Source organism: Battus philenor, unplaced genomic scaffold (genome assembly GCF_028537555.1).
Source record: "Battus philenor isolate CCGP_79_NKW_IND1 unplaced genomic scaffold, ilBatPhil1.0.hap1 SCAF_24, whole genome shotgun sequence".
NCBI classification, from domain to species: domain Eukaryota; kingdom Metazoa; phylum Arthropoda; class Insecta; order Lepidoptera; family Papilionidae; genus Battus; species Battus philenor.
In genome coordinates, this window is record NW_027181687.1 from 3,496,416 (window position 1) to 3,568,504 (window position 72,089).

The 72,089-nt window shown below is 32.3% G+C and overlaps 1 protein-coding gene across 1 annotated transcript; it reads right to left on the reverse strand.

The window, feature by feature from the left end:
• Positions 1–42,251: 42,251 nt before the first annotated feature.
• LOC137924665 (juvenile hormone epoxide hydrolase-like) lies at positions 42,252–51,171 on the reverse strand. The gene is made up of 7 exons (XM_068768087.1): positions 51,029–51,171; positions 49,143–49,325; positions 48,028–48,276; positions 46,775–46,921; positions 45,583–45,928; positions 43,800–44,031; positions 42,252–42,465 (listed from the first exon to the last, which is right to left on the reverse strand). Exons 1-7 carry the CDS (start codon positions 51,113–51,115, stop codon positions 42,252–42,254), a joined length of 1,458 nt encoding a protein of 485 aa, XP_068624188.1. The 5' UTR covers positions 51,116–51,171.
• Positions 51,172–72,089: the final 20,918 nt, after the last annotated feature.

Below are 72,089 nucleotides of genomic sequence, written 5' to 3' on the forward strand. Positions count from 1 at the left end.
GTACTTACCGGTTCTATTGGAAATCTCTGGAAGAGGCCAATGTCCTGTAGTGAATGTATTATGGTTTAAATGTTGATGATGAACTAAAAGTGAAATAAATCAGTCGTATGGAAATAACGAACAAAAGTAACTTCAAAGTAAGTACCAAAAACTTCATATCTAGTATGCAGCGACTACCTCACAAAGCGTGAACACATTCAATTTCCTGCGGCTTATAGAAACCATCTCGCTGTCGTCTTTACAAATTTTGCCAAACAACTTATAAAGTACGTCACAACTTCGCGACGGCAAATAGTGAAAGAGTTAACAATTCTTCATGGAGAGAATACTAATGTATGTAACGTAAAAGTTTCACTAACTATACATCAGATTTAATATTAATTTTTTTATCCACTTACTTTTTTATAACTGGCTAAACCAATCAATAATAATAATAAGTTTTTATGGCGAAAAATATTTTTTTGTAATTATTTAATGGATATATAATAGAATTCTTCTATTAGAGCGTTAAAGTAAACAGCGACACGTATTTCTTATTTAAAATTGTGATTACTACTCCATCCAGCAGATTTCTATGTCTACTATCCACTATCAGCTAATGCCTCTGATTTATTAAGTTTACAAGTCTTGTATACATTTATTCAAATAATTCTCCACCCGAGATCGTTTTCCGTGAACAATTTCTTATTGAGAATTCCAGAAAAGTCCAGAATTTGACAGAAGCTAGAATCAGATTAAGCTTCTCTGTAATGGCATCCTTATCATAAAAGCTACAGAGGTTTCAAAATCGCGGCGATTTGAGAAGAGACCGCAAACGGCTTTTTATTGTGGTCTCTTAAAGAACATCTTTAATATGGTAGTAGATTTTATCTCTCTCTGTATCACACAGCGTCGTTATGAGAAATAGAAAAAAAAATAACGAAAATTATGTAACGTATGCAAAAGTTGCACTATTGCAGAGATTATAACACTAGTTCTATTATCCTTAATTATCTACATAGACAGTATTCGTAATACAACATCAAAAATAATGGCCCAACTATATTTCGAACTGTCAAAAGTTATTAGCAGCTCGATAAAAAAATAAAACATACTTTATAGTTCTAACATTGTTTATTATTTAATGTTCAATGTATTAACTAAATGTTACAACGCTGTGATTAATTAATAAAAAGTGTAATAAAATCTGTATTAAATACAAGTGTTTAATAAAAAAAAAACAAGATATGGACGCAAGTATTAAACCAGTAAACAAGTCTATAATAATGTGATACTTGTAACAAATCTGTGATATTACGGGAATGCAGGAGAGAAATGTAAGAGGAAGTTTGAAATGCAAAGAGTGTTAGGTATGGCGAAGAACAGAAGATGATGAACAAAAGAAAATATGAAGCACCAAAAAAGAAAATAAAACTACGAGTATTCCAAATTCAAATAACAGTTCGAAGAGACATCAACAAAGTCAGAGTTTCTTTTTAGGTCACTTTAACAATAGTTTTATTACAGTAATAGTTGTATTCTTCACTTTAAACAATCCCTCACATTGTAATAAATTTTTATAGGTTGTTTAATCTTACTTACATTTATTACAACATAATTTAGAAACATTACTAGTTGTATTGTAATACCGTATACAATTGTCCACAAAAGTTTTATTAATTCTATGAAGCGTAGAACATTTTTATTATATCTATGTTCAACGTTAAGTTATTGATATTCTTTTATATATATATATATATACATAGACTAGATTTACATATATATCTATATATCGGCTATGTATCGTCATATTTTCTACACTAACACTAAATAAAAATGAATTATCCGTTTTAAGTTTATACCATAGATATAGGTAAAAGAATGTTATATACTTCTTAAAGGCAACACTTTAAGAATAACAGAACGTTGTCAGATAAAAAGGATATTCACAACATTACCTTCCCACAATACATCATCCTGTAACGCGACACTCTCACGACAGTATCTTACCAATGTTCACGGAACAATGAATTGGTAAACAATTTGCACGAAACATTTTTGAAAAATACATTCTGTTATTTCAAACTAAAAAGTTCAAATTTCATTTCGGCATTTACTTTTTGTACGCAACGATTAAACATTCAAATTTTAGTATTATATTTCACCTAACCAAAAATACTTTTATTAATAATTACAAACAATATTTTAACTTGAATTTTGTCATTCATATATATATATATATATATATATATATATATATATATATATATATATATTTATATATATATATATATATATATATATATATATATATATAAGCATTGGTAGCTAAGTGATAGAGGAGTGAGAGTTGCAATGGTTGGTCGCGGGTTCGATTCCTGGAATATAATCTTAGGTAAATCACACTTTGTGCATTAATTATATAGGATTGCCAATGTTCACGAGCAACTTTCCAGATGGGCAGCAGCGTCCTCTGCGTATGCTAATACCACATTGCAACAGCTTACCCGCTTGCCAAGTGTGACGTTTATGGTATATTCCCCCATAGATATCTTTAGCGAAAATTAAAGCTATGACATGCTATAAATGTAGACACCTCCATATAAATATACAGAGATCATTTACAAATTATGCCTTAGGCCTGTACGCAATGGGTACAGTCATTTTATTGATAGCGTTCAAATTCAAATCGGCATTCGAATTTTAATTCGAATATGCAATTATAATTTAACTTAAAAAAGTAAGTAAGTAAAAAGTATTGTAGCCGTAGTGGCCAGTTATAAAAAGCGTTCTTATACGAATGCTAAGCTCTCAGCTAACTCATTAGTGTTTATAATAGTGAAAATGAAAGAAAGAAAGTAAATAGAGAAATAGAATTGAAATATTACTCTGTTTAAAATACGCTAGCTCCGTTCAAGGCTTAACTGTTGTGTAAATATAAATCAGAAGTTTTGTCATTAAAAGTATACTTCTAAGAAACATTATTAAGGATAATCCAAATTGCGTCGGTAAAGAGATTATAGAATTAAAAGTTTTCTGAGATTTTCAATTACCGTGTGTTTCAGAATTGCTACCGCGAGTTAAGCCGGAACTCAATTTTGCTTTGTCCGCAATCGGAGATATAAAATGTAAGTTTTTTTTTAAATATTTACAAAATAATTTCTTCGTAATTCATAATTAAAAAGTTGTAATGAAATCTTTTCGGTTACTATTTGTACGTAGGTTTCAAAATCACCCACGCTTAAAAAATTATATAAAGACTGGTAGAGATCGCCTCGAGCGACATGATCACCTCTTGTATGAATTGTTTCTTTTTCTTTAGTTATTATCTATGATGTACAATAAAGTGTAAATAAATAAATAAAGACTGGTTTTCGAAATTTTTCTGTCACTTTATTCTTCGCCAAGATAAAAGTATCTACCGATATTAATCTACAAATTCAGAAGTTTTTTTTACTAAATATAGATGTTACCTTTTTCTATCATAAGCCGTAAAAAATATGTTTAATATGTGTATAGTAATTTTAGTTTAATCGTTAAAATAAATGTTACTTTAGCCCATCTTTAACCCAACAAGATCTGCTGCCAGTCAACATTACCATCTTTTCAGTCGTAAGTCGCCCACAACTGGACTGGCTGAACTGCATTCAGTGTTTTTTGATATCCATAATAAGTGTGTCTATCTATCTCGTGGCTACCCTAGACGATTGCCGGGTAGCTGCCATTACTTTAGATTCTTTATTCAAAGGGTCTAAACAACTTCTGCATCCAATAACCATATTATTTAGCAGCTTGCTAACACTGCTTGTCAAATGACTGCTCTACACTTTCCGAATGTACACATTATATGTTATAATAAATAAATATTTGTATTAATATTGTAATAAAATGCAAAATGTCATGTGAAATTCGAAAATTTAAATTATGAAAGAAGTTTTAATATAAGCATTACATTGTGATTGTTGCATTTAAATATATTATCTGTAAAATACGATCGGATATCGATGATTTGTTAATAAAATTATTGATTCATTTCGTTATTTTCCTATCCAATTTCGACTGTTAAAAGTGATCACCTTTTTTATTTTATAACCTAAAGTTTGTTCGATACGTTTATCATAATAAGTTTTATCGATACTTCAAACTACTTAATAACTTTGTAATTATATTTTCAACAAGATATTGTTGAAAATATAATTACAACTTTAACATTTCATGATAATTCAGAGCCATTACGTGATTATTGATTGTGAAAACATAAATACTTAAATAAAAAGAAAAATATTTTTATGAAACCTAGAAAAAGGTATAACAAGCTTATCTTTATTTTTACTATCAAACTTATGTTTATCACTGTTATCCACCGATTTATTAGAATTTTTTAACACTCTTTTGCTCATACTTTTATAGTGTGGGTGGCCTGATAGTAGAACAATCTACCGGCGTTATTATTTCCAGTTGCAACTTAGGAGTCTGCAAGACAAGAGTCAATATGTTTCTTCATCATCCCGTTTCATCGTCATCATTCATCGTCATCCTTTAAGATCAGGCGAGACCAATGTCAAACGCTTCACCTATAAAAGATTACAAAACATAAACAAAATAATCACATATATGGATTATATTTATACTGTCATAATTTATTCTTCGAAAAATTTTTCTTTTGGAGCCCTTGGTTCTCTTATTATACATTGTAAGAATAGGTCCAAAAAAGTCAAACCATTTCCCTATAAAAGTTACTTGTAGGATATAATGTTATGAAAATAACTAATATAGGCTAAAGGTGCTATGATACGAGTAACTTATCTATCTATCTGAATGGATGTTTTAAATGTATTTATTGCAGAATAGAGGTTGTTCAATAAATCACAAACACGTAGGTGATATTGTTAAACAATCTTTTACAAAAGATATGCCTTGTCTTGGCAACTTCATGCAACCGGTAGTGATGTTTTTTTTCTTGTTATGTAACCTATTTATTTTAGTGTTTTACAAATTTTCTGATATCAAACAGTGCAAATTCCGTATCTTTAAGTAGAACACGCTGTTTGCTATTTTAATAACGTCTTTTGCATTGTTTTGCACAATCTGTATTCGTTACAGCGTGTAGATTTTCCGCGCTGACCAGAGAGATATAGAGGACTGCGATTTATCTTAGTTACACGTCATGCTTCGCGCTATGGTCGGACACTATAATGGTTCCGTTTTTAACCCTTTCAGGACCATAAGGTTACGGTACCTTATTTAATTAATTTAGCTAGATGTAATGAATTAATAGGCATCCTAAAAACATAATTTATACTAAAAATTCAAAAAAGTTTTACATTTTTTTTGGAAATTTATGGGACAAATATATCCCTATGGTCGCTAAAGGTTACTTTCTACTTAAACTCTAAATTTTGGTTTACTTGTTGTTAAGTCTGTTTTGTTGTAAATAATGTACATTTGTTACTTAGTGTACTTTTTTACTTTTTTATGAATAATATAAATATAATAGGGCAAGTTATTTGTGGTACTCGGCGAAACAATTCCTGTTGTTAGATGATTGGTTAGTGATAAGATGGATTGTTTTTTTGAGACGTTGAAGGTTCAGGTGATTCTTGCCGTCGAAGAGTCAACGTCTCTTCAACCTCGACATCAAATACCCCTTGGTCATCATCCTGTACTAGAAGTCTTTGGTCTTCGTCATCAAGCACTAAGTCATCTTCCTCATCGCTATTGTCGCCCACAAAAATTTAAAGAATTTTATTTTTTCGAAGTTCAAAAACTCCACGTCCCTTACGAAACATATTCTGAGAAAAATATGCATAAGAAAATGATGGAATTTTGGTATATCACCAGGCCAAAAGTTAAGAAATTCCGTATAAAAAGTATCCCTTTACGCCGACAGGGACATCCGTGTCCCATAATCTTTATAACGATTTATCACAGAATACAACATAAATACATTACTTCTGAATATTTAGAATAACAATTTACTTAACAGGTAATGATAATTTGACACTGTAAAAACTTGAAAAGCACTTTTACAATATCAATTATTTATTCCAAACAGCAGATCATTCACGCCAAAAGAACTCTGACGTTCCGATGACGATAAACAATAAACGCTGTTAGTTATCCTATATTTCCAGTAAAAAATAATAAAAAGGTACTTTCCGAAATATTAAAACTAAAAAATAATTTACAATGGTTACGTAAATATTTAAATAATCCATGATTTTTGCTTGGGACATCGGCGTCCCCGTGGTCGTGAAAGGGTTAATGTTTCACACTACACGCGTTTCATTTACTCTTATGTATTCACACAGCGATATACACGATAATGTCTTACAATACATTTCACACAAATATTTTTAAAACATTATTCGATTTTACATTTTAATTATGGTCATAAAATATATAGAGCAACTAAGATTTATAAAATTAATAACCTAGTTTTATAGATAAGAAACAATTAAACAAAACTTAAGTTATTAGCTCAGCGAATTGGCAAGTAGAAGTAGGAGTGGGGGTGTGCAGGCCCCATACCGAGCAGAATAGATAGCCGCTGAGATTTTAAAGTTCTATTCTGAGCGACAACAAATTAACAAACGTAGTATAGAAAAACTTGCGTTCATCTAAAAGGTGGATAAACATATTTGTTAATGTCGTCGGAAGGGTATAAGATACAGGCCGTTTCCAGCCTATTAACAATCAAAATTAAAAAGTATTCCTATGTCCAATATAGGACGTTGGACATAGATGCTCCTGAAATAATGATGAAAATGAATAATTAAGATACTACGTAAAGCTGGTGCAACTCAATATGAAAGTTCCTTGATAACAATATTTTAAATGTCCTAAAATCGTTTAAATATGATGAAATTTAGATAAAATATTTTTTGTTCTGGGTTGGAGACATATGACAGATTATACTAGAAAGATAGATTCTAAACGTATGATGATCGAAAAAATATAGGAGATTTATCATTATCAATAGATAATATTTTTTAAAGTTTTCAAATTCATACTATTTATTTAATGTACTATTCTTTTTGTGTTTGAGTTCATTTAATAAAAATCATTTACTTTTATCATTAGATGCCTAAATTAAAACACATCTATATTTTTGTAGCAAAAATCTTTCAAAACAATTTTAAAAAATAGCTAAACGATATTGCCTTTGAATAATGTTGTAGACGTGGGCACGTCGTTTAAAAACGTGTTTAAGCGTAATTAATTTGCTGAAATTGAAAACAATTAAGTGTACTTGTACTTTGGATACAACGAGTAAAACTGCGTTAATTCTTAACAACAACATGTCGAAAAAATTCTATTATATAGTAGTGTTATAATTCGTTCCCCTTTCAATTGACGGTGGGCGAGATAAGGCACGGTCATGATGTGCTTTATTTTCCCTTCATCATTCCTCTAATAATACATGAGAACCTTTTACGTTTTTGTGAAGATTTCTTTATAGGTTATAGTATGTTACTAAACTACTCAAATATATTTTTTTAACCAGCCACCGATTACATAATAACTATAATAATATTAAAATAGTTTAAAAATGTAATTAGATAGAGAAATAGGAGGTATACATCCAAAGACAAGAATTAAATTTTACTGTTATATAAAAGAAAACCTACTGTTATATTTAAGGAGCGAGAGAGAAGCGAAAAAGGTGATGTATAGAAAAAGACTGGTAAGCCAGAGTTTTGTGAGATGTTGTGAAGAAAAATAGAGAAATATATCACTGAGATTGTGACGGAAAAAAGGAGAATAAAAAATATAAAAAGAAGTGAAAAACTTATTGAATTGTAAAAAAACCTTGTCACTCCCAAGAGAGGGGTTGAAATTTTAGGAGCGAGGGAGAAGCGAGAAAGGTGATGTACAGATGGAAACTAGTCAGCCAGAGGAATATGAGATATTGTGAATAAAAATAGAGAATTTTTTTTCTGAAATTATGAATGTATTACTGAATTGTAAAAAATCTCTGTCCCTCCCAAGATAGGGTTAAACGACAAATCACCAATAACGAGGGCCGTAAATAAAAAAAAAACAGGAACCGAGATGTACTGATACCTCAAACCAAATAGCAAATATACTTGTAATATTTCGTAACATTTCGTTTTTTTTTTCTATCGATACAAAATACAAATTTTAAAACATTGCTTCACACGACCAAATTATTAATTAAAATTACTTACTACGTTAACAAAACAATTGAATAAACTTATTCTCTCATTAAATTTTGACAAAATAAATAGACCATTCTTAACTACGTAAAAATAATTCACACCTTTATTATAATATACTAAAAATAAATTTAAAATTGCAATATATATATAGAGTAATAAAGTATATGTACACATTCAGATTATGTTATTTCAAGACTTTTTTCCAATCAATGTAAATACAGTTCAATATTGATAACTTTTTTTTAAACGGTTTTTTTTACACAAACAAAAGCTTCATCATTATCGTCATCATGTCTACTGAAGCCGATAGATTTCCACCACAAGACATAGACCGCTTCACTGTCTTCCCACAATCTTCACTATGTGATCAGTCTAACTAATGAGGCACCCATACACGCCACATTACCGTCACGTGGTCACCACTCAGGTACAGAATCTTTTGAAACCAGCAAACAATTTAAAAAAATACAACATCATACCTATTATATATTTCCTATCAATTTTCTTTCATCGCAAAAAATATTTTATCATTAATTTACTCTGCTATTTACCGAAGACGGTTATCATATTTTTCCTTTAATATAATTGGAACAATTTTAAAAAATACCCATCTCTAACGAACTAAGATATCTTGTTGCAAACTCTACTCTGAAATATTTAAGGATATTAATATCAAGAATCCGCTATCTTAAAACAATACCCTAAAAATTTACGTCGACCACGCTGAAATACGTTCTATAATTAATCCTTGTCATAAGCAGAGAATTATAACTTCGCTTATATATATATATATATGCTGGTTGAGTAGACACCAGGAAGTAAGTTTGAATGTTGCGGATTCATTTCTCAATAGACCCAAACGTTGTGACGTCTCTATCACCGATCACAAATTGTTAAGGATAGTTTTACAAAATATATTAAAAATCAGCTATTATTCTTTTTGGATTAACTAACCTATATTCTATGTTACATCGTTCAACAAGTAAATATTATAAATAAATGCGAATATTTTGATAGTTTAGTGTATTACCATCATCATCACTATCACCGCAAGTTGTCCACAGCTGGACATAGGCCACCTCCAGAGTTTTCCGGTAGAACCGATTAGAAACGACTTGCATCCAGTGTCCACCGTGAAGTCTAAAAAGGCTGTCTATCCACCTTGTGATTATGAGTGGATGCCATACCCCATACCCTGGAAACTTGTTTGTGAGCAGTGGCAATCCTATGTGCGATTGAGTCTCGGTGTTCTTCACTGGGCTGTCTTTGCTCTACTTCTATGAAAATAAATGATAAAATGAATAAATTAGTCAACTAATCCACCAACATGCCTTGAAACACGTGGTATATTTCGGTCCTTCAAAGATGATCCTAACAAGGATAATTATAATATTAATACTGTATACGTACCTTGTTAAAAAGAAAGACTAACATAATAATGCCTGTGCAAATTCTTTAACTTAGTGTATTCAACAGCTTCATCAGCAACATTTCAGGCATAGGCCTCTCTCAAAGAGTTTCTATAGGAACGGTTAGACAAATGAAACCATAAATGTTTCCCCCAATATTGTTATAAAGAAAAGTTTAAACTTTATAAACTTTTTAAAGTCTACATCTGCGATCACATGATTGATTGATGTCATTTTAGAAAAATGAATTGTTATAGAAAATGACGTCCGTTAAAAATATTTTTTTTTAATTGATTAATTTTACTCATTTTCGTGGTATATAAAGTCTGATAACTATTACATAATCGCATACAAACGGTCCTATTTATAAAAAATATAATATCGTATGAACACTCTGGATTTAAAAATGAAGTGTTTGTAGAAAAACATTTCCATATACTGTCTGTAGATATTCAAAGCCATGTACTTTGAAAAAAAGAGAATAATCGTTTTGTGCACAGACGACGCGCTTCAAATAAGACGTAATTTACATTTACACCTAATTTTGTCGCTACAACGAGTCACTCTAACGCAGCGCTACTGTGGGAACCCTTTATCATATTACGCCCACAGGTGTACAACCTTTGCATGAAAATGCACATATAAAACACATTTAAAAGAAAAAAGTCTAATCTAAACAAATCTGTAATATCAAAAGATAATGATAGAAATGTTGGAATAAAATAAAGATTAGAAATAAAATTGTACCTAGCCACCTAAGAGTAAAAAAGATGAGGAAAGGAAGGCGATGAAAGCAAGAAGGAATGAAAGAACAAAAAAAAATAGTAAGATATTGTGAAGGATAAAAGGAAAGAATAAAAGAAATTGAGAAGAATGAAAGTGAGTGTAGAATAAAGATAAAACCATGAAAAAATTATTTGTAAATAAAGTCCCTGTCCCAAACAAAACAGGGGTACGAGAGGCTCCCAATAGCGGGGGCCATATAAAAAAAACCTTTGCATGAAAGCATTCCGTATGAAATATCCATGTGGTTTACCTTACACAATACCGTTCTATTAGTTAGAATATAGAACTTAATATAGAAACCTCTCTATTACATAAGTTCTCCACTCCTAAAGTGGCAGAGGGCGATGCAAATCGCTTATGTAACCGCTGGCCATTGGGGACGAAAAGTTCACAAGATGTGACCACGGGCTCACAGGCGCGATGTAAGGAGGCTCCCGCTAGGTGGAAAATCTCTAGATCTACTAGTACATGCAAAACGTAGATTAAATATCAAAAAAATAATAAACGCCTTTCTTTCAAAAAGGTTGTCTGGTAGAGATTGCTATATGAACTTTTTTTCTTTTTTTTATTTATTATATATGGTGTAATAAAGTGTAAAAAATATAAAAAAAAATATTTGTTTTTATATATTTCGGTAGTGAAAACAAAACAAAAGGGTAAGCAGATGGTAAAATTATTTTAATGGCCTCTGATAACATAAAGTAAAATTATACATTCATCTTTTCATAACTTACACACATATACCCAAACTCATTACCGAGAGTGGAGAGTTATATTTACACAAACTCTCTCTCTCTGAACATGACTAATGAATTAACAAATTAAAATTTTTTTCAACTGTTTATTAAGTTAATGAGGCGAGTTTAGCAATAATTAATTACGCAGTACTTAAATAAGTTTTGCATTTATACATAGTAAAAATATATTTGCAAAAATCATGTACTGGAACATTAATAACTGTAAGAAAAATTGCAATGTACACAAAAAGTTAAAATGTACATGAGCTTGTCGACGTGCATGCCTGGATATAGGCCTCCCTCATATATTTTCAATAGGACCTAAACAAGATCATCTGTTCACCTTGTAGCTGGTCGTCCTGTGCCGGGCGTACCTGTCTGTGGATTTTACTCAAGAATCTTCAGAGTCAAGTAGTCATCAGTCTGCGCGCTATGTGACCTGTCACCTCCCTCTTGAACTTACCTTGTAATGTCTCTGAACTACCATCAAACCATCTAAAATGTTTATTAAATATTTTATACTATTATGAAATAAAAGTTTTTAAAATTACAATAAAACTCGAAAACTTCTATAATAAGAGTGTAAGAAAAGGACCAATAATTAGCCACTTCCGCACATGCAGTGGTAGTCGTGCAACAAAGTGCACTGCCCGCCAGCCCGCTGATAAATGCGCATGCGGCAAACAATGCAAATTACACAACTGCCACCGTTAATTCACTCAATACGTGTTTCACTCCTCCACGGGGCATCTTCAGGAGTTATGTTACACCGATTAGTGCCAAACACAGAGTGAAACTCAGAGGTACTCTGCATGTGCGGAAGTTGCTAAATAATGTTCCTTTTCTTATTTAGGATGGACTTCCGCAAAGTAACGCCTGATTCCATTAAATATAATAAGAATGATTATAAAAATGATTTAAAAAAAGACTACAATGTCATCATATTGTTATATCCTAAACGATACTGACGTATAATTTTGCCCTGCATAAACGTAAGACATCACGGTTCCAGCTGCGTAAACATCGTTTACTGTGAGAATGTTTTGTCTACAAATTGTTACTATTGTGTTAATTCATAATTGTCTATTTTCAGTCATAATATAATGTAAATTATTTAAACAGAGTTATATATATCTATTTTTTAATAAATTCACACCATTATCTACTTAAGATTTGATTTATAGTAATAACTTGTAGAAGTCAAGATAAAACCAAAAGAACTCTTCTAATGGCTTAAGGTGAAATCTTATTAGGCTCTAAACGCACCCTGACTTTAAAATAACCCACAACAAGCTCAGTGAATATCATGTTATTCAGTAGTTAGAGAAAATGTGTATCATTCAATTTTAAGTTCGTTCATGATTCAGTCAAGGCGTTTTATCACGCATACGTTCAGTGATAAAGAAAGCAATTATATAAATAAAAATTATAGATGTTTTTTTTACTTTTGAAAAAGAAGTCTGTAAGAGAGAGAGAGAGAAAGGAAATGGGTAGTAGTCCATTACAGCCTAGTCCAGACACAGTACAGCTTTGCAATATATTGATTTGAATTGGATTTCAAATTGTAATAATTTTATAAAAGGTAGTTTTATTTTTCTTAAATGGCAATACTACTCGACTCCGTCACTCTTTTGTGACAACTTCCGGTAAAAGGATTGAGAGAGGTGGGGTTGAAACAGCGTTTTGATTATTGAGTCGGTAGCTCGGTCACTCGTTCGATAACCATCGAAGTGATAAGTTGTCTAGTGGAGACTATGCTTTTTGGCCTTATAACAGTATTAAAAGTGGAATAAAATTATTTACTGGGCGGTGAATTGCAGTTTTTCTGATATTACCAATATAATGTATATATACATCCAAACTAAGGTTTTATTCTGAGTAATTAATTACCAGCACAAAATAGTTTTTCCGTCTCAGACTAAATACGTGTTTTAGTGCTAAAACCGAATTTTGAAAAAATACAAAAATAAACGCTACATAAATGACACATCAATCACCTAAAGTAAACACCTATTTAGAATAAAATCCGAGAAGAATGACAGTAAGTGAAATTTTTTAATCAATAAGCTACTGCTTCTCGTTAAAACTTATCTGATACGATGATTTCAAAACTTCAAACGAAAACGATAAAGTTTCGTAACATCTCTACGTCTAACGAAGCAAGAATATACTTAATAAATAAGCGAAAGTGGATGAGACAGATTTCATTACAGTTCCAAAGTAAACTTAACTTTTTTGATAACGTTATAATGATAAAAAGTTTTATTTTTCTAAGATCACTCCTAGAAGTTACTAAGAGCTCATTGTTAAGAGTCGTGATCCATCTTAAACGGAGAAACCTTCATCTTTATTATGCTGTCACTTGTTCCTATATATGGCATTGTTGACCTCAACATAATTGATTTCAAGTCCCCCAACGAACTATCGTTGGGTTTATCACCAGTCACCAGACCACGCGTCGAACCCAATCTGGTGCAATAGAAGTATTTAACCACCCGAGTCGCTTCTTCCGGTACCCCTTGAGCTTTGCCATCTCAAAAGATGGCCTAGATTTCGCGTTTTTTGTGCTCTACCGCCTGGAACCCGTAGAATCTATAAATAACACTTAGCCAGCAGTATTTGGTCCAAAAAAACATTTCGGACCCCTTACCCTTAAATATTTAATGAAATCAGGCGTTACTTCGCGGAAGTCCATCCTAAGTAAGAAAAGGACCAATATTTAGCCACTTCCGCACATGCATACACAACCACCAACGCCAAATTACTCTTGAGTAATTTGGCGGTGGCGGTTGTGTGATTCGCATTGTTGGCCGCATACGCATTTATCAGCGGGCTGGCGGGCGGTGCACTTTGTTGCACGATTACCACTGTATGTGCGGAAGTGGCTAAATATTGGTCCTTTTCTTACTTTACCCTTAACTTTTCCAGCCATCGGAGGTTCGTTTTATTCTTCTTGGCAATGTTGCCAAAAAAAATTCAATACACGGTAGAATATGATTTCCATTTTGAGATCGGAAAGAATTGACTTACGTCGGAGATGCTCGGGCATCATCGGTTGACTCCGTCGATACCGGTCGCCGTTTGTCTCTTTCCAACGCATCGCTCACCGTTTCTTTCACTGCACTCACACGGTCCACATGTTGTATTGGGAAAGTCACAGCTACTCGCGAACGAAGTCACGAAAATCTTTGTGAATCAATAATGCGATTTATTATATAAAATTACAGAATTGCACACTTTAATATATTTGTTAAAATAAATTATACCTAATAAAACGCTATCATGACTCACAGCTGGGAGAAGTAAGGTCAGTTTCAAATAGCGGCAATCCTGCTCCCAAATATCTGCGTTCAATACACGCGAAAAAAAACACATTGTAAACAAAACACCCCAGCGATACAAATTATAATTAATAAAAAAACCAGCTCCTTTTAAAAAACAGACAGTTGAAAATGTGGACCTACATATAATTTACTTTCACTTATTTAATAGACAATACAACACCTTTTTTCTAACACAGGTTTTTAATTCGTTTAATAACGATAATCCTTTCTAAATGTTGTACTATATCACAGAATATTTTACAAAATATATTCAAACATGTTTAGAATTACATTCTAATGTCAGGAGTGTGTATTAAAGGTTCTAGCTGAATAGAATGCAATTTGCAGTATCATTCAAAATGGATTTAAACTTGTACGCCATACTTTTAAGCTATACAGGGTGATTACGAATAGGTGTAAAAGCTTTAAAGGAGTAAATGTATAATTTATTTGCAGCCATTTAATATCTGGTACTCTATCTATTAATCAATGGTTTTAGAAATAATAAACAAAGTAACGATTACATTCTAAGAAAAAGCGTTTTCAAAATTTTTATTAATAAATATTATAATAAAATATTGTTTACTATAATTCTGTGCAGACTTTGTATTGTCAAAAGCCTACCAGATTTTCGTATTTCTATAGCAAAAATTAAATAGTGTTTTCAAGATTTTCTTTTGCAATAATGGAACGCGACATAACTAAGGTCGCGAGAAATCGGACCGCGCACCATAGCGATCTTTGTGGGAGGTCTATACCTTGAAGTTAAGTTAAATTTATAGGCTCACACTAGCTGGATTGACGAAAGAGGGTTCGAGCATCATCGCAGCATCCTTTGGGAGGGGGGGGGGCTATTTGGGCATTTGTCGACGAATATAATGATAATGAAAATGTATACAAAATTAGTTACACTAGTGCATAAAAATTAATATAAAATTTGATTTCTACAAAGGAAAGTTCACGTAGCGTTATTAATAATAAATTTTATTTAAAACTCTAGTGACTATATACAGGAAAGGATCACACTTTTCTCCGAAAACCGACTAGGTAACAATTAGCTAATACAATACGTCAGGTAATGCATCTGACGTAGATTTTTATTTAGTTTATTAGCTCGCGGATTTCGGATCCGCGAGCCCTGAGTCCGATGAAGCTGTAAAAGCCAAAACGGCTAACAGCACGCATCAACATTAGAATATAGCGTCGCAAAGTTATTGGAATAAATAGTTTCTTCATTTTCATATGGTCGTAATAGGAGCTTATACATATAACACACAATTCAAGTAATCCAAGTATGCGCATATTGGTAACTTTACAAGCTTATTTAGCGTAATAACTGGTTAAAGTTACGAGCTAAGTTGCCCTATCAGACGCCCGTTTAGCTTGGCGCTGTAACCTTCTGAGGTTATTTCATATTATGGTTATGAGAGTTGAACGCTTTCGAGGCGAGAAACTAATCAGTACAGAATTAAGGCTGTATGTATATTGTAAGAGGTTCTAAACTCAATGTGAATTGTGAAATGTTTATTGTTTGAACTGAAATACATAACTTACGAAATCAGTTTAGTGAAACAAGGTTCAAAACTAAAAATGCTAATAAAGCCTTCTTCTTTTCAGCCGATAGACGGCCACTTCAAGGCTTGCGCTGCCCGTGTCCTGACGTCGCGCGTCCACATATGGAAGGCCTACCCATGCCGCCTACACTAAAGTTTTATTATATTCTTATCCTGTTTTAATCTATTCTTCCTCAAAACAAAGTTGTACACCACTGTATTCACGAGAGATATTTTTTTTGTACGGAGCGCTTCAACTTTGCAACAAATTAAATTAAATAATGACTTGTATCTCTTATCTGCTTCATTTTTCTTTTCCGTAAGATTTTAACATTGACACAGTACTGTTTTAAAATCCTCGCAATCATCCACTAAAGTTATTGAACCTTCCTCATAGATATATTCAGATACATTTTAAGCATAACGTTTACGTCACAAAATTCTCTTTGACGATATGAAAAGCAGTGATGATGTTTTATTCACATATACCGTTGTACTGGTATATTTAAAGTAAACATAACCGTGATTAAAAAGTAAAATGGAATTGTCATTTGAAACTGCCGGGCATTAGAAGGGAGGTATTTTTTCCTAGGTTGTTAGGACTGTCTATAAAATTTGCCAAGCATATGTTTCTCAAAAGGTTTAATTATCGAAGTACATGTGTTTTTGTCAAATGTTTTAATTTTGTCAAACGCGTCAAGTCTCAAGAGGTGCCAAAATAGCTTGACTTTTCTACAAAACCGCGTCATACATTCGACTGAAAAAGTTCTGTTACCGCCGTATTCAAACTACCAATGCGGGGACGTTGTTTTAACACAACTGAGGAGATAAAACCAAATCGAAGAAGAATATTATTCCGGCTGTTTCGAGTACTAAAAAAAGCGTTAGTAAACGTGCGTTTTATCGGACGGAGATTACTTTGAAAGTAATGAAATTTATGAGGACAAATAAATAATTAATTAACATTTATTAAACAAATTCACTTTACTTTTTGATAACAGTTTTATATGCACGTATTTATGAAGGCTAACACTAAACCACAAGGCTCACGGCGCTTTTTATATTTTAGCAAAATAAATCCATGTTCATCTTTTTGCTACCACGATAAGTAACGAAGGTTGCGATTATTGACGTCGTAGTGTCGTCATATATGCATGAATGTTCATATGAAATACCAAAATTTGGATTTAAAACTTTTGTTTCGAAAATATCATGAACGTAAACAAAAATATGATTAATACTGGCTGACGATACCAAGAAGTCCCTTCACTTTCTTTTCTAAAAAAAAAAAAAAAAAACAAATTAAATCCGAGACCCGTAATCCCGTTCCTACGATCAGATTAATCCTTTACAAGTGAATCAGCATGTCTGAATCGAGTTAGTGCTCAACGATTCGCAACGCCGTCCCTTCCGTCCCATTTTTTCTTATTTAATGTCATATTGAAAAGGTAACACAATCAAAGACATTTACGTTTTATGCTATTCTAGTTTTAGTAATCAACAAAAACACATTAAACCTATAAACCTAATAAAATTATCTGACACAAAAATAAAATTCTCGAAATTATGACTACCTTTTACTCTAAATAAAGCTACGATAGTTGGAAAGCCATCGTTTTCAGCCCATACACGCCCATTGCTAGGCAACCTCCTCCCAAAGTATCTATGAGGAGATAAACCATAATCGCCACGCTTGGCAGGCGGGTTGGCGATCTTAACGTGGTATTATATTACGAAGAAGACGCTGCTGCCCATGTTCAGGAAACTTGTTTGTGAGCAGTGATAATCGTACATAATGAATGCATAAGATTTTATCCCGGAAATCGAGCCTGTGACCCGCAATCGTAAGCCACAGTCCTCTACCGCTACGCTAGCTGCTCGTACAAAATAACTATGAATAAACAATTAGCAATAGAATTAAAAAATGTGCTTATTTACTTTATGGTACGTAGAAGATACTGCCGCCCATCCTCTGAAAACTTGTTCCTCAGCAGTGGCAATTATGTATAACTAATGCACCAAGTGTGAATTATATAAGATATCATCATTCCCGGGAAATTAAATTATATCCCGACCTACAGTCGTCTCAGTATAAATTATTACTTTTAAGTCGTTTTATTAAAAATCACACAAACACTTAACAAGAGTTTTTAACCATCGACACCTACATAATTTGAATATTATTGATTTTCACTTTTATCACCGAAACTAAAATGTAAAATCTTCTTTGTAATTAATTAAACGTACAAAAGATGCATGTCTTATTTCATAATTATTTAGAGAACCGTTTAGTATTGTTTTTCTGTTTTATTTATTTATTAACTTTTAGATATAAGCTTATATAATTATGGCAAAGGCTTTGTACACAATAGACAGTATATTTAATTATATTATTTTAAAGTGAAATTAATAAAAACATATATTTTAAATTGCTTTTGACGAGCCATTTCAAAACAGTTTTCCAGTTTCAGTACTGCCTGTGGTTAAGACTAAGGCTCTCGCGGACTAACTTATTTAACATCAACTTAATGATGCTTTAAGTACTGCTGTTGTACCCTAAGCTGCCCTCTCTTTCATGTCTCTCATCTCCGTCCAAAGATTGTCTGGTAAAGATCGCCTCGAGCGATAAGAACGCCTCTTGTACCTCTATATAAATTGTTTCTTTTTATAGTTATAATCTATGATATGTAATAAAGTCTGAATGAATAAATAAGTAATGACGATGTCACTTATGATTAGATTTTTCCGTTATTATCACCGGTAACCAACTTAGATCAGAATGTCCTGGACTGCTTAACCAAGACAGTAGGACTTTAAAATAAAATTGAATCAAAAAAAAATTAACTAACGTCAATATAACTTGACTTATTTATTTTAGTGATTTTCATAAAGTTCTTTATGGTGTTTTATTATAAGGTAGTGCCGCCTATATTAATTCTATATTTATATTAAATGAAAGAGCTGTGGAGGCTATTGGTCATTTAAAAGCTAGAATTTAATTGGGAGATGTTTTTAAAGAAATTAGTATTCTAATGGTTGCTTAGTAATGCATTATTAATTCCATATTATTTATGCGCCGTAATTTTAAATGACCTTCCGTTTCTGAGTTTTAAATCTAAAATTAAAAGTATGTTATTAAATGAATCTTATTAGAGCACTGAAAAGTTTTATTTGATCAAAGTGTATGGAACTTATTTCGTTGACTCATTTAAATGATTGATTTTATATATACACTTTTTTTTTATTTCATTTAAAAATCTAACTGTTGAGTTTGTAGCCGCCTCTTCAGCGTTCCGAGCGGTTGGTAGCTTACTGCTAACAACATTTAAATAATGAACGAATCAAAAGCGCTTTTTATTTTAATAAATAACTTCCAATGTTTCTACAAGTAAAATAGCTTCATTCAAACGTTCATCAATCATCGTGTTGAATTTTGGAGGAGGTCTTTTCCTATACCAGTGGACGTCTATCAGCTGATATAATGATGATTTCAACTTTATATATTTTTAATATTTGTACATTTGAACTCGTTATATGATAAGGGATTCTAGAAAGAGATTAGGTGTAACTATAGTATGAACCGCAGTCGAGCCTTCATGATTTGCCTCATAGAAATTACGTAATTGACAAATGCCACTTGGGCAGCAATATAAGCCAAGTCAAAAAAAGATGGAGGTACAAAAATATCACATTTCAGGTAGCTACCAGGTACACAAATTTATCGTTATTTGGACATGACGTGTGCTGGATCGTCTAGTTAATTACGTCAAGAAACAAATATATTTACAACATCAAACCATCTTGCATAGACTCACAGTTAAAATTCAGTACGAAGTACTTGCAAATGAGAATTTAATGACAGAACTTCAGTCGGTTCCTTCCTCAGTTACGAGTAAGTTAATAGTTACTTAGATAAGTTACAACTTACATTAATTAATAGTATTTTACTTAAGTAGTGAATGGCTTGAAAGAAAATGTATATTTCTTTAACTTTATACGTAAAACAAGTGTAAACGAAATCATTAGTTAGATATATATGTTTTTAAAGCAGTCACTCATCCAGTTTAATAACTTCTCTCATTAGAAAATGTACAAGAATAGATAATAAGCAATAATTAAATTTGGTAATAACATTATGATCATATAATTAGAAAAAGTTTATTTGGAATTCGAATTCCGACCAATTTAAATTAATTCGCACTCGGATTTTTTTTTATTTGCCCTTGACTGTACTGCCTGAAGTTGTAGACATGTCTCAATACATTAGATAAATGAAATTAATGTAACAAATTTCAGAGCGATTGATTAAAGTTAAGATTCAGAAATAGATGAAAAAGTTTTATAGTTCTTTGTACACAAAAGAGCAACATTAACCCTTTTGCATATATAATCAATTACCTTCTATAATTAAATGTATAAGTTTGAGAATATATTTTACTCCCAAAGTCAGTTCTAGCAATTTATAATCAACCACCACTGAGTTTGATAGGTCACCAATACATATAGATATGCCCCACCAAACCGAGACCACTATGAAAATTAAAACAAAGCTGTCAAAACTAAACATCATTTATCTGCATGGTAACTTATTACGCTTCTCCTGAAATGATCTAAGAAAATAATTTAAGGAATTTTCCACCGGGGAGAAACAAAATTGCTTCGTATCCTTAGGGTAAAATTTAAAAAAGGAATAATCATGTAACCGTCGACCGAATTGCAGACGCGACAAATTTAACTCAATGGAGGCTTTGATTCGATTTCAGTTGATTCCTGCTGGCATTGAGTTGCTCGCCTCTTTTCTATTCGACATTTAGTCGACCGTTTTTATAATTGTAGTTACAGTAAATAGGTACACCACAAATCTTGTCCAGAACTTTTACAATTAAATTAGGCTTGTGATTGAAAATCTCTTGCTGGCAGAGATGTTGACACCGTAATAAGTAATTCGTAATAATCTAATAATGAGAATAGATTTCTCTCGATAATAAGAAGAAACTTCCATCTCCTACTCATATATAATAATGAAAAAAGACTCTTATCGTCATATATATTCAATAAGAAGAAACGTCCTTCGTCATATATACAAAAAACCAGCAGAGTTTTTTAGTCGTTTATCCAACAACGAGAAGAGATTTCTTCGTTCAACCCATAAGGAAAAAAATCTACTTTGGTCCAACGATTTTTATAACATCTTCATCAGGATTTAGTTAATAGGTAAATCCTCCATGGGATACCCTTCCGCTACGGAGGCAACGAAAGCTTTATGCTAACTTCTGCCGCCTAAAACCCCACGATCTTCTTCGACGCCTTTTGTTTAAACTACGGAACGCATTAGGATACAACCGCAGTTTCAACAGCGGTGAGCTTATACCTCAACTCTAGAATTAAGCTGCAGTCCGCCACCCGTTATAATAATCGAAATCGAAAAAAAAAAAACACCTGAGATTTAGTTCGCGCGCAACTGCAAAGCCAGATCACACTTGAGTCACTCCGAATCCGTAGCCAAGGCTATGTTATGGGAGTTGGAGAAGGGCGCGGTATAACCCCCTCCAACGTCCAGGTCTCCGACTAAGGATGAGGAGCTCAGATGTTCTCTCTCTCTCTCTCTTTCTCCGCGGCCTCCTTCTGCAATAACATAATTTTTTCTCAGAAAATTATACTAACGCTCCATGATCACTGTAAAACTTCCTACATTAAGTTCCTTAAGATATAAATTAATAAAAATTATACCTGCTATAAACGCTTTACTACTACTGTTAACAGACGACGGATTTTGAGTAACGTCCAAAGTGCAATAGGATACTACCTTGACAAGTCACCACAACGAGTTGCTCATACGTTGCGTGATTGTAACCTTCGTGATATTTCCGCCCTATGTATAAATAACTGTACAATTAATACTAATATTAACATTCCGTATAAAACAGTCACGCGGCTTACTTCACATTTTATTTCATTTCGAATGAGAACCTTTCTCTACTTCTAAGGTTTTCTACTCTCAAATAATATGAACGATAAAAACAAGTGCACTACTTATTACGTGTTTACATCAAAATGTAAAAGACATGGGTCCAAGATTTTACATTACAAAACCAGTCTCTTGTCGTTTCTCTCAAAAAATATATATTTCATGTTTTAATTTAATAACTCTAGGTTAAATAAATAATGTTTAATATACATTTTAATAAAGCTTCAGTAAAACGTTATATTTCATCGTCGGCTTACGAGATACATTTCTAGAATTAATAATGTCTATTTTTCCGAGTCCGCCCCTGTGGTGCCGCTGGGCAAAATTACGGAACGCAACGTTAAGCTAAGAGATTATGGGCGTTTCGCGTGAATTGATTAAAAACTCCAAGACGTGATTAATATGTCTTAACTGGAATTTACGGTTAGTGTCAAGTGGTGATTTGGATCTATTTGGTTGTGGGTTCAAAAGTCACAGGTATGTATTTACTTCCAATTTTAAATTAAAGCTACCAAAATATATAAAATAAAATGATTCAGTGTTACTTTATAAAAACTGTACATTTACATGTATGTTCCAACTGTTGATTCACTTGAGATTCACTCGTATAATGTTATATCATATAATAAAACTCAATCATAAAAACTCTTTTATTTAATTCAACAATTGCTTAGTTGCCAACCCATATATATTAATCAATCAACCAACAATATAATCTCGTAAAGAAACGTTAAGCTAGAGAGAGAGAATTGACTTACAATCCGTGTGCGTATTTTGTTCCTTATTGATAGCAAGAAAAATGAAAGTTAATGAGAGAGTGATCGAGGTAGCGTGTTTGAATATTTACAGACTTGTTATAATCGTGTATTATTTACAATTTTGACCCGAACGCAATGGCAGCGACTACGTCACTCTGATTGCGTCCGAATTCAAATCGAAATTCAAATTTGTGTTCAAACTCGCAAGTGTAATAACACTTAAAACTATTGTAGTCGTAGTAGCCAGTATTTCGAAGCGCTCTTACTTAAACTACTTTCTTTTTGTACTTTCAATGAATTAGATAATTTTAATCGGAAATCCAATTAAATAAGCGTTAGTCAAGAGTATTGTAGAAATTGAGTCGTTCGCAGAAACTTCGAATCTTCGAGAACAATGTTTCAGCTACACTTTCGACTTACGTATAAAAGTGCATTACGAAGTTCCACTTTGTTTGTATCGTCGTACAGTTTCATTATATTAACGAGACAAAGTTCAACCGCTCCTGTTGCCGCTTAATGAAGCGAATGCTGTGACACTGAAATAATTAAATGGCGCCGTGTACGCTTCGCCGCCATTTTGTTAAAATAAACAACGCTTCGCCGCCATTTTGTGAAAATTAAATGGTGCATTATTATATTGAAATTACCAAAGCTGAATTTGTATGGGTTAAATAAACGTTAATTACATTAAAAATGCTAAAAATCTCGCTAAATTTTAAAGGAATGTTTTGACTTAGAGGTGTTAACAAAAGATTGTTCAAAAACAGTTTGAATAGATTTTCGGTTCTTTCGTCAGATGATGAACTTAGTTAATTTTTTGTATAAATAACTATATCAAACATCATACCTTAAAATTATATAATAAATGAAGGGGGTTCCTTCATTTATTATAAAGAATCGAACGTCAATGCAAGATTGGTCACTGTGGCGATCTTTTTGGAAACCTACGCTCTGCAGTGAACGCTTTCAGCCAATAAAAGAATGAATGTATAAAGAGTCTTATGTTAACAAATATCGAATATCGACTACGTTCTAAACAAATATTCCAAGTTTTAACCATTATTAATATAAATATAGCTGTAAAAGTCCACCGCTGAACTTTTGGCCTCCTCCATATATTTCAAATAAGACCATTTTTTCCGGCCGCCTTTATTAGGAGCTTCTAGTATATCTGTCTCCCCCCTGGTCCTAGGTCCACAAGGACATTATTTTGTTAATAAGTTTTTACTTAATAATTTCAATTTAAGACTCATTTTTTGTCCTCCTTCTTTGACACTTTTCTTTTATTCGTCACATAATATATCATTCTTTCCATAATTTATTTTCCATCCTTACATCGCCTTCCTCAGTTCGCCATCTCCTCTAAAATACTACATTTTACATTTTTTTTTATTATTACAATATTTAATTTTGTTTACTTCTTCATTTCAGTTTTTACTTTATATTTTTCCTATTTTATTTAGTTCTATATTCCCCAGTCACAAAATTTGTACCCCAATAATACCGGTTCGAAACAGCATGCATCCAGCTTCTTTCGATAACCTTCAGGAATCGGCTATCCAAATGGTGGGTGGGACCTTACCGATCTGTAGTCTCCTCTCCAGAACTTTTAAGCACGGCTATGTGGCCTGTCGCCCCCTGCCACTTCATCGTGCCAACCTGATGGACTATGTCAGCTACTTCATTGACCTACTGACCTTCTCATTTCTGATTAGATCTCATAGAGTAATTCCCAGCATAGCTCCTTATCATGGCTCATTCACTCATCCTAGCTCTGTCCAGTTCTCTGAGTACCTGCACAGGTTCAAACTCAAGAAGGACCCCTCGTGCTTCTGTGAACCGGGCGTGGGCAGACCTTGGTCTACCATCCGGCGTTCGGAAGACTGCGCACAGATTCCGAATGCCGGATGGGCAAAAAGATAGAGGAAAGGAATATCTCGGCCATCATGCAAGAAGAAGGGGAGAAAGAATGCTTCCTCAGCTACTGCAGGAAGGTGGTGATAAATGCCATAAGTAAAAATAAAACACTATAGTTTCAAATAGACTTGAATATGAATAAAAAAGTAAAGCAAACGCTAAAATAAAGAAAGAAAATAAATAAAGTAGTACCAAAAACAGTGCAATAAACAGTATAATATAATATGATAATTATAAAGAAAATATGTGTTAAATGTATGAACGACAAAAGTATTTTTGCAAAAAAATGTAAAATGTGATATAAATAAAATTGTAAGGAAACCTAGAATGTAGCGGTTGAAGATAAATGTATGGCTAATGAAATGAAAGAGAAAGACTGGGAAAATTGTAGAACGAAAGAAGCAGTACGACAGATAATATGATACATGAAAGAGGAGAATGATAATAATAAAAATAATATGAATAAATTAATAGAAATAAAAAGTTCCTGTCCCGCACTAGATAGGGGAACGAGAGGTCCTCAATAGCGGGAACCATAAAATAAACTAGTGTGTGGCCTACTCACGGCTTATCCACCGGCTCGTGGTCGCTACTCGAGAACCTTTCAGGCTCAACGGCCAACGGTAGCACATTGGTTGTTAAGTGAGCTTGGCAGGTCATATTTATTATATTATCGATTTACTTTTAATAACAAAATAGTTTATTTAAAAAACAATTTTAAAGAATAATAAATTATAGATGACAATTCAAAAATATGGTCAAACATAAACTGGTATAACAAGCGAAAAATTCAAATTACATCACAAGCCATTATATGACAATTCAACTAATAACGACATGCAATTCATCCTCGTAATAAATTACGTTAATTCCGACATTCCTCTGCATTTTATATGACGTACATGTAATCCCGTTGTGCAGTTATCGTGCATATAAAATATGACAACAATATCCCATTAATTACAGTAATGTATATACAAACATAGGAATTTATTAATGGTCATCCGACTCACATCCCTACTCTATATTGCCATCCTCAGATTGTACACCAGTGTCTGTGCTGTCGTTTCCAAGTTTGTCTCATGGATGAATCTTGCGAAGAAGTCTCATTTGTATAATTCAAGCACGAGTTCGTGTAACATGATATTGCTACCATCGCATGATTGACCTATGTGAATTTTATATTGTGTACTCTCTTGATGGTTGCTAATAAATAATTAATTAAATATAGGCAGACTTACTGCTACCAATATTAACTACTAGTCGACCTTGAGTGGTATTAGTGTAAGTTAATTAACAAAATTTAATGGTATAATATATTTTGAATGTTGTTCAAGTTAAGTTTAAGATTTAATCTCAATCTCGCAGTGGATGTAATAAATTTAGACCTACACAATTAACATCAATAATATATTAAAATTATTAAAACAATATGTAACTTAAGCACGTTTTAAGTTATTCGATTAAAAGGAAAAACTTAAGTTCGTCTTCAAAAAGTTAACAAAACCACAACATGTTTTCGACCTTCCTTTATTTAATTTAAATACTATATTAAATAAATCTTCTTAAAGCATTTAAGACTTTTTAGTTGCTCGAGATGTTTGATTTGTTTTTTTTTAATCTGTACCACAAAGGCACATAATTTAAATAATATTCTTTTTTATTTGCTCGGTTTTTGTAAGTTGGTTTTTGACTCGTTTACATGAAATAAATTTCTGGCATTTCTGGCCGGCTCTTCTCTATATAATTAAGTCAACTTTATCAATTTCTTTTTACTTAAGTAAACATGTACGAATTTTTATAATACATTGAAATGTGAAATAAAACACGGTTATATTCTCGCATACCGTGATGAATGTGTCTGGAGACATACAGTCGGGGCCGGTTTATCTTTTCTCTTGAATAGTCGCTTCGCTGAACAATTTTCAACATTTTTATACGAACTGAAAGTATTTACATATTATAACTACGTTAAAATGTATATAAAAGAAAACTCAATTCGTAACATCGTGTTTCTTTTTATAACAGTTTCTTTTCGGAGACTCTTTTAATAACTTATTAGAAATGCTAAAACAATTCTGTAGAAAGTTCCAGAATTTTCTTACTTTTTAGGTTACGTACTGGATTTATTTTAACAAAACTGAAACCCTTAAACATTTCTTCTTTGGATCTTAAAAGAGATAAAATCGCTTGATTCGTCGTTTCACGCTATAGACCTCATCTGCAGGACATGGGCCTCCTCTAGAAATATATATGGTCTGATATACCATAATCAATCGTATGTGCTGCCGTACGGCCATGGACGCTCATCAAATTAGTCCTGACGGAAGAACAGCGCTGTCGCAGTGTTTTGTTTAACGCTTAGCAGCATCTGCTGAGTCAGAGCCATTCTCGTTGTCACGGTATTGCTAATTGTTAAAATCTGATATGTACTAGTTTAATTCGTTACTGTAACATGAACCATTGTTATAAGACTCAAAACTATTATGTTGATCAAATAAAGATGTTTATTATTATTAGACTTAAAAAGGCAATATATTTATAAATACATATACAAAAGCTTCTGTGCTATAAATCTATGGCATATCCAAAGAGCAATCATAGATATAAAATGTTAACCACCATTGCTACTATCTAGAAACTTAATATAACTTGTATTCAAGCATAAAACGAGAGAGTTGAAGCTGCATCGGTTTCCCTGGGGTGAATGCGAGAACGAATTATAAACAAGATAAGTTATTCGGTTGTTCAAAATTTGTATATTCTTTAAACATAATTTTTATCTCCGTCTCTTTAAAAAGAATATTTTAAAACTTGTCTAGTTTAATAATCCTTTTTAAAAACGTAAAACATGTTTTAACAACTATTTCGTCTTCATATAAAATAATTTAAATTTCGCTTTCGTAAACGTATGAGACAAAAACGAAAGTAATTAAAATGGGGATATGGCGCGCAGTACTAACGGCCGTTGGAGTCTTAAGCTTCTGAGGTGAAAATCATCGGAAGACGCTGGAACCAAGTCATTTTCATCTGGACTTATTGAAAACCTAAACGTGCTACAGCTAAAATGATAATGATGAATTTAAATTGCGTTTTCACTGAAGAATCAACAAGACGTACCTCCGAAGTATGTTTTATTAATGCAAAAAAATTGTAATTGAATTAACTCGTGGCTTATTTAACTATAGTTTTAAGCCATTCTTATGCTTATATTAAACGAATAACGTGACATTGAAATAATGGGCCGACGCTTCGCTTCTGGCGCCGCCATTTTATTGTTTCTGGTTACACGTTGACGTTGATTAATTACCCTTTCTTTGATGAACGTGCAGTTATAATGATGTCTTGTTTTAACCCATGAGTTTCATATCGATCAATTCCAACGCACCCTTTTACAAAATTGTTAATTACACCAATTTTTTTGATATGAGAAGAAATTTTTATATGACGACTCAGGTATTTCAAACTGCCCATCGCTATTATCGCAAAAATGCTTGCGTCAAACATTGACAGTTATTAGATAAGTAAGAAAAGGACCAATATTTAGCCACATCCGCACATGTAGTGGTAGTCGTGCAACAAAGTGCACCAACCCGCCAGCCCGCTGGTAAATGCGTATGCGGCAAACAATGGGAATCACACAACTGCCACCAAATTTCACCGAGCAAGGTTTGTCTTAAAGAGCCTTTTAGCCTGATTCCGGATGGTGAGCGGAAATTTACACCCATATCCTTCGCCCTATTTTCACACGACTCAGTTATGATTCGGCACTCCAGTTTATACCAATTTTCAACATCGCGAAACTCAGTATCAGACAGCTCAGTATAAATTTTGTAAAACCATCTTTAAACCAACTCTATGACATCGAATTTTGAATACTAGTACCATGATAAGAAGCATTAACTTATCGCATTTTCGTGTGGTCAAATCGCGTGTTTAGCATTTCTTCCTTTATGCTGGCAAACTAAGATTTTGTTGTTTGATTAGCGCTTATTAATTTAAATTAGTTGCGTAAGGGAGCAACGCAATAAAATCGATTGTCAAGGTTAACATCTTCGAGAGATGCAGAGGTTTTTTCACCTACTCTTATCCTATAAATCTACCATCCTGAGACAATATGCACCAAGCAACCTAGTAGTTACAAATTAAAATCTGAACTTGAAATCAGACTGTGAAATTTCTATTTCCTTTCAAAACAGTGAACGGACTGATATATACCGAGTCAATTTATTTTACCACTATTGTCAGAGAGTCGCTAATATAGAATTTATAGAAATAATAACTAATGTTTTATTTATATAGAGTAGTTATATTCTATAGTAATTAACGCAGGGTAAAATCCAAGGAGAATAAAAACCACTCAGACAATTGAGGCTTAAAAACCGTAACACTCTTCAAGATGAGCAATAGAAAGTAAGAGACAGAAGGTATAATGATATAAAACCAGTATACCGCGTTTTATGTATTCACGCAGCCAGAAGCGGGAGGAAGGTATCGGTCACTTCGTTCCATTACTCCGTCGACAACATTCTTTTTTCTTCGACTCTTATCTCGCTGTTCCTAAAGCAAGGTACAGCAGTTTCGGTATCACTAAAGCTATAATAACTAATCAAGTATAAAATAGTACAATGATGAAAGAAAAAGTGGTAGTTTTTTGAAAACCTCTTGTATATATTGATTCTCTTGTGAATTTCACACAACGATTATTTCTACGATCGCCCATTAGTTACTTGTAAAAACATATAAAAAATGACTAGCTATATAGCTAAATAGCTATATAGCACATATACATATGTCAAGCTGCTACTGTTAAGCTGTAATTCTCATGGAACGTTAATGTGGCAATCAATACGTCATATGCATATGTTGACCAACAGAATGTTATAATTCACTGATAACATTAGCAATAGGAAGACATTATGCTACTTGAGAGCTATTAAAGCTACCGTATTAAGATAAATACACAACAATATCTATATAGATATAGATCATAATGAATACATCTGTGATCAAATATATAAAAAATGGCCGCGTCTTGGGAGAGAGACATATGTCATATGTATATATATATTTTATTTCGTGTACCAGAGTTTGTATTTGGTAACTTTTTGACTGCAGTTTTTCCATAAAACTTTAACAAAAAAAATTAAATTTTATTTTGAAAAATTGTTTTTTAATTTCCTTACATATTCTTAACGACTAAACATACTATTTTTTATGAAACGAAACTGAAAAAGATATATAATATTTGAAGTATTGAAGAATCAAAGCGCACTCAAAAATAAGCTAATGTAATTGAAATTGTTAATAAATATAGCGTGAGGTATAACAGCAGTAGCTTTCTATAACTTGATAATGTCTGGACCGAGCTGCGAATTTAGCATTGGTAGGATCATTTAAAATTAGCTAACGTTAGACAGAGAAGGCTATCTAAGAAACTTTCCTAAAACCTACCGTCCTACCGTGTTTAAACCTACCACGCAGGTCATCAAACCCTTGAATACGATGGATCCGACAAACGCACAGTGTGTGAAATGCTTTCTCTTACGATGACATATAATATTCACACTAAATTATGTTTTATTTATGTAATGGCTTCCCAAGTCCCCAGCACTTCCTATAATGGTTTCCCAAGTCCTACTTTATTCCACTTCCTAATTTGAAAACCTTTGGGAACTTTATATTTATACCATTTCTTCATTTTAATTGAAATGCATTCTTCAATAAAATAATATTTATGATAATAGTAACTTTAATTAATAGCGACAGGTTTACATTAGGATTATAGTACTTGTAAAGAAATTTTATATTTGTAAATCAATTAATGAATATATATTTCGATATTTTAAATTATTGAAAAATAAACAAGGTTTATTGTTGCAAATTCTTATAATACTTTGACATTGTTAATCCATTGCAATCCAATTGTGTTGTGCAAATATTAACAATTTTATTACGTACATGGAGACGCCCAATCCGGTACAATAATAGTATGTACAGGCCCAAGCTGGGACTCCCTCGGGAGCGCACGATCTTCGATACTTTAAAAGAGGTCCCCTGCGCCCCGCTACCTCAAGCCCATAGAGTCTTCAAATGCTATTTGGACAACAGTGACAGTCCCGTCCAAAACATATATATAAATTGATAAATAATATAGATATATCGATTCTGTAACACTCATTGCAAAACCTTACTTCACGCTGAATAGTAAATTTGCAATAATATGAAGAGAATTTGCTATGCAAGATATATGGTTCCATCGCCCTCTCCGCTTCAAGCGTGGAAGCGACGTCAATAACAATTATTTTTTAGATATTTTATAAGTTAGTTAAGTAAATAAACTTTTAATACATACACGTAGATCTTTATGTATTATTTTAAAACTACCTAACGACTATTTAAATTCGGAACTACTTCACCGTGTCTGCTATTATTTAATATCAAAATAACAATGACTGTAATTAACCCGCACTGAAGTTGATAGCGAAACGTATAAGGGAGAGCATCGTCACAATCAACGACAAAGTTGTGGCGTTTCGTAATTAACAACTCGAGTTTCAACCGCACTCTAGTTTCAATATAATGACGCGAATGTCTTGTCAGAATAAGATACCGGTAGAGTTTTGCTGCCATTTTGTTGTCGCTGTCTTTCTTAAATTACAAGAAATTGTAGGTAGTTTATAATAAACAAAAAATCACGTTCATTTTTATATACATATCTATGACTCTTCATTTATTAATTTTATTTTACATTATTGATAATTTTTCGTAAGCATTTGTGTATGGTAAAAAAATATTGGCAGAATAGTTCAATTTGTCAAATAAGTTGATTAAAATGATCCTTTATAATTTTTATTAAAGCTATTAAGGCGGTCAAAGAAAAACAAATTCGGTCGTTTTTCCTTTTGTCATCACTTTAAAACCAGTTGCTGGAAAAAATCATTGACTTGGCTTAATATTTATAAACTATAATATGGTCGGTAAATATGTTTTTTTAATAAATTTTATTATAACGTCTTCTTTCACCTCAAATTAAAACTCTAAGGGCTCCAATTATCTTCAAATCTAAGAGACGACAAAATCGATTGTTTTTTTGTACCACTTTGTAAAAAAAATCATTAAAACGGAAGACCAATTCACTTCCAGACTGTATTTACTTAAGTCTTAGTATGTACTTCAATAAAAGTACTGCATTTAGTTAAGTTACCTTTGCCATTCACAAATAAAACAACTGTAATAATATAAAATATATATTATTACAGACCTCACACTATAAAAAGAGACTTTTGAGTGATATTGTTAATAATTATTTAAAATTTTCAATAGGATTCCTATAAATTTTAAATTGTCAGTCTTATCTATTCATAACACGTTTTGTATTTACATTTCAACTGAAATTTTACCTGAATATATACGAACTGAATGAAAATGTTGCAAAAGAACTCGCAAGGTGACTGTTAAATCCAGATAAAAGTTTCTGAACGCGAATTCCTTTCTCAGGTTGGAAAACCGTGTATTTTTACCGAGGTTTACATCGACTTTTTTCTTTCAAATATCTGACATGTTTACATAATTTTTACATCGTGTACCAGCACAGATGATACTTTTTTGTGAGATATGCGTTTATTCAAAAAAAAATTTAAAAAATTGTGTTTCGCCTATACTTGAGTATGGTGCAGCAGAAGTGGTATTGGGCAGAGCACATAATGGTATCATATACCTTTGAAAAATGTGGCGTTGAAGATGAATGTTGCAAATATCGTGGGCGTACTGATTCTTCGAATACTGATATCAAACAAGGCCTCTTAGAAATTGTTTAGTATTAAATATTTAAATATTTGGCCTCGTTATATCAGAGTAAGACTTCGCTATATAGAGACTTATTAGGAGTAGAATGATTGGTTCAATATATAAAGGTCGTCTTACGATGGAAGAAACAGAGGCCCTTCATGGAATTGACACTAAAACCTGCATAATGCCCGGAGAGGAAAAAATGATTTGAAAGAGAGAAGACGGTCAACGATCAGAGAAAGAAGATGTTCAAAAAATTTCTCGTCTTTTATATAAATATTTAAGAAGTTACTATGCACACAAACCAAAAGCAGACGTGCTGGTGGTAACAAATCTTTGCATTTTCAAAAAGATATACGACACTGCTTTGTATAATATATTATATAAGTTTATTAGAGGCATTTAATTACAACGTATAGTAAAAGTAATTGAAAATAGTTACATGGGAAGAATAATTGTTAATTAATGTTGAAATTAATCTCATTAATGAGCCGAAATTGACATACGATACCGTTGGTTTATTTGTATTAGGGGGACCGGAAAGTAATGTCGTTTCTGTCGGCATATTTTACAGAAAAACCGTTTGATTTTTACTGCACCGGCATTGAAAAGTGAATATATTGTTAATAAGAAATAAAAACTGTTAAAAATGTAGACGTGTGAATTTAACTTAAGAAAGCGACATTACTTCCAGTCCCCGGACCCTAATATTATTTTATGTTTCTTAACACAGAATTATTTACTTAAATTACATATAGTACATTTGTTTTAGATAATTTTTTAATTTCTCACTGAATTTTAATCATTATGAATTTCATTTCAATCACATAACATCTACTGGTAGACGAAAGCTGGTCTCAAAAAATTTCAAATAGACCACTAGTTACTGCTATTCGATGAACGTGGCCGGCGTACGGCGTCTTCTACGTTCCTTTGAAAGAAGTTTAATACCACGCTTGACTTTAAGACCCCAGCGACCATCTGTATTTAACTTCTAACATAAAGTTTAAGCATTCTTGCATAGTAATTACGAAACAACGTAGGCAAAAAAATATTAAAATTGAGTTTGTACAACGTATTGAACTTTATTTATTTACTTTCAATATTTTACATTGAATTTTCTGCAGTTTTTTACATATGCACATCTTTAAGCCCGTTATATCTCTCATGATGAATGCGAAGAATAAGACACCGAAATGAAACTTATCACTAAGTAATCAAGCGGAAAATTTAATAAATGTTTTTTAAACTGATAACCAATACCGTTCAATAAAGTTTATTTTCTTCTCATCCGCCACTAACACCGACACATTCCGAGCAAAGCGTTAAGAGTTTTAATTACTTCTTCGCAATCCCTTCCGAATAGACAAACAAAAACAAAAAGAAACAAGCGGAATTTAAGTCGTTTATAGGTTACTAAGGTTTAAAGGGGTTAATAAAATATATTGCTCATTTTATGTCAATTAATGTTTGGTACATCTTATATAAAAATTAATGGTTAGAAAAAAAAAATATAATGAAAATGTAGTAAGAAAAAGCTTTTTCAAAATTCGAATACGATTCAAATATACGAGGTACGTAATTATTAAATATTATTTTATTATCTATTTCTGTAGATTTAGCACTGCCAGAAGTTATTGCCCCTCACATTCCAAAAGAAAAATAAATTATTGTAACGTATTTCTGAACGATCACTTTTTACATGTTGATTTAACTTTAGTTTTAATTTCATTTTGTTGTTGTAATCAGCGCTTACATTAGCTTACGTTATAAAGTAAATAAATTAAACTTAATTTATAATTTCACAATTTCCTCCGTTACATTAACTTATTTCGTCATATTACAATAAATAACTTAGAACCACTAATACTGCGGAGTGGTTTTTTAGATTGGAAATAAATACTCTTTACAAATTTCAATATACTTTTTTGTACACGCTAGGATACATTTAAATAATTTCAAAATAATACACAAAATGTACAAAAGGCTGTCTTATCACACAAGGCAATCTCTTTCAGACAACCATAGTATGAAGGTAAAAGTATATATAATGGGTAGTTAACGTGTACAAAACATACATACATAAAACTTTTAAACCTATAACTAATCAGCCTGTATAAAAATGTTTAATACGAGTACATTGTCAATCGTATTCTTATTAATAATGCATGCTGGTTCAAGATAGGTTTAATTTAATGAAATAACTTGGAAGATATTTGAAGTTATCGATAATTCCCGCAAACTGCAATATACCGTGTGATCTTATCTATTGATCTTCCTTTGTACCCGTCTCTATCAGTGACTGCAGTGATTGCATATGTGGGCGATCAGAAATGAACAAATGAAGTTGTGAACCAATGAATAATATTCTGTGATATGGATGGGTGCAGTACCGGCGCATAGATTTAAACTCCATACAGAGATGAGCCAGGAGGTTGATTGATATCGACGCTTTGGTGAGCACTAAACTTCAAAGCTTGGAGCATCGGAAAAAAATTGTCAGTTTTTCGGTATTCTACAAGAGTGCATTTTGAAGAATATACAGCGGAGTTACAGCAAATAATTCCCCCATCTCCTTTCTTCCATGGGACAAGAAGACACACGTATTCACGACATCCGTACACGGTTGAAATTCCTTCCACCAATACTAAGCCTTTCGCTGGCGAATAAAAAAAGCACAGAGAAAAAAACAGGATAAGTAATAAAATAAAGAATAAAATGAATGTACCTAGCCACCTAAGAGTAATAAGATGATGGAAGGAAGGCGATGAAAGCAAGAAGAAATGAAAGAACAAAAAAAATATAAGATATTGTGAAGGATAAAAGGTAAGAACAAAAGAAATTGAGATGTATGAAAGTGAGTGAAGAATAAAGATAAAATAATTGAAAAACTCATTTTGTAAAGTCCCTAATCCCAACAAATTAGAGGTATGAGAGGCCCCCAATAGCGGGGGCCATAAAAAAAGCCTTTCGCTGATACTTTTATAGTGTGAATAACCGGGAAATGGGACAACCTACCGACGTCATTTTTTTCAGGCAAATATAACTAAGAAGTCTTCAACACAACAGTGAAAAGGTACCTTCTAGGCATGCATATACCATTGTAGACCTCGTCATCGCTTAAGGTCAGTCGAGACAGAGGTCAAAAGCTTCACCAATAAAGATTAAATAATATTAACTAAAACATGTATTAAATAGTTTATATAGTCACAGCAGTGTAAGACGTCAGCCCACAAGATGAACATATGGCTTAAGGTCGTTTAAAGACCGAAAGCAGAGCGCTGGAAGGAATTTAATGGCCTTTATTAAAATTAATGGGGGAGCTCTGTGTCCTGTAGTGGGCGTCCTATGGCTGAAAGAATTATTTTTATGGCCCCCGTTATTGGAGATCTCACGTAGACTCCTATCTGGTTTTGGACAGAAGTTTACATTTTTAATATCATTCCACCATCATTCATATTACAATTCTCTAACATATATCGCAGTTTATTGTTTAACTTTCATTAATACTATGCTGTTAATTTACTTATTTTTGCAACATTTTAAATTAATTATATTATTTCTATTTTTATGTGTATTTAATTATTATGTTCATATTTTGATTACCGCTTTTGTCACCAAAAAGAGCAAGAGAAAAAACATTTGGAAAGTTTAAAAAATTTAAGTATTAAAAAAGCGTTTTAAAATTCGAAACACTTTATATTAAAATGTGTTATTGTTTACCATTTATGTCTGCAGAATTTAAACTGTCAGAAGTTACTGGCCTGTCGTATCAATTTATATAGGTGATTGAAAATAGGTGTAAAAACTTAAAAGCTTACACCTATAACCAAAGTTTATTCTACAGTATAAAGCATGATTATTATATTGAAAATAACATCTAAAAACTTCAATGTCACAATTATAAGAAATCTATGTTTAATAATAAAACGAATTGAATATTGTAAGTTTTTTTCCTTGGATCGGGAAAGCTAATAGGTCTGAATATCGAACATTGAGTAATTAGAGTGACCTACATTCTGTAGCAAAATGAGACGTGCGGCGTTGGTTGATGTTTCTCAGCGGTAACATTCAATCCGTATGTCTACATTAAACCGCACATATTTTTTTTATATATATAATGATTAATACTGGTATTATTGTTACTAAATAATTAATGTTATTGCGTACATTATTTCCTTTTCAAAAAATAAAGTGAATAATGTCGATCGCCGACATTTCTCAGCAGATTAGTATTCCGAGCCAACGGTAGCTTGGTCGTCGTCGTGGTTTCAGCCAGTATACACCCGCTGACAGTCATTGGCCTCTCTCAAAGATATCTATGATATGCGCGGTTAGACGAAGGTTATCATGGGCCACTCCCTTCCATTAATCCGCCGATAGCGCTTACGACGTAGGCGCTTAAGTTTTTTTTCCTCGGCCCCCATTTCGATGCGCTTTCCCCGAGTTGCAAGAGTTTCTATAGGACTTTCTTTGAGCAGTCGTAGCCAAGTGACAAAGACTTATGATCGTGGGTCACCGGTTCGATTCTTGGCTTATAGTTTTACATAATTCATACTTCATGTATTAATTATATAGAATTGCCACTACTCACAAAAAAGTTTCTTAATAATTGACAACAACGTCTTCTTCCTACAATAATATCACACTGCGATCGCCAACCCGACTGCCAAACATAGCTATTATGGTATATTCCCCATAGATATCTTTAGTGCAAACCTTTTAGTGGGTGTCATTAAGTTGAAAAGAGGAAGAAACAAATTATAGTAAATAAGCAGAATCTTGTTGTCTTGTTGAATTTTAAAACTTTACATAGACATTAGACATTTCACACCACATACTAACAAAATGTATTTCTAAGAGCTACGAAGCCTTCTCATTAATATATATATGTATACGTATATGTATATGTATATGTATATGTATATGTATATGTATATGTATATGTATATGTATATGTATATGTATATGTATATGTATATGTATATGTATATGTATATGTTCACAAATAAAAAATGAATGACACGCATTCAGTATCATATTTCAGAATGTTGATTTTTCCATAACCGAAAACGCAAATTATCGAATAAAACGCAGGTTGGACCGTGTAGCTATTCACAACAGTCAAAGATGTTAGACTCGGTGATTTCGTTAGCTAAGGCTTCGGTCTTTTTGTCCCTATTGACCTCGATACTATACCGGAATAACTTACATCAAACTTAAGTGAATAAGTGAAGGTTTGTAGCTGTAGAGTTACAACATTTTTAATTAAGTCGACGAAAATCTTTATTTATTGCTAGCATAGTGTTTAACATTAAATAAAATGAAAATAATTTAGAATAAAACAAGTTATTTTCCATGGTACAGAGCGGCAGAGATACGGCAAACAGTGCGAATTACGCAACTACCACCGTTAAATCACTCAACACGTGTGTAACCCCTCCACGGGGCATCTTCAGGAGTTATGTTACACCGATTAGTGCCAAACACAGAGTCATGACTCTCCGCATGCGCGTTTATCAGCGGGCTGGTGGGCGATGCACTTTGTTGCACGACTACCACTGCATATGCGGAAGTGGCTAAATATTGGTCCTTTTCTTACCTGGGATGGACCGCAAAATAACGCCTGATTCCATTAAATATTTTTCATCTACAAAAAATCAACTAGTATAAATAAAAATATAACCAGAAGAAGAATATACTCGTAGAACACTGCAAGGCATAGACCTCACACAAGATCGCAACGACGACCGGTCTTGTGCTCCGCATTCATCGACATACCGAATGTGGGTCTACCCACCACACCTCTACCGGCACTTAGTTGAAATAAGTAAAAAAATGAATTAAAATTTGAAAGAATATAAAGGATACATCTAGGCACTCAGTATAAAATTGTATTTTACTGTTTCATTCTATAGATTAAATTTTAAATACTGCTCTATAGGTAAAATAATAATGATTACTCCTTAAGAGGGTCTTATTAACCTACCACAATATCGTTCGCGTTCATTTTATAAATCTGAACGTTTAATTGTATAAAGAATAGAACGAACCAAAGAAGGCTTGCTATTCTTGGGCAGTAAATAACCTCTCCCGAAGCGCTAAAGCGCCACGTTACAAAGCTAAATCGCTTTCAAAGCGCTGCAGATATATCTTTATGGGCATTTAAGGTTTGTCAATACGTTCAAGCTTTTAGTTTTATATATATAGCCGCCGCCTTAAAACGAGTCAGCTTAGACTGAGTTCCTTTCAAAATATACCTAGGAAATATATTTATACGATCGTATCTCAAAATTAAAATATCAATAGTTTTTCGTCTAATGTACACAGCCTAATGAACATATTTTGCGTGTGTTTTATAAACATTAAAATTTAAGAAAATCGATTTATTAATAAAATGTCTTGCCATGTGAAATATTAAGACTAAACGCCTGTCAAAATTATTATAGCAATTTTTTAAGAATGTTTTTTAAATATCATTTGAATTAAATATTGTTTTTACTGCTAAAGAAGATAGGACATCACAGAAAGATTTTTATTTACTAGAAAAGTGGATTGACAGCGACTATGGAGACGCAGCTCTGTGGTAGTCCGATCGGATCAGGACTGCCACAGATAGCGTAACAGTGCGCGACCCTGTTTTCGAAATTATCCGGTCCTCAGTAAGGGATACGATGCAAGGAGGAAAAACCATCATATCAGTCGATAGACGCACATTGCGAGGCATAAGTATCCCGCAAATATGGCTACAATCGCCAGTCCAACGACATAGTCTAGACTATTTAAGATTAGTCTTATAAAAATGCCCAAGGTCACACAGAGAAAAATAAAAAAGCTGTACTCGAAGACACGCTGCGAGATCGATTCATATATAAAGAGATAAACAGAAAAACCAAAGACACCGATGAAGAAGAATTGCTCGTCTGCCGTGACAATAGGCGGGGCATATCCCTTGTGCAACCGACAGTCGTTGGCGACGAAAGGTGTTTTCTTTAAATCTACTGCCATACATATATACAAGAGTATTTCGACGGTAAAATTATTGCCACCTCACCACATCGAAGATCCATTTCAGCATTTATTTACAAAATTTTATATTGTATGTAAATAAATGTAAGGCAAGTAACAAATAAATGTAACAATTTAATTTAGTAGATAAAATTGAATCGCTTTATTTCTTTTCGTCTTCCATCGAGACAATACAAATAAGAAGATTGCTAGAACAGAGGCGGATTGGGGAAAGCGATTTAAGTAATTCAAAAGCGTTTCTGCGCAAGTTTTCAAGCTTTGAATTCATTAAACGATTTGCAACTAGTTTGTCGTCTTTATTCTTTGTTTTATATTCAAATCGTGAAAGGAAATGTAATTTTTACTTTTGTTTATAAAGTATCTTTTTATTTGTGTGGTTTTAAAAAAGGACTTCAATTTTAAACGTATTGTCTATCTATTAATATGTATTATCTGTTAGTACTTTTTTATTACATTTACTCCTATGTAAATATACAGAGATCACTATATATGCAGCAAGTTACATATTTTATATCACGCACATTACAAAACAGAAAGGACCAAATAATACAATATTTCACATTCAATATACTGATGCGGGCCCGCAGACGCTGATCATGATGGTCCTAACGGAAGAACAACGCTGTCGCAGTGTTTTGATTAACGCTCGGCAGATATGCTGAGTCAGCGCCTTTTGTTGACACAGTGCTGCTAATTATATAAATCCAATATCTACTAGTTCACTTAATTACTCTGTTGTATGTACCTTCCATTAATGTAAGACTCATAACTATTATGTAAATAAAATAAGGAGAAAAAAAGAAATTATATGAAATTAATGCGAAATTATATATTTTTGGAAAGAACTATCATTATCATAGTTTTAGCAAACTATAAATTTTCAATAGGACCAGTTAGAAACGGCCTACAAACAGCGTCTTTCGACAACTTTAGAAGCAAGAAAAGGTCCAATATTAAGCCACTTCCGCACATACAGTGGTAGTCCTGCAACAAAATACATCGCCCGCCACCGTTAAACCACTCAACACGTGTTTCACCCCTCCACGGGGCATCTTCAGCTGTTATGTTACACCGATTAGTGCCAAACACAGAGTGAGCTTGTGGGGTTCAAATCAGGGAGGAGTCAATAGCCTCCCTGATAGGCGAAAGTGTAACTAGGAACGAATTCCTCAAGTATTGCAAAACAATAATAACACAAGCAATCCAAAAAAACAAAACTAGGTAAAAGAAAACAAAAAAGACTGAAGTAAAATAAATAATAACTATAAGTAAACAACTGTGATAACATACCTAGTAAATAAGATTTGTAAAACAAAATAAGAGGATGAAAGAAAGAAGAGTAGAGTAAAAGGGCATAAAAGAAAAGAAATATAACATGATAGAGAGAAAAGAATAAAAGATAATAAGATGAATGACAGATGATTATGGAAATAAAAAACTTTGTGAAAAAATATTTGTAAAAAAAGGTCCCTGTCCTAAAAATCAGATAGGGGTACGATTAAAAAAAAAAAAAAAAAAACAGAGTGAGCTCACTCAGGTAGTTGTGTAATACGCATTGTTTGCCGCATACGCATTTATCAGCGGGCTGGCAAGCGGTGCACTTTGTTGCACGACATGTGCGGACGAGGCTAAATATTGGTCCTTTTATTACTTAAGATGGACTTCCGCAAGGTAACGCCAGATTCCATTAAACTTTAGAAGCTTATCTGTCTACCTTATGAACGAACGACATACGATACACGCTGTAGTCCGTGGTCTCCACCTCAAGGCTTCAGTCCCACCTGTTCTACGTGCTATGAGCTTATTGTTAATTTGCGCACAATATTGGATATTTTGCAGTAATAAATCATCGTATTCAAGTAATTCACAGTAAAACACGTACTCCGCTGGTAAATCTTTTATCAATGTTTTTGAACACGTCTTGCCTGATAAATTTTGTTTCAGTTAACTCGGTCGCAAAATTTTGCAGTTAGTTTCAATTGATTCTTACTTGCTGTTTATATATAGAACTTAAATATGTCCCTTGAAATCATTTAGTGGTTTTAAATGGCATGATTCCCTGCAAATTATAAAAAACCACGAAACCACAAAACGGTCCCTACATTATTATAAATTAAATAATAATTTGGGTATATTGGGTAAAAAGCATTATATCAATACTACATTTTTGTATTAATATACAAATAAAATTAGATTATGATGATCCTGAAGTAAACTTCAGATCTACTTACCACAGCCGGATAAATGGACGTCAAAGATAATTGCACCACGCTTTCCATCCAACCCAGATATTCACAATATCGCAATCCACGTTTGGAAAAAATTGAGGCCCCGTAAAGACGTTCTTAATTATGCTGGCATTATAAAACTTGAAAAGCTGCTACTTCTCCACAAGTCTGTCCCAACGACTATCGTCTGACGCTGTTTAAACTTCATCAGTATGTGAAGGAGTTCCCGTGGATTTTAAAGCAGGCGCAAAGAAGATCGTTTGGATTTAACCTTACATTGCTTCTGCAGCCGAACGATAGTTCCGAGAAATACCCAATGTATCAGCTCGAAAGTCGAAAAATAAGAACTGGGAAGATTTACGGCAACTCTTCCTTCTTGCCTAGTACGAGTACGTTCTCTTGGAGAAACGTACCCCTTGCGGTAACATGTGCAGGATTTTCACACGGGAAAAAATGTTCATGATACAAAAGTATTTAACTATGTTTAATTTGTTGCTAGTTATTACTAGCAACTTATTAACAACTTATCTTACATTATTATGTAAGAATTTCAATAATAACTTCAATATTTAAGTAATTAAAAACTGATTTTATTGTTTTTTATAAAATTCGGTAAAGCTCTTTACAGCTTTGAATATATCTTGAGCCAATTCTTTTGGAATTTCCAACGCAGCCAAATGACCTCCGCAATCGAGATTGGTTGTTCCAAGTAAATTAGGATATTTCCATCTCAGCAGCCAGTCAGGGTGGTGTATTAATTCGTATTTCGCTCTTAGACCCCAAGTAGGTACTGGAGTCGGAATTCTGAAAATAAAATTCAATAAAAGTTTATGATTTTTTTTTTTCGAAATTTATTACATTTATGCGTCCACTCAGGCCCATACTTGTTGGATCTCTCACTCTTTAATCTCATGTGCTACTAATTTAAATAAAATTAATTTATCTATGTAAAAAGAGATTTCCACCTAAGTATTATTTTTTTATTTATTTATTTATTTACTCTATTGAAAATAAACAGTAACAAAAGGCAGTAAAAAAGTAAAAACTTAGAAACTAAGAAATATAAAATTAATAACAATTGTTACCTTATAACCTTATAATCTCACTAAGAACATTTAATGATTTATAGTCAAACAATGACAAAACAAATAAAAACATTACTAAACAGGGATCAAAGATCCAGCGCATTCTGCATATCAAACCGCAATAATTACGAGTCACAGCAAGCCGTCACGTTCCAATGAGGTTTAAATTGTGTGTACTGAATAATTTCGAACGAAATTGTCCTTTAAAACATACGAGAGAGCACGAAAATATATCAATATCACTAATATATGACTTATAAAGATGTCTCTGAAATCATAGGGATAAGAAATTTAAAATGTATAAAAAATATTTCCTTTGCTAAATAGAGATCAATTAAGAATTTCAAACAATAACTCTTATAGGTATAAAACTTGGCTAAAATATTCAATTTATTGTCAATAATGATTTTATGAAATAAGATACACAATAAGCAGTGCGGATTATATAGACGAGAGACCACACTAATGTAATATAATATGAATAAACATTATCCATCATCTAAATATGTCTATATCTGGTCACTTTTGAAGGCAACGGCTAATAAGGGACGGTGTGATTGGTGCGTGACTGACATTTAATACTGTTTTAAAGTATAATTTTAATTTTAAATTATCACTTATAATCTGAAGAACGATATTTTATTAATTTATAAACACTTTTTGTACTCCATAGACAATAAACAGGGCAAAAAACCAACAATTCATATGGTATAAGATGCAGTCTTATCGCTCAAAGCGATCTCTACCTTTGGATAGAGATGAAAGACATGAAGGAAAGGCCGATTTAGAGTCTACGTACGTACAAATTTATACATTGCTATACACACATACATATACATCGCTATATATATATACACAATATAAGGAGTAGCTTAGACTATTTTCATTTTAGACAAATTCTTAAATGAAAAATTAGAAACTGAATATGTTTTTTCTTAAATTCCATGTAGACCAAGTTGCGAGCTTAACTAGTTATAAATATATTTTGTTATAATTTTTTTAATTGATTAACCTCATGACTCTTCCAGTATCTTTCAAATTACTTATTAATACCTTGCCAGTATCTGTTCCTTTTCACTATTTTCAATGATCTGCTTGTGAAGTCTCATTGCTGTCGTCGTAGAACCAGTCAGCCAGTATAGCATTATGTTGTCGAGTATGTCGGTATTTGAAATGCTCTCCAAGCCCCCCTCTGGTGGTTCCTTGATCGATGAGTTTGTGAACGACTTGTATCTGTCGAACAAATACGCTGCCAGTCCCACGGGCGAATCTTGCATTATATACCCTGAAAACAAACGACATTTTTTTATTGCCTTTTGTATAATTTTTTTGCATGTTAATTAACATATCTTAAGAGTTTTTTTTATAAATTAATACTATTACGTGCGATCACTTTTCTCCACAATTTTTTTGTTATTTAATTTGTTCTGATCTTTTTTTGTACAGTATTATGTACAGTAAAGTTTAATGTTGTGTCACATATAGAGGAACATACAACAACCTTTATTTACCCTGCAACTTTTCATATACTTTTAACTTATATATACTACTGGTGTACCATCACCAATCCATATATATAAACCTCTCCTTTCTCGTTTAAATATAATATAAACCACAACTATGAGCAGTATTCCTCACCTTTTATGAAAGTTTAAACCAATCTCTCATACACATGCCTACGTATACATATACACACTCACACAGACCCTTACACAAACAGATATACAAACGGCAAATAATGTATTTGTAGTATAATGTAATATATAACATTAATTTAATAAAATATGAACGAACGTAATTATAACAACTGATCTTTACAATTTAGGCTTAGTAATACTGTAATGATATTTTTAGCAATTTGTTAATAGACAAGTCAAGTGAGACAGACAAGTTGACAACTATATTATGACACAGTACGTAAATTTATAATGATGTTTTAATGCGTATTACATTTTTAAAAAAGTACGTTAGATATGAGATTGCAGAAGATTGAGACTAATAATCTCACACCTCAAGTAGATATAAGTATTTGTGATGTAACAATAAATTTTGTATTTTACAAGTCTAGCGGTATCCACTAAGCATCATTAACAGTGAAAACTTCTGTACGTCATGACTAGAATGCCAGAAAAGTTCAATTTGATAGGAAAAAAGCTTGAGCTTATCTATTACAGCATTCTTCAACTTCAAGCTGCGAAAGTTTTATACTCATTCTGATCTAAGCTCACAACAAACTCGTAGGGATTTTAAGTAATTTTCACAATATCTATAATATAATAGTAGAGTAATACATCTCTTTTATTCGTTGTCACTTCAGCCCAAAGACATGAACTTCAAGACAAAGGCCTCTCCTAAATATATCTATGTGGGGATGTACAATAATTGTCACGCTTGGCAGGCGGGTTGGCGATTAAAGCGTGATATCATGATACGCAGAGGACGATGGTGCCTGTACTTTGGAAACTTGTCTGTGAGCATTGGCAATAATATAATTAATGCAAAAAGTATGTTATATATAAGATTGTATCCCGGTGATCAAACCTGCGATCTATGATCGCCAGTCTCAGTTCTCTACCTTTAACCTAACACTGCTCAAAGTTTTATTACCATTTGAAATATCCTACACAGTAACAATATTATTTTGTAGCTTTCAGCATAGCGGAAGTAGCTATATATTAGTCCTTTCTTTACTTAGGATGGACTTCCGCAAAGTAACGCCTGAATCCATTAGATAATATTATTTTGTTAAATAAATCACAAAGTAAAGGAACTGATAAACTCGAACCCTGCCTGTCTTTTTAAAAACAAAATTATTCTAATAACAAGTAAAATGTACCTATTGTGTCCGGCTTAGTTGTCAGCATATGCAAAGGTCCCGTCTCTTTCAGGAAGACTTCCATTTTCTCACTTAAAGAGTATACCTTGCCTGAGGTTTCACCACCGATTATGTTTGACCATACAGACTCGAATATTCCAAACAATTGACCCATTTTTGACAAGTTCACTGGAAAGTTTGTGTGAAGGCCTAGTACTTGGTCCGGGAAAATGGTTGCCATATTTGAACCAATCGCGTAGCCAATGTCTCCACAATGTATGTAGAATTTGTCGTGTCCGATTCTATTCATTAAGTTTTTCATCAACACTGCAATCTCAGGAGTCGACATTCCCCTTTTTGTAGATGCCTAAAATTTTGAATTCTTTTACTAATCAAACACATGAAAAACATTTACACGTCGAATTATTAAATTAATCGAATTGTTAAAAATTCTTAACACTTTAATAGGAAAGTTTTTAAATCAAAAATAATTTAATCATAAGTTTCATAGTTATTAGTTAAAGCATCGTTAAATTGACGTTCGATAAGTTAGGTTAAGTGAGACCCAGCCTTAACCTTATGGCAATACCGGAACCGAAAGACTGTGCCAAGTTTGATAGTGTCAGTTAAATGAGCTTTTTTAAATTTGTTACATCATAAAATAGATAATTTGTATTTTATTTATACCATTAAATAAGGTACGCAACCACTACAGGAATGATGATTAATCAAATATATAAAATTCTCGTGTGACGGTGTTCGAACTTGAACTCCTCCGAAACGGCTTGACCGATTTTTACCAAATTTTACATGCGTATTCAGTATGTCTGAGAATCGGCTACTATCTATTTTCCATACCCCTAAGTGATAAGGGTGGTCCACCCCTAAATTTTATTTTTAATTTTTTAGATGATTTTTTTGGTTTTTATTTTATTATGATACAGCATACAAAAATACATACAAACCTAAATTTTCACCCCTCTACGATCAACCCTTATCTTACATTTGTTAATTAAAAACTTTAATTTTTTTGCAAAACAACGTTTGCGGGATCAGCTAGTAGTATATAAAGAAAAATATTCATGTTATTTATATGTCTGTTAACTAGACGGTTATTAACTTGAGTATATGTCAATTAATTAATTAGTTAATTAGTGTAATTCCTAATATTTGAGCTTTAAATTACGTTGATATATTTAAAATTTTATCTCACCTGTGAATAAATGTACCCGGGCAAACTTGGTACTATGACTTCGAACACAAAATCATACCCAGGCTGAAGTGTGGTCAAAACCGGTATCACTTCGAAGAAGTCCCTGAAAGTACTTGGCCATCCATGCAGTAGAAGTATTGGAAAAACCTGATTAAAAGCATATAACAAACTTAAAGGAACGTTACAAATTACTTCCATGTATTAAAAGGTAAGAGATATTTTAAAGCGATATGAAAGGAATCGGAGAGAAGTTTATAGCACAGCAGTTATTTATTTCTAACATTTTTTTATCAATAGTAATTTTTACACGTATTATTACTTTTAAGTTTTTAAATCTGGCCACTCAAAATTAACAGTTTCATAAAAAAAGTAAATTTAAATTTCGAAAATAGAACTCTCTGCGAATTATCCAAAAAACATGACATCATTTTGTCCTTTATTTCACAAATAAATAGCAATTTAAAATTTAAGTTTCAGCTTCTTTATAATTAACTCGTCGTAAATTTGATGTTATCCACACAATGATGGTATACTCCAATTAGCTTTTGGTGATGAAGCACCAGCTCGTACAATATATACCTGGTTTAAGGAGTTTAAACGTGGTTCTCCTAATGTCAGTAGTATTAATCGTAAATCTAAACCTAAACCTAGCATCGAAGTTATTCTGTATGTGACAGGTGTTTTTAAGCTTTTTTAAAAACAGCAAATCGTTTATTAGTCGATGCTTAGTTTAATTGTTAATATTTTAAAATCTTTCTGTGTCACGCACGTACATATTGAACTTATATTTACAATTTATTATTTAACTAAATTTATATTGTAGGTAGCATGTTTTTTTTTAAATCTAATATATGTGAGATGATTTATTTTTTAAGAAACAGATGTCGGTGTCTAGGAGCGTTAAGAAAGGGAGCCCTATAACTAGGTGCACTAGATTGCTAGTCCGATTTGACCCCGAGTAGTGCTAACATTACCAAAATTTACTACATCATAGTCTAATTTGTGCATATTGTTTAAAAAAATCATTACAATATACACGGAATTACTTAGATATAATCTGTATAGTTTATTTTTTTTAAATCAACCCTTTTATCTTCTTTCTCGAGCCTTTTATTAAATAAAAGCTATTGAAATGGTTATTTGTGTTATGACATAAAAATCGTTTACCCTAAAGTAAAATTTATTAACTTAGCTTTGTTTGATATTCTTTAATTCATAGCATGATAATTAAAATTAAATTTTATTTTTATTACCTTTATATTTTTCTCCACTTTAGGCTTCACATGTACAAAATGTATATCCAATCCTTGAATTCTAGTTTTGAAGTGGTCATACTTATTGAGGTACCTCACACGTTCCCTGAAGGGGTACTTAAATTGCCAGAAAGAAAATAATTGTGCAAAATCATTGTACTGGACGCCATAATCCCAAGACTCGGTGAGACTCTTCACGGTTGGACGTCTACGGTAACTGTCAAATAACCATCGCATACCTTCTTGCATCTGGAAAAAAAACATTAACCATTTGAAATTATAACTGAAGTTGTTTTATTCCATTTTTGTTTCTTATGGCCCATTTTTTTGGAGCCTATCGTTCCTCTGTCTTAAATCTATGAAAGGGACTTTTGTTACAAATATTTTTTCAGTATTTTTTTGGCGTTTCCTTCTGTCTTCTTTAATAAGTTCTGGTTTTACGTCTTCTTTCATTCTTCTCGTTTTCCTGTGTACTCTTTTCTTACATTCGTAAATTGTAACAGAAATAGGGAGATCCAAAGACGAACAAAAATAACCAACTTAACACATGGGTTTGACAATGAGTATTTCATTGATGTGACATTGACATGAATGAGTGTGACATTGAGTAGGCTATATAGCGCGCATAACAGATGGCCGCTGTGGCCTTAAGGTTCTGACGGAGACCACATACCGACAATCGGTGCGTACGTCTGCCCACAAGGTAGGCAGACGACTTCGTTAATGTTGTCAGAAAATGCTGAATGTTTATAACCGTTGCTATTGAACACCTAAGCTATTTGTCTGCAAAAAGGTTTAAAGCTTTTACACCTATTTTCAATCAAGCTATATGGTGTGATCACTGTGAAATATATTACATTAAATGATTACTTCTACTAAAATGCGACATGATAAACTTCTGGCAGTACAAAGTCTGCAGTGATAAATAAAGTAAACAAAAATTAACTTTCATGTTTGGTAATCTGACTTTTAAAAACAATTTAATAAAATAACGTTATTTATTATTTCTGAAACCATTGATTTTTGGATAGGACATACCATAATTAAAAAAAACCTTTAAAGCTTTTACATATATAATACCCCGTATATGGCACATTTTATATGAAGATACTTACAGCATCAGTGAACAATACTCTGTAAGGTCGGATGGAGGTGTCCTGTGGCTTGGTGGTGTTAGGTCCCCACCACTGGTTCAAATCGAGTTGTGGTAGCTCAGGAACGGAAGTCACACAGGCATATACTTGGTAACTTGCTAAACCAATCAACACTGCTATCACAGATGCTACTAGCAATGAAACCTGGAATTCATTAGACATTTTTATACGAAATTTAAATCAATTTTTTTTAACTTTGTCATGTACATATACTTCTTAAAAGTCTTTCGCGTTATATATTCATTTATGTATTATATTAGAAGGACCGGAAAGTAATGTCGTTTCTGTCGACATATTTTACAGAAAAATCGATTGATTTTTACCGCCCTAGCGTTGAAAATTTGTCTACTAGATGGCAAAAGGTTGTTGATGACGAAGACGAATATATTGATAATTAGAAATAAAAACTTGTTAAAAATGTCGTGTGGCTTTAACTTAAGAAAAATATAGTACTTTCCGGTTCCCCTAATAATTTCAAAAGAGACCAATTTGATAGAAAACAGAAACAAAGTAATATCAAAGTCTATGAATGCGGGCAACACCAGACCGGTCGTCATGACAATCTTCAGGAGGTGAGGCCTATGCCTTGCAGTGGGCGTCTATCGGCTGAAAAAGAAGAATGAAATTGTCTTCCCTATGATGCTATCACGATGATGACGGTGGGTAGAGAAACTTGTTATATCGGAACATGCTTGATGCAGGCTGCTTCCATTCGCTCCTATTGGAAATAATATGCGGAATATGCGGATAAATCATATGCGAAGGGCCTATGTGCAGCAGCGAACGTCCTGCTATTAATATTATGGAAATGACATAGTTCATCTTATAATAAAACAACGTGAGTTTTAAACGCGACATAAAAAAGCCCACAATGCAGACAGGTTTTTTCTTTCTATCATAATTTTCACAGAAATAATTTTTCATTTCAAATATTTATTTAATTTATCGCTAACATGTTACTAACATTTTCAATTTAATACTAAAAACTTTTTCACCTCCTGTAATTTAAAACTATTAATTGTTTTATTAATTAGTGTTTAACAAGAAAATATCGAAAAGAATTGCAAGTCGTTTACTGTGTATGTTTAAGAAAAAAATATCACACATCAGATTTTATGTTGAAACTTAATACTTTCTTTAAAACCAAAAAAGTAAGCCAATGATAGAATTTTACAAGATAATTTAAAAATCAAATTCCATTTTCAATAAATAATAGTAAGTAATAAAATACATTCTAAAGCTTTATAAATTATTTTATTCATTGTCATTGTACTTTTTTGTTTATGAAAACACTATTTGTTTTATTAATGTTTATAATTTAATATCTTGATAATACCTCAAATTTAAAATTCAAAATTCAAATTTAAAATATCTTTATTCAAATTGGCATTAACAAGCGCTTTTGAATCATCGATTATTTTAACATTATAAGTAGTAAGCTACCATCGGTACAGAACGCTGATCTGTTGAGAAAAGCCGGCCAGAAACTCAATAGTTGCTCTTTTAAATAAAATTTAATAATTTTATTCGTGTAAATTATAATGTTAATTATATAGACGAGTCAACAAACAAAGCTCCACATAAGATTTATTTTAAAATATACCTTTAATTTTAGATTTAAAACTAAGAAAAGGAATGTCTATGATATCTTGTGAAACTTTATTACATGCATACACCAGAGTCATGAAGGATTTATTAAATTCTGAAACATAATATAATAAAGTATATTAGCTTCAGAATTAATTGTAATATATCGTATAGTCTTCGGCATATCTCATTTTCATATAATTACCACACGTATTTTGATGCTGAATTTTATATTTAAATATTCAGTTGTTTTTACTCACTTTACATGTACAACATTTAGACACGTTTCTATTTACTTTTACAGTCTCCTGTTTCTCCTTGTTGTTTTTCTTTTTCTTCGGTGCCATTTTTAAATTAAAATCATTAATTACTTTTCATAATCTATTACTTAAACGTCTAGACTATAGCTCTTTATGAACATAACTATAAAAATATGTGTAAATATCTTATCACTCCACCAAATTGGATGATTAATCAATGTGTTAAATATGGATTGGATTAGAAATATCTTATCTTATCTTGTAGAGTTAAACGCTGCGTTGAGTGAACTGTTAACCGGATTATGTATACTGCATACATCTTGATAACAAACATAATTGACAATTTTTTATATAACATTACTGATTTACCAGTTATATCAACAATCTTAACTATTACATTCTATTCGAAACACGCTGGATGCAGAAAGTTTTCTACAGATCCTATTGTAAATCATATACAATATAACTATATATACATAATATACAATAAAACTGAAATTATGACAATTAACGAACATTTATAATTAAAATAGACTTACAACATTCGTATACGTATTTTGTTAATCACAAATTATGATTACACTTTTATCTATAATTAAAACGTAATTATAAACTTAATTCAGAATCAAAAGTTTACTAAAAATTATACATAAAATTATAATTAAAATTAACAATACAGTAACAATTTTAAAACTTTTTATCTTGTTTGAAAATAAGTATGTAATATGTCTAAGTTAAAAGTTCTATGTTAAGTATTGCAGGAAGCTTTTATAATAAACAATCATCGAAATAAATCGAATCAAGTGAAATTCAATATTTCTACGAGCAACGGTCACGTGCGAGTTTTTATTTTTATCGGTTTAGAATAGGGCTTGATTGCAATTCAACCTGGTATATATGTCATAAATTTTCAATAGCTTTCAGTAGCAAAACTAAATAACACGGTGATACTTTTTCTAGGTTATTTTGATAGGATTTTATCAAGGAATAAAAATCGACACTTTTACAGATACAAATATAAGAAGTATCATAAGTAACGTGGACCTCGGGATATGAAATTATAAATCTTTTATAAGAGGAGATGCTTTCTGTTCTAACAAAAATGAAACAAAATTGTATGAAGTAAATCGCACGACTATTTCATATGGAATACTTGTGTTGAATATTCTTATTATCATTTCAACTTCGTATTGATTTCCGAGGGTATCATAAAGGTTTTTGACAGTCGCGAAGTATCAAATGGCACGCCGTATCAAATGGCACGCCGTATTTTGTCAAAGCGCGGTGTATATTGCGACGGTGTTCTTCAAGTCAAGTGCATGTCAAAGATGACGGTTATTCAAAGGCTGATATCGCTCAAAACGTGGGAATAGTCGAAACCCACGGGTCTAAAATTGTGCGATAGGTACATAGCTAGTGTAGCACCTACAAAATCTTTATAGATTATATGAGGAATTACAAACAAAAAACTAACTTGACCAAATAAACAATACAAGACTTTAGATGGATCGCAATAAACAAAGTACGTAGAAAGAAATATTTTTAAGTAAGAAAAGGACTAATATATAGCTACTTCCACTAACGCGCTTTCCGCTACACAACACTCTGTGTTTGGCACTAATCGGCGTAACAATACTCCTGAGGATGCCCCGAGGAGGGGTGAAACACGTCTTGAGTGATTTAGCGGTGGTAGTTGTGTAATTCGCATTGTTTGCCACATGCGCATTTATCAGCGGACTGGCGGGCGGTGCACTTTATTGCACGACTACTGCTACATAGCGGAAGTAGCTATATATTAGTCCTTTTCTTACTTAGGATGGACTTCTGCAAAGTAACGCCTGAATCCATTAGAGAAATATTTTTATTTTATTTAGTACTGTAATAAACACACACATAGTTAAATCTAATATATAAAATTCTCGTGTCACGATGTTCAAACTTGAACTCCTCTGAAACGGCTTGACTGATTTTTACCAAATTTAATATGCGTATTCAGTAGGTCTAAGAATCGGCTACTATCTTTTTTCTATACCCTTAAGTGATAAAGGTTGTTTACACTTAAAAAAAATTATTTTTTTAACGAAATTTTTTGTTTTTATTTTTTTATGATACAGCATACAAGAATTCATACAACCATAAATTTTCACACCTCAACGATCAACCCTTATTTTTTATTTGTAAATTAAAATATCAATTTTTTTTGCAAAAAAACGTTTGCGGGATCAGCTAGTTTTCCTATAAAAGATTGTTTTATGCGATAGACCTCTAATAGTACTTATGTATTATTATAATATTTCTATGTTAGGTACTTTCATTAAGGAAATCAAAGCAACCGCTGTTAAATACTAATTCAAAAATTACTTATTTTTTCTTTCTTTATTTAATACAAAAAACGTTGTTAATTTTATCATCCAGGTAAAACGAATCTTTCTAAATTTTTAAACCATCGACAATTATTTTATTATTTAACCTCGTTTTTGCCATTCTTTTTATGCATCTTTCCTACGTTTAGACTTTGTTCATTTTGGCGCATACACCGCGTACATCATAGATAATCTGAAGTTTTTTTTTTTTGCCGCGGCGTTTCTAGGTCATTCGTTCGACGTCGTAGCGCTAACAAAGCTCTTTTTACGTGCATATTCCCCGAATATACCGCGCATGTTGCAAACGGAACGCACGCGGGAAAATACCTACATAGCTATACGATACTTTTTTGTGTTTTGAATTGTAATTTGAATTTCGAACGTACGTTTATTTTTACACGGTATTACAGATAGTATATTTAGATGCAAAAACAAGACGTAATTTCAAAAATCTGGCCGAAGACGACGACTATCTTCATCCTTTAACTGTTTAACCATGTCAATGATAGTAATAAAATATTAACATTTAACCTTCTGGACAATGAAATTAAAAAAGAAGGATTCTGAATATAAAGACGAATCCAAGTGACACCTACCAAAAACTTTGATAAATATTGGAAGTCACCATCATTATTTCAGCCTAAGGCCGTCTTCTGATAAATTCTTCACTCTAAGAATTTTAATAGGACCGGTTGGAAGCTATTTACATCCATGTCTTCTTTTGGATGGGCGTACGCCATTGCGCCTTCTGGCTCGTGGTAACAACTCCAGAATATAGATATTTACCAAAACAACTAAAAGAGACCTTGTGCACTTACACCAAACCTAGAATGCCTTCCTAGAAAAAATGTATTATAACAAGGATGACCTGGAGCCTCATGATCATTTCAGATCGGCTGGAAGAAGCCTACATTCAGTCTAACTTGAACTTAGCTACTGAAAAAAGTACAAATCATGTATCCAAAAGTATCCGTCAATAACAAAAAAGTAACTAAGATAAAAACAAAAAAACGTCTTATATTCATTAATATTCCAAACGTGAAAATAAATCGTACAAGATTATATTATCTGAATTCGAATGGAAACTTGATATAACATATTTCAAAACGTAACTAAGCGAGAGCTGACGAGGAATATCAATGAGATGCCGCCTCACCACGCCCGATCTTCGATAAACGGGAACTCGAATATTGTATTTACATAGAACTGATTCCACTTAAATTTTGTCGACTGATAGCACTCTCTTACTTCGAACATTGTACCTATTGTAATAATTATAGCGAAAAACGAACGATAAAAATATATATCCTAGCTAAAATCGTCTAAAATATAACATTAAAATTTGACATCACAGCATGTTTGAAATTTAAGAAACATATGCAAACTACTATTAACTAATATAAGAACAAACTACGTAAAGATAACTATATTGTTAGGAGTGCTGTTTTAATAACATACCGAATAATTTGAAGAAACGTAAATATATTGTAATAATTTAAACAAACTTAAAAAAATACATGTGTCTATTCTTGAAATTATCTAAAGAGTATTCATCCGCCCGGTTTTAAAAAGAAGTAATCTGTCTCATTTTAAGTAAATTCTTTATAGCCAATATTGTGTAGATACTGGTAAAACCAATGCAAAAAGGTACCAAATGATTTTTTCCTCTATTTTTATCTTTTAGTTTCATTATAAAAGGAAAAGGTTTTCAAATCATTATATTAAATTGATTAATCATTTTTAACACAGTATACGGTTCTGTTATAAAATTTTTGAAGAAATTTTACATTCATCCTAATATCATGGAATGAGCTTAAAAAATTTATGAAACAAAAACTTGTAAAAAAATGTAACTGCAGTATTACATATTTAAAATATTTTAAAGATTGGGTATTAATTGCTCTAACTAAAGTTTACAAGGATATTTGTGAAATTTGTCAATAAACCATCAAAGTCTGTTGTAGGCTCTCATCAACTTCATTATTATCACAGCTGGACATTTGCTTCCCCTTACGTTATCCAATAGAATCAGTTGGAGGCGGTCTGCATCCAGTATCTTCAGACGACCTTTACAAAATTAGTTACGGTATACGGGTGGACTTACTGCGCTACACTTGCCTCTCCATGTTCTACAATACAGAACCTGGAGCAACGCCCCTACTGATATCTGTTCTATCAGCATTTATGATAGAGCTCTATTTGATTTTCTACCATTCTCGATTGACGAATGTAAGTAATCACTATAGATTATTCTTAGTAGCGTAAATAAACATTTACAATATAGTTACATGTACGTAATTAATATGATTACTGGGAAATTAGCAACAGAAAGCCATATTAATGGGGGAATTACATGTATTTTTTGGCTAAAAAGTAATTATTATTTATGATGGTTAATTTTAATTGTAAACACTACCAAAGTGTTTACGCTATTATCTCAAGATCACAAGATAAAAAATACGCTTACATACAAACCTTATTAGCAATGATAAGTGTCCCTTTAAATACATTACTTTATCCCGGTTTAACTAGAGAAATAACTGGTCTAAGCAATCCAGACGTCTTATGCTCCAAGATTACTATCGCAGCGGCACCGCGTAAGAATTTCTATTTAAAATCTTGGTGACTCCAGTTTATTTTTTTAAATTACGTACTTATTCTATCAAGGGCGGATTTTTATTACGTAGACATTATATTAATAATTGTACTGAAATACGTGTTATTTAATTACATATAGCTGTCATAGACCAATAACTTTTAACAGTACGAAGTATATCAAGGCAGTTAGTAGTTACTTAAATGTCAAAAAATGTGATCGCAGCTAAAAAGAAATTTGAACTTCCCTCCCGGGCCGGTACGCCGCAACATCGTAAATTTGCAAGGGAAGCCAGCTGTGCATGAAACCTTTTATCTGAATTGAATCGTTCGGAAGTCTGCAGTTTATACTGCGCCATTTAAGAGGCGTAAAAAATTTAAGACTCGGATAAAGAAATAGAAAAAGGTTGAATAATAAACTTTTCGACGATTTTTACATTCACACCATTTTTTGGGGTGACTTTTTATTGGAAACTTTATTGTTATCCACATAGGAATATGTATAGTGACCACTTTTGTTATAAGATTTTCAGAACCCAATTTGAAAGACGTTATAATCAGAAAAAAAGACGGACGTAGACGACGAATACGCAGCCCTATGCACTCGTCTGATCATTTATATATAATATAAGTAATACACAAAAGTTAAAGCTTACCAAAAGCGTTCCAAAAAGCGCTCAGATCTGATCCTTAATAGAACGTTAACTAGATCTCGCTTGTTGTCCCGTATTCGAACATTCTAGAAATGATCGTGAGCTGGAGATAGGAAGGGAAATTGTAAGCGGCAGCATCGCCTTTCTTATAAAGGACGAGGAATGCCGCATTTTCCTGAAATTCTACGAATTCAAAAAATAAGTAAGGAAGTAATCAACAAAAAATAAACCTAGAACTGTAAGGTCAGAAGAGAAGATGCAAGAAATAAGAAATAATGTGATCCAGTATTTCATATAGAAATATGGAGTTAGATTTTAAGATTTAATCATAAATAAAAATGTTTAAAACCTTATCAACAGTAATAAAAATGTAAGTAAAATGTACCCTACGTGTAAAATTAAAATGTAAATGCAGTTTTGTGTAAAATGTAGCGAAAAATGGAAGGCATATATGGATAATATGTATAAAATTGTCATAGAATGAAAGAATATGTGTCACAGAACGAAAGCTGTAAAAGAATGGCAGTAATTGAGATAAATGAAAAATGCGAATTCGAAAATATTATTACAACAAGAATACTAATTAATATAAATAATAGCAGTAGCCACAATAACGATCCATTAAATAAAACCTTAATAATATCGTCTGTCCATTTCGTAGCAACAGCTGTACTTGCCGGTTCGCTAGGATATGTACTTTCGTTCTTTAACAGATCTTCTTCTACAAATATATAAATAAAGACTTGATCAATACGAACATAAAAAAACTAAAAGTAAAAATGATCTTCCTCTATAAACACGTTTTATGTAGGAATTCTTTCTTTAATGTAGAATGTCAGTAACTTTTACGTTAAAAGAAAGCCAAAAACGTAATGAATATTGAAAAGATGCCACCAGCTGTGCAAAACCTTTTATCTCAATTGAATCGGGTAAGCTGTTCCAATTTATATTCATCATATAGCTTTGTAAAAAATTCACGTCGATGGCATAGCGAGTAAAAAAATTTAATACGAATTTCTGTAATAATTAGTAATTGTATGACATCATTGAGTGATAAGTTTTGTTAATAATTCCGTTGTTTCTGGATACTAGACTATGTTTCTATCTTATAATAACATAACTTAATGACTTATAAAAGGTTGTGTGGACCATGAGCTGTGTGGGTATGCCCTCGTTCCTTTTTTTTGTGGGGCAAACCTGTATAGGATACCTCTCCGGAGCGAAAAAAATTATAGAGAGTTTCTATCGCCTAAAACGCTACGATCTTCTTCGACGCCTTTTGTTAAAACTACGGGAACGTCGTCGTGCACTACCGTAGTTAAGTCTCACTCTAGTTGGACCGGCTACAAGATTATGGTTTCGGTAACTCGCTGGACGTGGGCAGAGCAAGACTGATCACGAATCTTAATAGCGGACCTATGCCTTGTATTTATTGGCTGATATGATGTAGATATATGTTTACACCAATACCTCGCTTTGCGCCGTTTCGTTGCGTCGCTGCTTAATTAGTACTAGTTTTCACTATGCGTCGTTAGATTTTCGAGGTTGCGTTGTTTTGGTTTCGAGTCTAATTTTTTTTTGAATTTTTTTTTTCTATAAGATTTTTGTTCTAATTGCGCCATGCCATCAAAACTTGGGGGTTCCCTTTCTAACTAAAAATCAACGCAATTTGAATACAGTTTTATTTTCACTTTGTTTTGCTAATTTTAAGAGTTCAGTTTCAATTACGTAGTGTGTTGTACTTTTTTAAAAGAGAATAATAAATTTATACAATTTTTTACTTGTGGTTTCTGGTTACAAAAAAGGGAAATATTATTCCAATTTATTTATTAGCAGAGTTATATTATTTTTGTTTTTTAAATGTTTACTTTGTTCAATTTACTTTTTAAAAAGTAGTATTTTCGTTACCCTGGAAACCTATCTTAGATCTTTACATTGTTTTCACTTTGAGGCGTTTCAATTTGCGTCGTTTTTTTTTTGGAACGTAACCACGACGCAAAGTGAGGTAGTGGTGTACTTGATAAAGATGTTCATGTCCATCTTTCAGCTTCATTAGTAATATCTCTCAGACGCTTTGTTTGCGTTCAAATTTGCAAATCTAAACAATTTACATAATTTCGTTACGCAAAATTAAGGCTAAAGTACCAACAAGGCGTCCTCTCTGTAAATTTACTTTGCAATTCAAATCAAAGCATCTCATACGGCCAGCGGAATATTCTTTCAGTCTGTAAACCTGCCAAATGTTTAACATCTCTTTCTCAAATAAAATTAGAATCTAATACTACTATTCTGTAGGATGATTAGTACCAGATGTAAATACTTTAAACTGGTGAATATATAGCTTATCAGCAAAATCTATAAAACTTTTACAACTGAAATATGGTACATTTTTTCTATTGTATTGCGACTGGACAATGACTTCTAGCAAAACAACGTCTGCAGGAACGTAGGTAATATATTATAATTAATTTTAATATGTACTAATCGGAATTTTGAAAAAGCATTTTCTTTTATATTATCATTACGTTATTTATTACTTCTGAAACCGTTCAAGATAGATTGGAAGCGGCCTGCACCCAACTTTTTCCAATGATCCTTTCAAGGTCGTCTGTGCAAGTTGTGAGTGGAAACTCTACGCTTAGCACAACATGGTCTTCACTCCAGAACCCAAAGTATTATTTGAAAATTATCAGAACTGTAAAATGATACCGGACAAATGTCTATTATGACCACACGGTCAAATATCAAATTTTTAACAAAATTTTAATCACATTTAGACCAATTTATATAAATGGATTAACTAAGTGAAACATTTTAATGATCAAATTCTAGATTTTGTTCTTTAAAAACTGTGTTTAATCTTCTTTGTATAGGTTTCGTCTTTAAAATGACTTCACAAATAATAATCCATGCGTGTCAAATGTTTTTTTTTTCCATTCCCTGAAGTGTAAACCTATTACAAAAGTATGCTCGGTGTGTATAACAGAAATCAGGGTCCACGTTCGTGAATAAAAAAAAACATATAAATAAAATGAAAAAAAATATATTTTAGCATATTTTTCTTATTATTAAATAAGAACAAATATATAACAGTAGACATTTAGAGAAATATTTTTACAATATATGTGTTCGTATCCGTGTGTGGGTGTGTTGCGTTTATGCGTACAGTGACCAAGAGGCACGAAGAAACTGCATACATTCACGTGGCCAATGAATCACACAAAATTTATTAAAATTATATGATTGTAAAATTAATTATTTAATAAACTTTATTCTTGTATAAATGTATATTTAAATAAATGTACATGTCATATATCTATAAAATACATATCAATAAAATAGAGAGTTCCTAGAAATATGGACATTATCGCAAGACAAATAGAATTATTATACTTAAATATGAAATAACTTACAGTAAGACTTGATCACGAGTATATCATTACGCAGTTTTAAAAATAATTAATATTTAAATATAATAAATGTGACCACGTGAACTTGTTGCCAAAATTTATTTTAATTCTATGTTATTATTGCAAAGATTAGATATTATTAAACATTATATCACAAGTGACATGTATATTTTTTATTTAGATCTGAAAATTAGTACAGAGGTTTACTACTGTGATCATAAAGTAAGACGAAGTTGTAATTTATAACACAAGTATTAGGAAGGCAGGTAATTTTTTCCTAAGTTTGTAGGACTGTCTATAACACTTGACAAGCGTCTGTTTGTAAAAAGGTTTTATTATCTCCGAGTTACACGAATTTTCGTTAAATGTTTCCAATTTTTCAAACGCGTCAAGTATCCATTGGTGTCAAAATCGCTTAATTTTTCGTAAAGAAGTTTCAAAAACTCGACTCATATCATGTCACAACCTCCATATTTGCCTGATTTCGCTCTGTGCGACTTTTAGCTGTTCAGCAAACTCAAAAAGCAAATGCGAGAACGCTGTTTTTACAAAATTGAGAAGATAAAAACCGAATCTAAGAAAGTTAAAAAAGGTGTAGGGTAATCCAGAAATAAACTATTTCCACTGTTTGAAGGACTGGAAAAAGCAAGTTGGCAAAAGTGACTTGGAAGAATAAGTAAAGAAATTACATTTTTTTTCATTCATTTTAATAATTGTTTTCTCTAAAATATAAACCGGTGAACAGAAATAGTTCTTTTCCGAATTGTATAATTTTGAATTATTCTAGAACTTCATTGCTTTTCGAATAAGTTATATAAGAAATATGTCTCATTGCTATTCCTCTGCAATATGCACTTAAAAGCTTTCAGATTGCTTTCACTTTCGGCACTTTATAAATTTTACAAGAAAATCAGATTACAGCTGAAATACGTAATGTATATAAATGTGAATAGAACCTAGGACCAACGATCTGAAGTCTCAATCCTCTACCGCTGAACTACTACTGGACATCCTCCTTGTCAAAAATATTTATGTCATATAAATAATAATTATTTCCTCTAGAGTTATGGGTCGGACATTTATAAGAGTATTATTTAAGCTATTTCCGATTTAACCCAATAAGGATCAAAGTCTTTGACATCGTCTTGTCACGACCCACTAATATCTCAACCACATTGCAATATTAATCAAGCAATCCAAAATTATAACTCTTGTTACCATCGCGTTAAGTACAAAATAATCCTTCCCGGTACACACAGGCTTCGACAAACGGTCTCATGAACATGAATTGGTCATAATTCGCGTCGCTTCATGACGAAACCCGTCTGTAATTGACTAAGACAGATTGCTAAACTCTAATTGCTCACAGAGTATTTAAACATTTAATTTGATATTATTTTTTATCTGTACATATAAAAATTAAACCTTTTTTCTTATAGTTATATTACTATTATAGTTTCGAAATATGTTTTACAACTAAAAAAAAGTACCGTGAACAGATATTTATTCACCAAATTTTATAAAAAAAATTATTTAGGTACATCAGAAGTACACATAAGTTAAAAGTACAATAAAAGTTGCCATCTAATTCTGTTATATGTTCATTTATAGGTGACAAAACTTTAAAAATTTACTACACACAACATTCTAGTAAGAAAGATCAGACCACATAAAAACCAAAAAAAATAGGAAGAAAAGCAATTGTGTGTAACAGGAAATATCTGGCTTTAAATATGAATAAAAAAAATTAAGTTTTTACGTGTTTGCAATTGCTATACGTGTGCTTAAAATATTTGTTTTTCATTTTTAATATTTAAATTCAATACATACAATTTTAGTACCTTTTTTAAAAAAAGTATTTATTGGGACAACCGAAAGATTTTCATTTTTTTTAATAGTTCAGACTATCAAAGAGCTTGACCACCCCTGTACAAGGCCATTACATTTTTTTGTTTTTATTAATTATCTTTGAAATCTTTAGCAATTCTATAGATATTTTTTTGTATTTAGACCTAGATTTAGTTAAAATTGATAAGTCGCTGGCTTCTGTAACACAGTTAATGTTGATTCGGAAGCCAGGTCCTCACATATTCTTTAAAAAAAATATGTGGTGCACGTGTAAAGATGTCATTTTATAAAAAAAATCCGTGACTATGGTTGTGCAGCGTTATACATTTATTTTTAGTAAAAAAGAATATTAAAATCAATTTTATAAAAATCAATCGACTATATACATTTGCCGTTACGGGAATACGATACAAGGCTACGTCACTAACATTATTGATGAGGATTCAAATGAACGTCACTGTCCTTCACCAATTTGCGATGTTTTATTAGGTCATCAAGTAATACAACGCAATCCAACCAATTTCTCTTACGCTGTTATTATCTATTTTCATTACGTAAACATGATTATTATATCAGTAGATAAAAATATTATTACAGATAATAAAAATATAGATGAAACAAATCTAATACGAACAATTATATCGTTAATTAATAATTTTATAAAATTGTCTATTTGTAATTACACAGAGTGATTGGTCAAATGTATAAAAGTTTTAAAGATATGATATTTTGCTCATTTTATGTCAATTAATAAATGGTACACCATATCAAAAAATCAATGGTTTCTGAAACAATAAATAAAGTAACGATGATATAGCAAGAAAAATTGTTTTCGAAATTCGGATTACTGCTTTTACTTTTTTTTCTTTTTAAATTACTGGCTTGTCGCATTCCAATAGAAAAAATATATTAGGGTTACTTATTGCAGAGTGAACACTTTATATAGGGAAATTATAAAACACAAAAATATATTTTTGTACATTAAGTTCACATACTAAATTTTATGTTTGTGAAATCAGTTTGTGTTTAAATTGATGGAATTAATAAAAACCTTTGCTTAACCTCTGCGGATTTAAATCTCACAGAGCATCCTATATTTAAGCAGCGGCTTAGATAGACACGGACATTGTGCGCGGTGCGGTCAATCACAGGCTCCTGAGGTTGAAGGAGGTTTTAAAATAAAAGAGATCACCCTAACGGCGATTGAATTCTACTGCGTTTTACTAATTATAATACTTTTAAGTAATACACAAAAATCTAAATTTTTTAATTATGATAATAAATGACTGTTTTTCGATACTCCTTCAGGCTCTAGTGAACGTTGTTGATGACTTTTGAGAGAAGGTACTGAGGGATCAATAGAATCTTCGTGTATAGCGGACTATTTCCGTATGTTCCCGTCTACAACGATATGTATTGCTTCGGCTATTATATTACCGAATATAGTTCAGACCAGCATTGAGCAGCGACCTCGTGGTCGCCGTACTTTGAAAGGTAGATCCTCTCAAATAATCAAAAATTATCCGAGTTTTCACCACTTTCCATTATATGCACTAAGCGAATTTTTTTATTTATCGGTCGCTTCTCTTTAATATTTATTTTAAACTTATAGCAATATTTTTGTAGATGAAACCTAGATAAGCCCAGAAAAAATTGAGTTTCTTTGAATATAAGCTCTTTGGTTGTCATTCGATTTAACTTCTCAAACCGATATACTTATACTGCATGGTCAAATCAAAAATGTAACATAATCGCCGCACTTAGCAGGCGGTTTGACGATCGCAGTGATCGTATAGATATCTTTAGGGGTAGCCAACGCTTTGCAGCGGGCATCTACGGGCAGAAACAACGAGATACCGGCGAACGTCATTAAACCAGAATGATTTTTTTAACACAAACTTATTCGCTACAAACTTTTACTATAATTTCCTGTCTTCCAGTCGATGATGAAGCCGCTACAGATCCTTCTATTTAACTTTTGCGTTATCATTTTGAACGTTACAATTTTAGAGATAACTTGAATTTTAAAAATCTTAAACACTCTAATATTACAAATTACTAAAAATGTATTTTGTGAAATTACTCTCTCAAAACATAGCAAGTCAAGCGAAGTCGGTGGGGCACAGTTAGTTTTAGATATATTATAATATTTAGTACGTAAAGATGTAAGTAATATAAGATTATGAAAAAACATATTACAATAGTTTTTTCAAGATAATTTATAATACCCATGTTTATACATATAAAAATTACCTTCGGGAAACTGAAATCGAATGTTTTGTTCAATATCGGCATTAAGGCAATTTTGGCCGAAATTAATAAAAAAAAAAAGAATATTTATACCTGCTGAAACATTTACAGTACTTCACGTAGATTTAACAATACACAGAGGCGGTGCATTACACCTCTGTGTATTATCTAACTAGTTGTGTGAAATACAGAGCACGACCCTTGGGGCACGCTGTACAAGCCAAGAATACAGAATACGTTATTATACGTTCCGTACTTTGTCGGTCGGTAATTACAGTGGCGTACCTAGAACTTTTGCCGCCCGGGGCGATCTCCAGTTTGCCGCCCTTTCTATTATATGTCAATCAAATAGTAGTTTTTGATTTAAAAAAAATTGATATATCACTTCAAAGTAATCATATAAACTTTTCAAAAGAAATGACATTTATAAACTGACATCAAAAAATTTGAGTTAGGAAAAATTGCCGAACAAAGTCGTAAAGATCCCTTTACGAATTCAACGAATTTTAATGAATACAATAAAATAAAATTATTATCTTGTTCTTGAATTAGAATCCTAAATTTACACTAAAATGCATTTATATACACCGAGGAATAATATTCGAAATCATAAAGTTAATCATAATTTATATATATCAAATATTAAACTTATAATAATCATTTATTATTCAAGAAAAAAAAAATAAATTTGAAATGAATAAGTTGCTTTTTACAACTATAAGTAAATATAAAAAATGCCGCCCCAAGGTAAGTGCCGCCCGGTGCGGACCGCACCCACCGCCCCCCCCTAGGTACGCCACTGGGTAATTATGGCATGATTTGAACGGTATAGTCTAATTGTTAAAGTTATTTGTTTGCGAAACTGGAGTCTCGTGTTCGAATTCGACATTCGGTTATTAACTTGAAAGACATTATTTTTAAGGTTTTTCTTTTACTGGTAAATCCTAATTTATCCTCACCATCATTATCATCATATCAATATGCAGATGAGGAAACCGCCAATCGCTAAATACATACAATCGCCAAATTGTTAGTCCGCCAGATATTTTTTTCCTGTAATATTGTTATTGTAGTATTATTTGTTTATAATTTTTGTAAGTTATTTCGTTTCATATTTTTATGTATATTTAGTGTATGTATATATATTAATGTATTTTGTTCTAAATAAATATATATATATACATGAATTATATTATTATACTTTTGACGAGCCGTGTTTTCGTTTAAATATAGTCAATATTGTGTTATATTCGATTGGTGCCATTCTGGCCTTTACAGGTTTTTTGGACTTAGGGCCCGCGGATTCGAAATCCGGGAGCTAATACATTAAAAAAAATCTAAGGCAGATGCGTAGCCTGACGTAGTATATTGACGAATTGTTATCCATTCGGAAAAAAGTGTGACTCTATCTCCGTAGAAATTTTAGCATTTATTAATTCCAACACAACTAAGTGATGTCAGCTCTACGTCAAACTATAGCGCAAAGCAATCGACTACTAGCGCCATCTAGAGTAATAGCCTTCCAACGTACTTTATTTGTTAAGTTTATATCAGTATCTGCATATTTTTACTTTAAACTTTATTTAATTCATATTTGTCGCAATATTCGACACACTTATATTAAATTACTAAACATTTACAATCCATCTAAAAGATGTCTACAAGGAACCGCGTTATTGTTTACCTGTGATCCCTGACCGACGATACGCTTTGAGTTAAATTCACTTACTTTCATTAGGTATGTTTGGCATACAAACTCACCTTGAAGAATGCCACTACAAGAGACGACTAAAAGTAACAACGACGAAACGGACCCTGCACTTCGAGAAAAGCCGTTGCAAAATAATCATTCTTTAGCAAATATTTCCACATAAACGACTTACTATTAGATACGCGTGACTATCGGAATACTATGACATTATTCCCGTGTGTATAGTGGCTAATTAGCCATGTGATTTTGTCAATATTAGCACTCCGTATATAACAGCTATACAGTTTACTTTACACAACCTTGTTTCATTCAATTAAAATACCTACTACTAAATTTAACTGCGGTAGCGCAGCGGTAAAGGACTGAGACTTGGGATCGTACGTCACAGGTTCAATTCTCAGGATACAGTCTTTCATGTAATTAACACTTAGTGCATTAATTAAATAGGATTTTCAGTATCGATAACCATGTTTCTAGGAAATGGGCAGCAGTATACTTTTCGTACCATAACACAATACTGCGATCGTCAACCACCCTGCCAAGCCAAGTGGTGATTATTGTATATCCTTTCATAGATATCTTTGGGAAAAGCCTTTGTCATACAGTGGGCATCAACGAGCTTAAACGACTACTAAAGCCTCTTTGCAGTGTATATAAAAAACTTTAAAAATTACCTAAAGAAAGATTATTTGATTAACATAGGTAGTGCTTTAGAAATCGAACGAAGTGTAGTGGCGTTAATTTCTGCGAATCAGTTTTCTGAAAGTCTGTTAGAGATTTGGTGTCTAGGTCTGAAAGATAAGCCTGTAATTTATTTATTCAAGATTTTACTTAATAATTTGCTTAGCAATTAAATTACACTTTATTTACTGGTGTAATACGTCGTTGCCGTAGTTTAAGCCTTCACCATAGGTATCTATGAGAGAATATACTATAATCGCCATGTTCAGCAGGCGGGTTGGCGATCACAGTATGGTATTATAGCAGAGTATACTGCTACCCATCCCTATGGAAACATGTTTGTGAGCAGTGACAATTCTATATAATTAATGCATAAAGTGTGAATTATATTAGATTGTATCCCGGGAATCGACACCGCGATCTACGCTCGCAACTCTCTATCCTTTACCACTGCGCTACCGCTGTTCAATTTAGCAGAAAGTATTTTATTTGCAATCCTATATAATTAATGCAAAAAGTGAGAATTATATAAGTTTATATTGTAGTCCTCTACCGCTATGCTACCATTGCTCGTGATGTAATTGCTAATCACTATTTTGTAATTTTAAAAAGTAGTTTAAGGTAAATTAGCAATGTACAATAATAAATGTCTTTTTCATAATTGCAATTTGCAACTTTTATTTCGAAATATTCCATCGGTTAAATACTAAATGAATTATTATTTACCTGAATGTCTATAACTGTTTAATTACGATAAAACATAAAAATAACTCTTTTGTTTTAATACTTAAAATACAAAATCAAAGTTCCTTTTTTATACAGTACCTAAATATTTATTTCTGTTTTAATTTATAGCTACTTTACTTATACTTATATATATTTTACTTATACTATACTTATAACCAGTCTTTTGCTGCCCGCATCTATCAACTCCCCGCGATCTTTAGTATGTCTCCCATCCACCCAATGGAGTGCCAACCCACGCCGCGTCTACGGGCTCGCAGTCGCCACTTGAGAATCTTTCAGCGATACTCACTGCCACTTCAGACGGGCTTCTCTTCGAAAAGGATTGAAATTGACATTTGTAATAATATTGCTATATAAAAAGCCGCCATATGTGAAAGTTCCCGCGGACGTCATCACAACGCTTAACCTTTTGTTCGTCTCGCCCACACGTCTCGCTCACTCGCACGGCGTGCACGATACGCGCTCTTGCTTGCTCTTGGCAGGTAGCCAAGACGCGCAGCACGTGCGCCCGCGGCCGTTGGAGTTCTCAGAGTCGGATTTGAGCCATGGTTCGATGCGCAACTGCGCGTAGGCGAATTATTCATTTTCCGCGCACAAATTGTTTTAATAATTAAATAAACTTTTTTCTACATCACACATTATTAAAAATATTTATTTTTGTTTTCATTTAGAATTAGGTACATACAGGGCCTTTGGTAAAATGTATTGCTTGAAATAAGTCAATATGAAACTCATGTTTACATCCCAAAATTATTAATAATGTAATGATAATATGTAACAAAAAATCCAATTTCAAATTTCGAATTAATACATTTTAAATATAATTATTGTCTACTATCTGTCTTTGTAGAATGCAAGAAGTTATTTAACTGTTGATTCCTATTAAAACCAGGGGCGGCTTAACCTATAGTTCACACAGGCGCCGCCGTCTCAGGGGGCGCCGCGGCACTCCCTGAGACAGCTAAGAGCATCGTCTTGGCCCAACAATGATATGACAGAAGCGGCCTACCAGCGCGGTGGCGGCAGTTATCAAACGCGAGCGCCTTATGGGCGGCTTCTTTTTCGAACTTCCGAATCTTTTTGTCTCAACTCGAAATAAAACTTATTTTACGTATTTAAAGTTTAAAAGCGACGACAAAGTTAAAGTAATAGTTAGAGTCACGGGGGTGGGTCAGACCTAGGAGGCGCCAGGGTTTCATTGCACACGGGCGCTACACTAGCCAGAGCCGTCCTTGATTATAACTAATAAATTAATGTAAAATATTTCAGAGTGATTGCAAATAAATATAAAAGCTTTAAAAGCTGATAATTGAGCTATATCCTTTTAAATATTTTATACCTCTTACCAATCACCCTGCATATGTATTACAGTACAATACATTTTACAGTTCTATTTTTGAACTGATATTAAACAAGCATATCACGTCCTTATAGCTGATTCACATAAAAAAACAATACTCCATTAAGTACGAGACATTTGTAACAAGATATATATCGCGCTTGGGAAGGAGCTCATGAGATGATTTCCCCGGGGAGGGTGCTATGCGCTTTGCAAGATTATATATGACCCGGTTTTAGCTCACATTTACCGCACTTGATAATGTATGTTACGTCTGCGTAATTATGCTACGGTAATGGCTGTTATTGAAACACTTTGCTTTTACTTCGACTACGTCTATTTCAGTCACTTTATGATAAATGTAATATATTATTATCTGCCAATTCCACTGACAGATTTACTCTTAAACGAACGCAAATTACAGAAAGATTAATTTACTTTCGTGTCTTAATATTAAGCATTGATAACTTATAAAAAAATAATACCATCAAAATGATGATTTTATATTTCTTGATTTATTTTTATCAAAATGCGCTTAGTGAAAACTTCAGCAACACGCATTGGTCAAAGAACTTTTTTCTTCAAACATTGATGTATTAGAATTTTCAAATAAAATAAAGGATGTGAAATAATCAATTAAAAATTACAAAAAGCTCCATATAACGGAGCCATAAAAATAATGATGTGTTTTGGACGAAAAGAGGTTTCGAAGCTGCCCATCCAAGTTGGATTCAACGGGTGATTTCTTTCTTGAAGTTATGACTTACCGAGCTGGTTTATTAGTCATGGGTATGTATAATCGTCTACAACTTTCAAAATATCACCTTCGACAGCCACTTCAGTAGACAAGACATGGACATTAGATATTAATTTCGTCTTCGCATCGAGCATTGCACCCAGGTATACAATATATTATACACAAAGAATTCAAATCTAAGGCATATTCCTGATTCTCGAAACTCTTACTGTGTTTTGATTGACGTCAAATTTATGACAGTTTTTTCAATTTACCGCATCATTTTTATGATCACTTTTGCAAATATTCTTAAGTTAAGTTAGTGTAATTGATTTACGTGCAAACATTATTTAAACTGTAAAAGTATTTTTCACGGATTTTATTACAATAAATTTTTTAAAATTGAATGTTTAAAAATTTCAAAACATTACATAGAAGCGGATATTAAAACCGTAAATTATTGCCCACTTTGTATAAGCATATTTAAATTTCTAGTATTTTTTTAGGTTAATAATCATATAAATAGTTAACATAAGATTATAAAATGGACGGGACCGCGAGGTGCCAAAGCGTGTCGCAGACCTAATGTCTGATGGGCTGGCGAGGTTATGGCTATGACAGGTCACGGCTGGCTCCAAGTTGCCAAAGATAGAGTAAAATGGAAAGCTTTGGAGGAGGCTTTTACCCTGAAGGGGTCCATACAAACTTAGTACAAAATGATTAAAACTATTGTTTAAAATTACTAATTTTAAGTCATTTGTTTGGAATGAAATTAAGCTTTATATTATTATTATTAATCATATAAATGGTAAATATAAGACGATAGATAGGAATAAGTAAACCTTTTCATGATTTAACGCCAACAAAAATGAAATGTTTTAACCGAGCCGAAAAGATAAGGCAGGTTGTCTCGTTGTTGTCATTTCGAGGTAAATTTACCGTTGTAAATGTAAACGTTTACCTTATAAACATGGCTTCATACGTTGGTTATTTATTGCCTTTGAAATTTCCGTACCATTAAATAATGTTAAGTGCAAATGAACTCACGACATTGGTCTGCGAGGTCTAAACAGGGAATACAGTAGCGAACTATACATTGCAAATTATAAAGAATCATTTGTTATAGTTGTAAAAGCCTGAAAGGTGTAGAGCTTATTTATCATCATGTTCACCGAGTTTTATAAATATTATAACTAAAATTATGTTCTTATACTACTGTTCTGCTGGTGATTCTTGTTGTTGTTGCTTATTATGGAAATTTTAAAACGATAAACGAGGTGAACACTCTGAAAAAAGGTTTGAACTATTCATTTCTTCTACTCTACTACGACGGGCCAAACCTTTTCAATATGAAGTCACTTGCAGCAACCAGCAACTAGTTATTTATATATATTATTCTACAATAGTCAGGAAGCAAACGTGTGAAATATACTATATATACTATGTGCACCCGCTTATTTAAATAAAAGGGCAGCTTTGGTACCTCAAACATAAAATGACAAAGTATATATTGACAGGCTTTTATCGTTCAGCACGAGTATGAACACTTTTTTACTGAATGCTTACCTCTTACATCTCTATTACGTGATACGTATTTCGTTGACTAACTTTGTAGTACTCGTTTACCATAGTTTGCAGACCTTTGGTATATTTTATTTCGAGGGACTGTATTCTATTAATAACTTACAGGCAGAACTAATCACTTATTATCTGGAGTATGTACACTTCATTTCAACATACAAAATCATGATAATTAAAACAGTTGCACAACAAATATTACATGTATTAAATATAATTAAAAAATAACCTGCTCTGAAAGGAGTTTGTATTGTTAAATGTCGTTTTTGTAATTGGGTTGCGATATATTTTAATGATGGCATCGTTATCGGAGAAACACGGTTACTGATTTAAAAGAAGTAATCAACATACTTTAGTAGCTGAGTGGTAGAGTCGCGGGTTCGAATTCCTTGATACAATCTTATATAATTCACAGTTTGTTCTTTATTTACATAGGATTACCAGTGCTCACAAATAATGTTCTAAAAGATGCACAGCGGCTTGGCCAAGCGTGGCGATTATGGTATATCCCTCCATAAATATCTTAGGGGGAGGCCTTTGCCTTGCAATAGCGTCTATTGGCTGAAACGAGAAGTCAACATCATGGACGGCAGAAATGATGAAGATTATTGTTCATGATCATCATCGTCACTATTTTAGCCGTAGAACATCACTTCTGGATATATGCCTCTCCAGAGATTTCCAATAATACCGATCAGAAACGTTCGCAGTCCAAAAGCAGAAATAAATGATTATATATTAATTTTATTATTATTATTTTATCTTAATACAAAACCATTAAATAGAATAATATTCCGCGAAACAATTAACGTGATTAACTAATGAAAATACTGATACATTTTACATTGATACAGTTATTTTAATTTATTCTGTGGTTTGTATGGAAAAAGAAAAGAGTTGTTTTCTTTACTTTATTCGCTATTTTGAAATTTTTCATTGCCTTAATACCTTTTGATTTGACAAAAATATTTAAATATTTAATTTAATTCGAGGAGCATGAATAGCAACATATAAGAGACTTTCGTTTTTTATATAAATATACTATCTTTCGATCGCTTAGAAAACTTATTCAACTCTCTCTCAACTCCCTTTGAAGGTATAATTTTATATCCGCTCTTACCTGACTATTCTACAAGAGAAGTTTTCCTAC

Coding starts and splice junctions, on each gene's coding strand:
- LOC137924665 (XM_068768087.1), bottom strand. CDS start 51,115: ATGGCACCGAAGAAAAAGAAAAACAACAAGGAGAAACAGGAGACTGTA. Junction 46,922..48,027: donor AAGTGGAGAAAAATATAAAG/GTAATAAAAATA, acceptor GCTTTTAATCAG/GTTTTTCCAATACTTCTACT. Junction 42,466..43,799: donor AAGGAACAGATACTGGCAAG/GTATTAATAAGT, acceptor TTTTATTTTCAG/AATTCCGACTCCAGTACCTA.